We start from the raw sequence: 53,854 nt of genomic DNA on the forward strand, positions 1-53,854 counted from the left end.
CTGGGGGGAGAGCAGGGGTGGGTATGGGGGGGGGAAGGGTTTCAATCATCGCCTAAAAATAAAAAATAAAAAATTGCGTAATCCAAGGCCCCATCCAACCAACACAGGCTTAGGGACAAATCTCTTTCCCTTGTGTCCTTGGGAATGAAGGAGCCGGGTCTTTTGATGGAGAAGGTTTTAAGACAATGCGGTGTAGAGCAGGGGTCTTCAAACTTGGCCCTTTTGTGACTTGTGGACTTCAACTCCAGAATGCCTCAGCCAGGCATGCTGGCTGAGGAATTCTGGGAGTTGAAGTCCACAAGTCATTAAAGGGCCAAGTTTGAAGACCCCTGTCCTAAACTTTCTTAGGATTGAGGAACTGGATTCAACTAGGCTGGTTTTCTTCTTCACATCTCACCCTAAGTCAGAGGTCTTCAAACTTGGCCCTTTTGTGACTTGTGGACTTCAACTCCCAGAATTCCTCAGTCAGTGTGCCTGGCTGAGGAATTCTGGGAGTTGAAGTCCACAAGTCACAAAAGGGCCAAGTTTGAAGACCCCTGGCTTAGAACTATGGCAATTTTCAACCTGGGGATGGTGTCGGAAGGAAAAACGTATTTGAACGTATTTGATGCCTGAGATTTATTTTTATTTTATTTGCACAGTACCGAATTCGGGTCTCTATGCACAGGTGTGCACGTGTCCGCCTTGTGTTCCCCACACACTCCTTCCTGTGCATGCTTCCAAACGCAGGTGTCCCTCGGCTCCAACCGAGGGCAATAAAATATTTTTTCCCGGCTGCGTTATTGTAGAGCGTGCTCAAAAGGGGTGACGTGAAGGAATAAATGCTACAGTTTGATGTGGAAAAGCAATCCTCAGCTCACCTGACAAGGTGAAGATGGGTTTTTGTGGGTTTTTTCCCCCCAGCCCCTTCTTGCTTCCTCTCCCTCCCATATTATTACAGCAAAATAAACACTTCAGATTTTATAAGCCAAAGATCTATTCGGCAGTAAGAAGGCGGGGAAGCACCCGTCATAACAAATACACACATAATCTCCTTTCAGCCCTGCCTCGTTTCTGAAATAATAATAATAATAGGAGCAATAATGAACAGCTGTCTATTCTGCTCCTTTTCAAAGGATAATCCAAAAGGAGATGAGTAAAAGAAATGTGGAGGAGCTAATGGGAGGAATACTGGTTATCTGCCACACTTAAAGGAGGAGTTGAAAAGGAGAAGACGTCCTCAAAGAAACACTAGATTATTTTGTGCAGGGACTCCTCTATTTATGACCACCATTAAGCCCAAATATTTATGTTCCTGAGCAAGACACTGCCCCATTTTGCGACTTTTCTTGCCACCGTTGCTAAGGAAATCACTGCAGTTGTTAAGTGAATAACACGGTCCTTAAGTAAACTTGGCTTCCCCCATTGCTCGTCAGAAGATTGCAACTAGGGATCGCTGGGATGCTGCAAACCACATAAATGTGAGTTAGTTGTCAAGCGTCTGAATGTAAATCACATGCCCCTGGGGTTGCTGCAACGGTCATAATGGTGAAAAATGGGCATAAGTCTCTTTTTATGTGGATTGAATATAGATAAACGTTAGAACTGTGAAAAATTAGGGGTTTGGTCCATCGGTCCAGCTAGAATCTTGCCCCCCGTGGGCTATGAAACGAGAAGGCTTTTGATCAGATCACAAATTCACCAATTCCTGAGTTGGTCTCATCAGGCAAAACTCAGTTTGTGCTTCAAACGTGGCTCACCACCAAGAGAAACATGGATTAAGTAGATGCCTTGAAGTGGGCTGGATTTCGGTTTTTCTGCTTACGGGCATCGTATTGTCATAATGTGTCATCAGATATGACACACACTCATAGTCATACATCCCATAATGTGTCATCAGATATGACACACACTCGTAGTCATACATCCCCTTACACACTTGTGTCTGACTTCATGGTGCAGTTTGCATCCGTGCTTCATTTGCCCAGTGATGTAATGGAACATATGTTATGGTCTATGACCTCAACGTGGATTGTTATATATGCCACTAATTCATAGACCAAGATTTGCCATCTGGTGTGGTGGCACCAACACTTGTGTCTATGGATATTCTCAGTCATCCAGGTCCATGGTTGTCCCAAAAGTGCTTTTTTCAAGAGGCAACTGGACTTACTTGTTTTTCTTTGAAGACGTCTCGCTTCTCATCCAAGAAGCTTCTTCAGCTCTGACTGGCTGAGGAATTCTGGAAGTTGAAGTCCACAAGTCATCAAAGGGCCAAGTTTGAAGACCCCTATTTTAGAGAGTCGTTGAGGCCACTTGGAGGTTTATCTGTGTCCTAATGTATCGCAATAAACTGCCAAGTAGCCTCAACGACTCTCAGGATGAGTACTAACGACCCGATGACTGCAAAGAATATAAATCCTTCCATTCTCCATCGTACGGGTGAGGACCGATTGTAAGCACTTTTTTCAGTGCTACGATAGCTTCGGACCATCGCTAAACTCACGGTTATAAGTCAAGGACCACCGGTAGTTTTTGCAAACCAGGGTTTATACTTTTGCAGTGTTATGAGAACACAGCCATTTCTTGTCATTGATTGGCTAAACAGTGGCTCCACCCACCAGAGCATCACAAATATCTGAGGACTTCTCATCCTAGCTTGGAGAAAAGAAAGAATCCTGCAATTCTCACGAAGGAATCTTGTTGAAGAATAAGTAAAGAATTTCCTGCAAAAAAAAACCAAGAACACCACGCTGAAATTTCCAGAGATTGTTTTTGGTATCTGAAGCTAGAATTTGTCTTTCCAAGAATAAATTAAAGCAACGGGCTACTTAGTATTCAGCCTGGGCACGGAGGAAGGTCACTCTTTATCATTCTGATCTGGCAGATCGACTAGGTCTCAATCTGTCCAGAAGCCACACACACACCCCCAAACAGTTGCTCCATAAGCAATATTGGATACCTTCTCCCTGAGGAATCGCTAAGTATTCCATCTATTCCAGCAATTTGTAGGAAACAGGAGGAAGGCAGTAGAGGTAGCCCTGGAGACAGAACCATGTAGACTTCTTTCAAGTTCTTTTTCCAGGCAATGAATGATTGAGGGAACTAGGTAAGTCTAGTCTAATGAAGATAAGGTCAAGGGGGTGACATGATAGCTGTTTCCCAATATTTGAGGGGCTGTTACAGAGAAGAGGGGCTCCACCTATTCTCCAAAGCACCTGAAGGCAGGGCAAGAAGCAACGGGTAGAAGATCATTAAAGAGAGAAGCTACCTAGAATTAAGGAGAAACTTCCTAACAGCGAGGACAATCAACCAGTGGAATGGAAGTTGCGTCCAGGAGTTGTGGGTGCTCCATCACTGGAGGTTTGTAAGAAGAGACTGGACAGTCACTTGACTGAAACAGTATGGGGTCTCCTCCTTGAGCCGGGGGTTGGGCTAGAAGATCTCCAAGGAGGGTAGGCAACCTTGGTTCTTTTATGACTCGTGGACTTCAACTCGCAGAATCCCTGAGCCAGCCACGCTGAGGGAAAAGGGAGGTTTCCAAGCTGAGCCATGCTGGCTCAGGAATTCTGGAAGTTGAAGTCCACGAGTCATAAAAGATCCAAGGTTGCCTACCCTCGCCCTAGACCGATGTGGTAGAAGCCACCAGGAGGACACCAGATGGCAGAAGATCAGTTTGACTAGGCTGGAGGCAGTTCTCCCGGATTTCGGAAACTAATCCTGCTCAGTCCAACTTGGGGATGACAAGGATGGCAGGGATGGAAAGTGGGGCTTCCACTTGAGGGACAGTTCCATTCGCACCTCTGTCAGAAATGATCTGAAAGTAGGAGAGGAGATACCTGGAAGGCAATGAAGAAGAACATCCGGATCTAATCTGGGTCAGTCACTGGGACCAGAGGTTTATCTTTCCAAGCTTTTGGACTTGTGCTGGAGCCCATCCCCAAGGAACTTCTCTCTCTCTCTCTCCAACATCTCAGCAGAAAATGAGATGACTGTAGAATAATAGGCTTGGCAAAACCGCTCCACTTCACTTCAAGATCTTGATATTTATGGCTGATCTTATTAGCTGGAGAGCCCCCCTATTATGGTACTACAAATCCCAGCAGCCCCAAGGAGGAGGGACGCTGGGAGTTGTAATTCCTGCCTCCGATTCCACGTTCTGCTGTCCCTTGATCCATTTTTAGCCAAACGGTGTATTGTCTGCAGCTCTCGGTGGGTGATATGGCAATTTAATTGCAAAGTGATTGTATTTTATAGTCAGGGCTGGTGCTGCTGGATTTTAATGTGAGGGTAGTTTATGACATTATTTCATGGTTTCATTCCGCAGCCTTGTTTTAAATTGATGGACGTTGCCAGGAAGGAATAGTGGAGAGAATATGAATGATAACAATCACCGTAGCATGGACCGAGTCATGTTTGGGTCACAGCAGAGAGATTAACAATAAAATTATGCTGTTTAATCAATAAAACGGCAGCCTCCTTCCCACCTCGACAACTATTTTCAGATCCGGTTGATCAGTCAGTCACTGATGGATCCGTTTCAGTTTCTTTTAAGTAGCCTGTGGATGCTTTTGACTTATTTATTGTACAGGTCGCCTTCAACTTACGACCGTTTGTTTAGCAACTCTTGGAAGTTATGACGGCGCTGGAAAAAGTGACTTATGACTGGTCCTCATACTTACAACTGTTGCAGCATCCCCATGGTTGCCGCTTGTCTCTGTCTTTCTATCCAACCATCCATCCATCTCTCTCTCTCTCCTATCTATCTATCTATCTATCTATCTATCTATCTATCTATCTATCTATCTATCCTATCTTCTCTCTAATCCATTCATCTCTATTTATCCATCTATATGCATCCATTTCTCTTTCTCATTCTATATCTATCTTTCTGTGTCTGTCCGTCCGTCTATCTATCTATCTATCCATCCATCCATCTCTTTATCCATCTATATGCATCCATGTCTCTCTTTCTCATTCTATATCTGTCTGTCTGTCTCTCTCTCTCTCTCTCTCTCTCTATCTATCTATCCTCTATCCATCCATCTCTGTTTATCCATCTATATCCATTCATGTCTCTCTTTATATGTATGTATGTATGTATGTATGTATGTATGTATCTATCTATCTATCTATCTATCTATCATCAATCTCTATCCATCTATCTATCTCTATTTATCCATTTCTCTCCCTCCCACCCTCTCCTCCTTTGTTTATGGGAGCATTGATCAGCCTTTTGAGAGAGGCCAGGCCAAGAAAACACCACAGGGATTCCAGGAATATGACTTTATAGTGATACTAATAGCAGACTCTTGAAAGCCTGCAAAACCAAGGCAGGGATCTTTTTAATTTCTTCCTCCTGCTTCCTCCTATCTCTGTTGTGTGCAGCCTCCTTTCCCAGTCCTTCCTCAAAGTTCATTCATACCTTCCCCAAGGTCAGCTTTGCCTTTTTGGCCCTCTTCATTATGAACTGGGCTGCTGTATAGGAGCACTGGGGGGGGGGACTTGTAATGGTATAGGCCCCCCTCTCCTGATTCATTTAGTGTCCATTCCCCCATCTGACAGATCTGCAACTACTGAACAGTAGTAGAGCTGGATGAGACCAAGGAAGTCATAATAGACACAAGGTGCTTAGATCGGCGTTTCTCAACTTTGGCAACGTTAACATAGGTGGAATTCCCAGAGTTCCCTATGAATTCAACTCCCAGAGTTCCCCAACCGGGAAGTAAATTGTTTTGAGTCTGGTGATCAACATAGAAAATGGTGTTGGGAGGGGGGAAGTGAGGGAGGAGGGAGAATGAAGGAGGGAAGCAACAGAGGGAAGGAAGGAAGGAAGGAAGGAAGGAAGGAAGGAAGGAAGGAAGGAAGGAGAAAAGAGAATGAGAGAGAGAGAAAGAGGATGGAAGGAAGGAAGGAGAAAAGGAGAATGAAAGAGAGAGAGAGAGGAAAAGGAAAGAAGGAGAATGGAGGGAAGCAACAGAGGGAAGGAAGGAGAATGAGAGAGAGAGAAAGAGGAAGGAAGGAAGGAAGGAAGGAAGGAAGGAAGGAGAATGAGAGAGAGAGAAAGAGGAAGGAAGGAAGGAAGGCAGGAAGGAAGGAGAATGAAGGAGGGAAGCAACAGAGGGAGGGAGGGAGGGAAGAAAAAGGGAAAACTGAGATAGAAAGAGAAAAATGGTGAGATGGAGGGAAGAAGAAAGGAGGGAGGGAGGAAAGGAAAGGAAGGAAGGGAGAGAAGGGAAAGAAAGAAAGAAAGAAAGAAAGAAAGAAAGAAAGCTCCCCAATATATCCCAAATCCTGAGATCTGTCTTGTCGCTTCTCTCCCCCCCCCCCGGTCCCACATCCTCCCCCTGGCATCCCCCCCTGCGCCCCCCCTCTCCCCAGCCTTGCAGCGGGCTGCTTCGGACGCCCCGCCCGGGCTCCGCCTTGTGCGGCCGGGCTTCCTCCGCGCTGCTCCTTTAAGAGCGCGGGACCCGCGGGATGGCCGCTGCCGGGCTGCGCTCGGAGTCCGCGGAGGGAGTTGCGCAGCCCCGGCCAGGCGCGGTGCCGGGCCGGGCAGCGGGAGGGCCGGGGCGGCGGGCCCCCTCGGCGGCGCCTGAAGTCGGGCAGCCCGGCAGGAGATCGCCCCTCCGGCGCCGCCCTTGAGCCTCTCTCCGGCCCGCCGGCTGAGCCCCCCTCCGGGCGCCTTTGGGGAGGGGGGCATGCGGGCCAGCGGGACCCTCCCTCGGGGCGTCTCTTTCTGCCAGGAGAAAAGTTGAACGCCGCCCCTCCCGCGCCTGCCCCCAGCCCTCCCCCCCTCCGCAGCCCTCTGCCCCCTCCCCTCTCCTCCCCTCCCCCCCTCTCATACTTTGGGGAGGCGGAGGGCGAGGGAGGGAGAAGGAGGGAAGGGAGAGGGAGGAGGAGGAGGAGGAGAAAAGTAAGAAAGTGAGCCGGGAGGGAAGAAGGAAGGAAGGAAGGAAAGAGAGAAAGGGGAAAGAGGAGAGGAGAAAAAGACGAAGGAAGGAGGGAGAGGCTGAGGGAAGGGAGAAGGGAAGCGAAGGAAGAAAGGAGGAAAGAAGGGAAAAAGGCAAGGACAGAAAGCGAAGGAAGGAAGGAGAGAAGGAAAGAAAAAGAAGGGACGAAGAAGACAGGAAGGAAAGAAAAAAAGGAAAGGAGAGAAAGGAGGCGGGCGAAGGGAGGAAAGAAGAGAAGGAGGAAAAGGAAGGAGAGAGAGAAAGGAGGACGGGAGGGAGGCGAGGCTTCCTTTTTTTTTTTTTTGCCTGGCCGAATCTCCATCGCTTCATCCCTTCTTTCTCCCCCTCTTCCTCGCCGCATTTACCCCTTCCCCAACTTCGCGGGAGAGAGGAGGCCCATTGCCCAGAGGCTGGGTGTGTGTGTGGGGGGGGGTAGGACCTGCAAGCCCGCCTCTGCGGCGCCCCCTCCCTGCCTGGCACCCGTCCCGCCCGCCTCCCCGCCGCGCTCTTGTCTCCGCCGGCCGGTCTGGACCCGGAGCGCCTGCCCGTCCCCGGTGAGTAAGCGCGGAGATCCCTCGGGCTCCTCTCGGGCCCTCGCTCTGCCCCAGCGGCCGGCCAAGTCCGCAGCCGTCCCTGCCTCCCCCCCCCCCCTCACGGCTTTGCTGGCCAGGCTGGAGGGAAAAAGTTAGCAACAACCTGCCTTATCCGAAGGAGATGCTGGGGGCGGGAGGCGGGGGGGAAGGCGAGTGGGTTGCCTATTTTTGCGCGTGTGAATCTCTACAATTGCACCAACATCCGAGGAAGGGGGACGTCGTAGGGCGCTCTTCGCCCTCCCCCCCCCCGCGTTCCGGATTTCCCCGGCGGATTTGTGCCCCATCATCTTCACCATCACCCTTTTTCTCTTTGCTTTCCTCCCTCCCTCACTTTTCCTTCCTTCTTTTTTCCTTCCTGTCTTTCTCTCTCTCCTTTCTTTCCTTCTTTCCTTCCTCTCATTCTCCTTTTCTCCTTCCTTCCTGTCTGTTTCTTCTCTTTCTTTCCTCCTTCCTCTCTCTCCTTCCTTCCTTCCTTCCTTCCTTCCTTCCTTCCTTCCTTCCTTCCTTCCTTCCTGTCTTTTTCCCGCTCCTTCTCTTTCTTTCCTTCCTTCTCCTTCTTTCTCACCTTCGCCTGAAGCTTCTCTTGGGCTCCTCTAAAGCCCTCCAAACAATGCATCAATTTTCATTTTTCTTCCCACCCCAGTCCAAATCTTTCCCGTGTTCTCCCCCCCCCCCATTCTCCAGACCCTTCTCCTGGCCTCTTTCTCTTCCCAAACAGGCTTCTCTCTTTCCAGATTCACTCTGCCCTTAAAAGGGGGAGGGAGAAACACACCATACATTAATCTGATTTTAATATTATGATTATTAAGAGAGAGAAGCAGAGAGATCTCCTAACAGGAAATGAATAACAACCGCACAGATTTCTTTCTGTGTTTTCGGCATCCTGCACTGTTTTTTCTCTCTCTGTGTCTCTCTCTCTCTCTCTCTCTGTGTGTGTGTGTGTGTGTGTGTGTGTTTCTGTTGTGTATGTGACTAAAATGTACTAGCTGAATCACTTTTCTCCCTGCTTATTTTGGTACGGATCTGCTCGTCCCGGATTAGATCATTTCATTTTACTCATTTGGAGAGCAACTCAGCCTTGCCTGGATATTTTTATATATTTTATACACACACACACACACAGACACACACACACACACACACACACACACACACATATATATATATATATATATATATATATATATATATATATATAAAGTTAAGAGGGTTGAAATGCCAAATGCCTCCTTTTTAGCTTGACTTACTCGAGAATCCCCTGAATGAGGTATTGAGTTTCTTAGTGGTTTGCAAAATTGCAAGGCCCTGGCCAGCCCAGTGCTTGACAAGGGAACAACAAAAGAGGTCATCTGAATCCATCCAACTTTGTGAAATGTGATCTCTGGGCCTTTTTTTTTTTTGGCCCTGTCTACAGTACCTTCTTCCCTTCCAAAACTTTCAAGGGTACCCTAACCCCAAATATTTCTGCTCTCCTACCTTGATTTCCAGGTGACTTTTATGTGTCCGTTTTCTTCTCAAACATCCTATCAAGCTTCTTCTTATGCCCAACTGGGACAAAATCCTTTCTGTTCCAGCAAGGCTTTCAACCCCTATATTTTGGGATTTCCCCCCCCCCCCCCAAAAAAAGAAAGTTGGCAGAAAGCTAGAGTTTTGTTGAGCCTTGCCTTGGGGCTGTCTTGTCTTCAGCCAGAAATATCTTTAAAAAAAAACCAAAAACATCCTTTGGAGCAGGGCCATGGATTTGAAGAAGGGAGTCTTAAAATGCTTGAGAAGGACCTACCTCTGGAGCATGTTTTCTTTTTCCCCTGGAGAATGCAATTCCCTTCAAGTTGTTTCAGGTTTTGGGGGCTGCTTTGGTTATTTATCTTCCACGCAGCAAAACTCAGCTCCATTTCAACGTCCACCAAAAAATAGCCGGAAAAAGAGAAGAAAACAAGAACGGTCAAACCACAAGGATTGATTGCTTATTTTTTTTCCAAACAGCCAAGCAATATTCTTGTACAATTTCCTTCCTGCCTAAGTTCATTCCCTCTCTTTTGTTTTGTTTTGTTTTTTTCTTTCTTGCCTGCCTGTGTATGTTTTCTGAGAAATGTTGCATTTAATTGCCAAGTGCACTGTTAAGCTGACTGCTTAATTCCTCAGTAGGGTGTTGCAAACGCTGGTGTTTCCTCTCGTATTTCAAAAGCAGGCTTAATCCAATAACGGGGGGGGGGGGCAAGGGAGAATAGTCCAGATACCCAGATAAAATCTAATTTTGTGAGGCAAGCTACTACAGTCTCCGAGGACCGCCCGGGATTCTTAAAAGGAAACCAAGACATTGATTCCACTTCTTCTTAGGAAAGTGGACTTTCTTAATAATCAAGATTTATCCTCATGCGGGAAGGAAAGGACTCCGAACAGTCTTGGTGGGATCCTAATAACATTTTTTTTTTTTTTTTTGCAGAGCAGGGAAAAGCAATTTCTATAAAATATCCATGAGGTGCAAAGATTAAAACTGCAGATTTCAGGGAGATAGTTTGTCCTGGATATTTCACTCTCTTTTCACCAAGGCTACCGGCTCCCAAAAATGACATGACAGATGTCTCTTCAAAGCCCACAGTGGGCTTGATACAGCCCGGGAGATTCTACATCTTTTCCATGATTAATGTCAGAATTACCGGGTGCCAAATCTGATGTGGTGAGGAAGCGACATTAGGGGAGAACGCTTGATGGCGAAAATCAGATCTGATGTCAGGAAAGAGGTGTGTGTATGTGGGGGGCTCATAACATCATTTTTGCATCACTCCGTTCCTTCCTTTTCTTCTTGGCTTCGTCTCAGCCTCCCCCAGCTTAATCTTGAGTTCAAAAATAGTAACCAGGTCTTGCTTTTCTCCGGGAGATTATTTCCAACTGGAGGAGTTGGGAAATTTAATCCTCTAATGAGCTAGAAGACAAGGGACAGAGCTTGACCAGGTTAGCCTTTCACCTTTCTTACTTACTTTCTTTCTTTTTTTAAAAAAAATAAAAGCTAGAGGAGCAGAAATGCTGGAGTTTATCCAAAGAAGGGAGACTTAAGAGGAAAACGGTGATGTTAAAACAGTTTGGGGATCTTTCCAGGTCTTCTGAACGCACGGTGGCACTTTGCAAAACCTTGAGCAAGGATGTATTATTTTTTTCCAGCTTGGGCAAGCAATTGGAGGTGTGTGTGGGGTGTCTTTGGCCTTCTGAGTTGGAAGAGAGGGGTGTACGTACAGGATGGGGGGGCGCTCCCTGCCTGCTTGATTGTAGCAGAGTTTGCCAACAGAGTACCAAAAAAAAAAAAAAAAAAAAGCAGACAGTGGGAACTCAGATCTTGCTCTCCCAGGTGCCAGGGCAAAAGTGACAGCTCCTTCTGTTTTGGGGATCCTCATGAATCTTTCAAACTGCTGCTGCTGGTGGTGCTGCTTTTCCCTGGTCCAGATGAATTTTCTTGGCAGGAACTGGGCTGGATTTTCAGTTGTGGGATACATTATTTATGGGGTTTGGCTTCCCTTCTGCTCAGCCCCTCACTAGATTCCTGCTTACTCTTGGGTTGTTGTTGTTTTTTTTTAATCTTTTTTCCTCTGCCTTATTTCATTTTATTTTTTTAAGGCACCACTTCTGGTTTCTGTGGATCGCAATGTGACCCGGATTTAACGGGAGGGAGAGAAAAAAAAAGACAGGATAGCACACCCATCCTTTAGAAGCCAGAGAAGCTGCTGTCTTTTCATGCTCTCTCTGGGGACTCTCTTTTGCTGATACAAAACTTTATTTTTTTTTCCCCCACCCTCCAGCTAATCTGACTTATTTTTGTTCTTCTCTTTAAATCTCTGTTGCAGGCTGCGGTGCCAAAGGAGTGAGTTTCTTCTCCCTTGAAGCTGGACAAGTGGGAGATTTAGAGGCCGATGAGTTGAAGGGTGTGAAACTGTCGCTGGCTGCTTTCTACAAAGAATTAAGGGAAAAAAGGAGGGGGGGCACCAAAATCACGAATTAATTGTCTTCTTGAACTTTATTGGTCAAGAAACTTGCTTGGGGGAAATGTGAAGCACACATTCTATTTTTTCCCCTCTTTTTTTTAGCCTCAAATGTTTTGTTTTTTTCCTTAAAGAAGGTGAAAAGAAGCACTTGACAGCTTGGTCCATGTAGCGGTTAGCACAAGGGGAGAATGAAAACATAACTCTACTCAATCCTGTAACTTTTTAAGCTCTTCTTCACACAACACTCCTCCTCGTCCTCGTCCTCCTCCTCTTCCTCCTTCTTTTTCTTCTCTCTCTCTCTCTCTCTCTCTCATATATGTCCTCCCACCGCTGCCCTCGACCGGTCCAATTTCATCACAAAATGAGAATTTGATAGCTCTCTCAATTGATTGGGGAGAGTCACCTCTAGCTATCTTCACATCCAGAGACTGCTTAGCCATCAGAAGGAGAGGATGAAGTGGAATAAGACTTGATCGCCGAGGCGTGCTTGGGAGAGCTGTTTCCCATGGCTAAGACAGAGAGATAGAGAATGGCCTTCCTCCTCCTGCTCAACTGGACCTCTCCAGGGTCAGTCTTCCACGGGATGCTTCCATGCTGATCCAGAGAACTTCCCTCAAGCCAGTCGCCGACTTGCTCACGATTCCGGGATCCTTTCTGCTTGGCCGCCTCTGCCATGCTTTACCACGTGGTCACCTTACTGCATTGTCTCCCTCTGGTCATGGGACAGTATGATATCTGCAAATCCTGGGTCACCACGGACAATGGACCGATGTGGGAGTTTTACGCTTGCCAGCCCAAAGCTGTGGCTATGAAAGACTTTGCGACGGTCCGGGTGGAGCCCTCCGGCATCACCTGTGGGGATCCGCCCGAGCGGTTCTGCACGCATGTAAGTACACCCTCCTTATTTACACCCTGTTTGGCTCCAGCACAGGAGGTGGAGTTGCAGTTCCCCCAAAGTCGTGGTGGCCAGGCGCAGCGCCTTGAAAAGGCGGTTGATGTTTTTTTTTGTTGTTGCACGTGTGGGAAGGAAGTTGTTTGAGCAATTTGTCACTTCTGTCAAATGTTGAGTCCGTTTTGGTTTTGATCCGGCTCCAGGCCTTTTAGCAAAGGCCAAATGGGTCCTGGGGCTCAGGAAACATCTGGCTGTTCTCAATTCTTGGAGACAGCAACGCCAGGCCAAGTCAGACAGACCGGAGAAGTGAATTTTCACAGTAGAATAATTTGTACGTTGAAACTGTGGGTTGTGGGATAAGGGGGGTGGGTGGGGTGGAAGAGTGGAAGTCCCGTCTGAATTTGATCCTTGCCGTTTCTAGTTTTTTATACAAAATATACTTTCTCTGTGCAAAAAGGTCTCCTTTTATTCAAAGGTTTGCAAAAGGAGCTGGGGAAAACTCTTTTCTGGAACAAACTCTTAACTTTTGAGGAGGTGTCTTTGCTTTGTGGTCCTCAAGAGTCAGGTGTCAAAGGATGCAGGTTGGGTGCCATATTCAACTGGGCATGAATCTTCCTTAAGAGTTGCATTGGGCATTATGCTAGGGGAACTTAATGCAAAGAAACCACACTTTACGTCTGGGGGAAGAGAAACAGAATGTAGAACGTAGAATCATACGGCTGGAAGGGACCTTGGAGATGGCAGGAGAACCTTGTTCTTTAGAGGAAGGAATCAGCTAAATCCTCAATTATCGGGTTTCCTGGTAACCTACACTGCATTTCTCTGGGTTTAGGGTGAACCCAGCTTTCCCTAGATTACTTTAAACAAACTCAGTTGCTGGTTTAAAGTGATGTAGGGGTTCTTCCCAGATCTTATTGTATGTCATCTGAATAGGATCTGGGAAGATTTTATTTGCTAGCCCCATGAAGGTAGCGGCTGCCCCATGTCAACCAAAGGGCATTCTTTTCAACTGAAAGAATAACTGAATAACAGAGCTGGAAGGGACCTTGAGGTCTTCTAGGCCAACCTCCTGCTCAAGCCAGAGACTCCATATCTTTCTGGACAAATGGTTGTCCAGATTCCTCTTGAAAACCTCCAGTGATGGAGCACCCACAAGTGGCTGGAAGGGACCTTGGAGGTTGTCTAGTCCAACCCTCTGCTCAAGCAGGAGACCCTAGATCTTTCTGGACAAATGGCTGTCCAATCTCTTCTTAAAAACCTACAGTGATGGAGCACCCACAAAGAGGCCCGGGGGCTTGGCACACGCCCTGCCTTCTCTTTGGATTGCTATCCTAGTGGGATTGCCCAATATCCTTGGGTTCCACCCAAAGAGGATAAATACTTGACTCCACCTAGGCCATTCAAGAGCTCAGCCACCCTGGACATTGGGCAACTTTGCTACTCTCCTTATTTGACTGAAGTTCATGCAAAAGCCGATTGTCTCCATTTGGCTTTGACACACCCATACAATGAGAGAAGAACAGTCACTTCCAGATGCTTCTGTTATGTCCATCTCAATCCCCTTTTCTACCTCAAGATCACGTGAAGTGTTAATACCACTTTACAATGCCTTGGTAAGACCATGCTCGGAATAGTGGGTCCAGATTTGTCGCCACGATGTAAAAAAAAAAAAATGTTGAGACTCTGGAAAGAGTGCAGAGAAGAGCAACAAAGATGATCAGGGGACTGGAGGCTAAAATATAGGAAGGACGGTTGCAGGAATTGGGTATGTCTAGTTTAATGAAGAGAAGAACGAGGGGGGACATGATAGCAGTGTTCCAATATTTCAGGGGCTGCCACAAAGAGGAGAGGGTCAACTTATTCTCCAAAGCACCAGAAGGCAAGACAAGAAACAAAGAATGGAAACTAATCAAGGAGAAAATCAATGTGGAATTAAGTAGAAACTTTCTAACAGTGAGAATAATTAACCAGTGGAACAGCTTGCCTCCAGAAGTTGTGGGTGCTCCATCACTGGAGGTTTTCAAGAAGAGACTGGACACTCAGTTGTCTGAAATGGTATAGGGTTTCCTTCCTGAGCAGGGGTTGGAGTAGAAGATCTTCAAGATCCCTTCCAACTCTGTTATTGTGTTGTGTTATCTCATTCTGTAATATCCCTGGTCCAAAAGATGATGATCAAATATGGCTTTACAAGCTAGGGTAAGGGTGGGGGAAATGCTTGAGTGGTCTTATTTTGATCGGTCAATGGGCTGGCAGAATTGGCTGGGTAGACAAATGAGCTGGGTTGGCTTAAAGCAGACTTTCTGGTGCTTTTTAAGGATCAATACCTAGGCTGGATTCCTGAATTTAAATATGGCCACGGTGGGGATAATCAGTCTCCTTGCTGCCTCGTTAATTAGTGTCTAAACATGGAGACGGGGCTGGAAATTTAAGTGTGTCTCTGTGTGGGTGGATACATTAAACTGGGAGATATCGTCTTTGTGCAAGCTCAGTAGATTGGGATACTGTACATCTTGAACGTCCACTTAAGAGTGAAGTTGGGGATTGAGTGTGAAGTTGGAGAACCTCAAAGCTCTCCAGATAGTGTGTGGGACATCAATTCCCATCATCCCCACCGAGAACAGCCCGCTGGCAAGGACTTTGTAAGAGCTGTCATCAAGAAGACATTTGTCTTCCGACGTTGCCCTTAAGCGGAAGCGTTGATGGTCATTTCCAGAGGGCAAGGATTCTTTTGTATTCCTAGACTGAGTTAGCGTAAAATGACAAATTCAGGTGGGCCAAGAAGATCAAAATTGCGTTGGTTCAGTTGTGATTCAACATCTTCTGGGAATCTGACAACTCTGCAGTCATGAGGACTAAGCTTAGATGGGTTCATTGGATAGTACTCGGGTTACGACCAAAATTTCTGTCATTAAGCCAGACAGTTGCTAAGTGAGTGTTGTCCCATTTTACGACCTTTCTTGCTCCAGTTCGTTAAGTGAATTGCTGCAGTTGTTAAGTTAATAACATGGTTGTTAAGTGAATCCGGCTTCCCCCGTTGACTGTGCTCATTAGAAGGTTGTGAAAGAGGATCACGTGATCCCGGGATGCTACCAACCATCATAAATGTGAGCCTCCCAGTTTTGATCATGCGACCATGGGGATACTACAATGGTCATAAGTGTAAAAAATGGTCATAAGTTACTTTTTTCAGCGTCGTAGCTTTGAATGGTCCCTAAACTGTTCTAAGTCAAAAGCTTTCTGTGTTACATCAGTACAGTAATTGTGATTCTTTCCTCGGGTTTAAGAATTGGTGTATTGTGTTGTGTGAATTCGGCTCTAAGCGTGATGGATAGAGAACTCTAGTTTACAATACCCTGCACTGGTCCAGCAAGCTGTGTGTGAGGCCACCACAAAAGTGCAAATCTTCTTGCGTTGTGGTGAGAAATATCCATTGAGAGGAGACCTCCCCAAAATAAATATAATAATCCTTCTGCTGTGCCAGTAATAATGATAATAATAGTCCTTTCATAAAGAATTAATAATAATGAGAAACTCTCACAAGCTACCGAAAATAATGCTTCTGTGTTGTTCATGTTTGTTATCGAGAATATAATTTTGGGAAGTTGTCCAACTTCTTTGCATTATTTATTTACTGGAATCGCCCCTCGTCGTGTGCCGTAACTTGTCCCTTCGTGCTTGATTTAAAGGAAAGATAGTTGGTGAGTTGGATTTTTTTTTAAAAATCACCACTCTCTTTATTTTTAATCATCTTTATTACTTGGGATTTAAACCACCTTCCATCTTAAAGAAACACGAACATTTCAAGGAGAAACGCGAAGCGCAGACTAAAAATGCAGGCAAAGAGGAGAAAAAAAATAACCCATTTTATGCTTAACATCAGTCACTGCTTGTCGGTGAATTCAGTACAGATAGTCCTCGGCTCGGTCACAGTACAGCCCGTCATTTCGGTCGCTAAGTGAGGCAGTGGGCTTTGGCCCCATTTTACGACTTTTCTTGCCACTGAATCAGTGCAGTTGTGAAGTTAGTAACACAGTTGTTAAGTGAATCTGGCTTTGATTTTGCTTGTCAGAAGGGGAATCGCAAAAGGGGATCGCATGACCCCGGGATGGTGCGACCGTCAAAACTAGGAGATAGTTGCCAAGGGTCCGGATTTTGATCACGTGATGCAACAACGGTCATAAGTCTGGAAAATGGTCACTTTTTTCAGTGCCGTTGCAACTTAGAACAATCCCTAGATTAAAGGTGGCAGTTCAAGAACTGTGTATCCTGGAGAGTTGGTGAGTTTGCACGCCAGGTCAAGCCAACATCCGTGGTTTTATGAATTGCAAAGTCACAGCAGGCCAACCAGGTTTGTTGAATGAGGTTCTGCAAGGCAACGGTGACTCACTGCTAACGTAGGGTAAGGTGTAAAGAGAACGCTTTACAAATGCCCAGAAGTGAAGGGTGTGTATGTGTGTGTGTGTGTGTATGTAACTTGAGTGTGAAAATGTTTGTTTCTTTGGCTTGGCCTCTTCTTCAAAGTGGGAAAGCTCGTCAGCTCAGATGGAACCTTTTTAATTGAAAATAATCCCGCTGTTTTGTCAAACTACTTTATAAATCACGGCGGAACTCTTGATTTCGCAACGGTCTCGCAAATAAATCTATAAAAGTTGCAAGCCGGAGGGATGGTAAAGGAGGATCGTTAACTGGCTGGTCCAGACATCCCCACTGCAATGCTATGGTAAGAGCAGGGAGATAGAACATGAAACATAGAACGACAGAGTTGGAAGGGACCTTGGAGGTCATCTAATCCAACCCCCTGCTCGAGCAGGAGAGTCTATGGCATTTCAGACAAATGGCAGTCCAGTCTCTTCTTGAATGCCTCCAGTGATGGAGCAATCAAGCCTTTCCACTGGTTAATTGTCCTCATTGTCAGGACATTTCTTCTTAGTTCTTGGTTGCTTCTCTCCTTGATGAGTTTCCACCCGTTGCTTCTTGTCCTGCCTTCAGGCGCTTTGGAGAATAGCTTGACTCCCTCTTCTTTGGGGCAGCCCCTGAGAGATTGGAAGACCACTATCATGTCCCCCCTGGTCCTTCTCTTCATTAAACTAGACATACCCAATTCCAGCAACCGTTCCTTATAGGTTTTAGCCTCCAGCCCCCTGATCATCTTTGTTGCTCTTCTCTGCACTCTTTCCAGAGTCACAACATCTTTTGGGTATCAGGATGGCCAAAACTGTTTATGTATTCCTTTTGGAATTCCAGGAAGTTTATCAATGCCTGGAATGAACAAAGAGATGGTGCAGATGAATCTGGATTTTCCTCAAATTTGGGTTTTCCTTGGCTCCAAATGTCACGAGTCATTCCGGGCTCGACAGCCTCAATGAAGCAGAGCTGAGGGCAAGATTTGGTCTTGCATAACGAGGCAGGGAGCTAATGATGTTTTTTAGATCAAAGGTAAAACTCAGGAGGGAAAAAAAACCCTAAAGGTCGGTTTTAGATCTCATTATCACCTTGGAGATGCTGAATAATGGATGGAAAGGAGCATTAAGGGCATATTTCTCTCTCTCTCTCTTTCTTTCTCTACTCTCTCTCTCTTTCCCCTTTTTTATTTTTAAAAAAGGATCCATAAAAACTCCTAACTAGTTCCATGCTTTTGTTTCTAAAGTTTCAGAAGCAGGCATTTAAAGTCATCGGGGTGTATATTGGATATAATTAATGGGTGAAGGAGGAAATGAGCAGAAGCAGAGATCCACTTTTTAGGTTTTCGCTCTGAAATATATGTATAACTTGAGGGTCGTTGCAACCTCTTTAGTTTTGGTAGGATGGCAAGTGGGGCAAATTTAGCCACTGTGGGTTGCAAACCATGGGGGCAACTTGTTGAGTGAACCCAACCAGGATGTGGGTTGGTCTACCCAACCACCGTGAATCAAACTATGACAGGGGTCTTCCAACTTGGCCCTTTTATGACTTGTGGACTTCAACTCCCAGAATTCCTCAGCCAGGCATGCTGGCTGAGGAATTCTGGGAGTTGAAGTCCACAAGCCATAAAAGAGCCAAGTTGGAAGACCCCTATTTTAATGCAAATGGCAGGATAGATACAGAAACTGAACTTGGAAACAAGAACAGAAAAATATTTCAGCACCACGGACAGCTCAGAATCTGCCTTTCACTTATAGCAGGGGTCTTCCAACTTGGTCCCTTTGATGACTTGTGGACTTCAACTCCCAGAATTCCTCAGCCAGGTAAGCTGGCTGAGGAATTCTGGGAGCTGAAGTCCACAAGCCATAAAAGGGGCCAAGTTTGAAGACCCCTGAACTATGGCTTAGCCCAAGGAGGAAATAAGGCTGTTGGGTTGTAGACAATAGCCAACATGGGAGCTTCTTGAATGGATTGGAGAGGTTTCGCTGTGGTTCAGTTGCTAAGTCATGTCTGAGTCTTTGTGATCCCGTGGACAACAGCACGCCAGGCCTCCCTGTCCTCCACTGCTTCCCGCAGTTTGCTCGAACTCAACGTTGGTTGTGTTGATGGCACTTTCCAACCATCTCATCCTCTCCCGTCCCCTTCTCCTTTGGCCTTCTGCCTTTCCCAATATCAAGAAGTCCTCTCTTCTTGTTAGGTGAATTTTGATCCCGAGACCAAGTCCCTTTTTCAGGGCCGTCGTAACTTCGAACGAATGATCGTAAGCCGAGGATTACCTATATTCCCCTTGGGAACCGATGCTCCAAATTAAGCCATATTTTTAGCTGCTTTTCACCATTTTCTCCTACTCTGCGGTGTGGGAATGTTGTGGGGAAGAGGGGTTCTTTCGTGGTTTCAGGTTTTGTTGACCTGTTTGCAGAGTTCCTCAAGTTCCAGTTGTTCCTATCAGTGCCCTTTAGAATTGGAATAGAGCTGGAAGGGACCTCAGAGGTCTTCTAGTCTAGCCCCTTGCTCAAGCAGGAGACCCTATACCATCTCAGACAAGTGGCTGTCCAGTCTCTTCTTAAAAACCTCCAGGGATGAAGCACCCACAACGTCTGGGGGCAAGCAGTTCCACTGGTTAACTGTCCTCGCTGTTAGGAAGTTAATTCCAGGTTGAAGACTGTAAAAATGAAATTGCAAATTCCACATCAGATTGCGAAGAAAGGAGGGAAAGAGAGAGGGAGGGGCAGCAAAAAGTCCCCAATGCATTGGTGATTGAAAAGGGAAGGGAAACGGTGAAAAGAACACGCGTCTTCGCTTGAGCCAGGCTCCTGCGGCTAAAAAAAATGAGAAATTATGCAGATGGGATAGAGCCAAGTTGCAGAACTGTTGGCATGGCACAGAATTCTATTTTGCATGGACACCAAAATGCTAATTAATTTAATTTGGATGGGAGGACACCTGCATCCGATAGGGTGATTCTCCCCCCCCCTCCCCCTCCCCCGTGAGTGTATATTCTACTCTCTCTCTCTGCATTTTTTTTCCTCCTTCATGAATGCACCAGGGAAACGAGAAAATACATTTTTGGAGGAAGATCTTCCGTTTCTTCCTTCAACAGAAAATCAGAGCTTGTTCATCCGGACACCAGCCTGAAAGAGAAAAAAAATGAGGGGGGAAAAAACGTAGCTTATTTATTTCTCGGTCTGTCACAGGAAAGCAAAGTTTTCATGGCCTCCGGCCCCTCTTTTGTAAAATAACTTTTTTCAGATGGCAGGGAAAGACGAAGCATTTCCTCCCAAGAGAGACAATACTAGCAAATTTAGCCTCTTCCTTCTTGATTATGTACTCCAGCGGGTGGAAGGCTATTTTTTTTTTTATTTCTTCTTCTTTTGAGAAAAATAATTTCTGCTTTGTCTGGGAGACTTCACCGCCTGAGAACTTTTAGGGGTCTAGTCCAAGTCTAATTGCTGAGAAGCTGTCGCTGGGGAAAAGTAACTAGGAAGGTTGGGATGTTTATGGATGTCGGGAAAATGTTCAGCCCTTTGAGGTAGTCCAGACAAGCAGCCACAAGAATGAGTGCTAATGCTGCCTGTTTTAGAAGAGAATATTTCTAGCACACGGATGCTGTTACCTAGTTTGGTAATGAAATGTCTGCAAGAAAACCACCAAGCTCAAAGAGCACCAGGGACTCCATAACCCTTCCTCCTCCTTCTCCTCTCCACAAACCCTACTCTCTTTTTAGCACTGATGATGTTACCTAGTTTGGTAATGAAATGTCTGCAAGAAAACCACCAAGCTCAGAGAGCCCCATGTGGTACATAACCCTTCCTACTCCTACTCCTACTCCTCCTCCTCCTCCTCCTCCTCCTCCTCCTCCTCTTCTTCTTCTTCTTCTTCTTCTTCTTCTTCTTCTTCTTCTTCTTCTTCTTCTTCTTCTTCTTCTTCTTCTCCTTCTCCTTCTCCTTCTTCTTCCTCTTCCTCCTCCTCCTCCTCGAATGTTATTGCAATTTATCTTAAAAAAGGAATGCTTAACAATTGTCACCAAAAAAATGTCGTAAAAGCAGACTGGCCACACAACCGTGTTTTACAACTAATACAACTTACAGCTACAATAGGCAGTGTCCAATATGGTTGTAACTCAGGGACTCTCTCTATTTGAGATCTGTGGGTATGACAAAGCCATTGAAAACACTTCTAGAAATGCATATTCAAAAACTCACTCTCTCACAAGGCACGTTTGGGGCCAAAGCAGAAGACCGAAGGGGTAAACGAGGCTCTCCAAATGGCATCCCCAGCTGAAGAATTTACCTTGATTTCTAAAAAACATCTAAAATTTCACTTCGGGAAAACTGGTGCAAAGAACAGCGTGAAAACTCAGGATTAATTTAGCAACGTGTTTGTGTTGGATGGGACAGGAAATGTCTGCTGGAATACTGAATAAATCACTGTGTTTCCTCTGCGCATTATTTTAAATAGGGTTCCCCCCTAAACCAGTTCAGCAAAAAAAAAAAAAAAAAAAAAAGGCAAGCTGATTTGTGTGGGGGAGAGGCGTTGCTATTTTTTATCTGTGCAAAGGTATACCCTGCAGTTGATTCATTCTGGGGCTGAAAAGAAGCTTTTTAGCCACGCGTCTGAGTTTCCTCTAAAGGGGGGGGGGATAAATGCTTCACATCTTTACAGCGTGTTAATCGGTTGTGAACACATTTATGGAAGCCTGGTGTTTTAATTGAGGCTGAATGCAGCTGTCAGATTACGAGAAGATAGGGTAAAAATCACACACACGCACACAAAAATAGCAACACAAATAAAGGCTGTTGGTTTGGGGCTTTTTAAAGCGTATCTCTATTTGTTTTGGGAAAAGGCAATGTGGATATTTGAAAGGTAGCTCTCCTCAGCCTTCAGCCACTGTGGCCTATGTCGAGGGATTATGGGTGCTGTAGTCCCAAATGTTGGGAGGTTACTAGGTTGCCTTAATTGACTCTATTAGCGCCCAGATTGGGGCCCCGGATAAATAATAGTTGACAGCCATTTGTGTGGCATGATGCAGGGGGTTGGACTAGATGACCTCCACGGTCCCTTCCAGCCCTATTATTCTATGTTCTATGGTACTCTGCGGATGTATTCAATGAGATCTCAACTCCGTCTCAACTCTTGGGTGATCCATTCCGTTGATTCGGTTTTTACCAACTTTATCTTCCTTCTGGAGGCGAGCTGGTTCCCTTGATTAATTTTTCTCACTGTCTGGACATTTCTCCTTAGTTCTCTAGGTTGGATCTCTCCTTCACAAATTTCCACCCGTTACTTTTTTCTTCTGCCTTCTGGTGGCTTTGGAGAATAAGTTGACCCCCTCTTCTCAGTGGCAGCCCCTCCAATATCGGAAGGCTGCTATCCTGTCCCTCCTAGTTCTTCTCTTCGTTAGCCAAGGGAGTAACCTCCATAAATTAACTTCAACTGTCGCCATAAGCAAGTCTGAACACAGAATACAAAATGACAGAGTCGGATGGGACCTCTGAGATCTTCTAGTCCAACCCCCTGCTCAAGCAGGAGATCCTATACCATTTCAGACAAATGGTTGTCCAGTCTCTTCTTCAAAACCTCCAGTGATGGAGTGCCCACGATTTCTGGTGGCAAGCCATTCCACTGATTAATTGTTCTCACTGTCAGGACATTTCTCCTTAGTTCCAGGTTGCTTCTCTCCTTGATTAGTTTCCATCCATTGTTTCTTGTCCTGCCTTCAGAGGCTCTGGAGAAGAGGTTGACCCCCCTGCCTCTTCTCTGTGGCACAGATCAGAGTCCTGTTTCCCCCCCCCCATCCTAGCCTGAGGATCACCTTAGATCAGGGGTCTTCAAACTTGGCCCTTTCATGACTTATGGACTTCAACTCCCAGCATTCCTCAGCCAGGCACACCTGGCTGAGGAATTCTGGGAGTTGAAGTCCACAAGTCATCAAAGAGCCAAGTTGGAAGACCCCTGCCTTAGATGACCCTGTTAAGATCTGGTTAAGATCCTTCTAAAGACTAAAACTTTCTACCTGGGTTGACAAATGATTTGGGGGGGGGGGTTTACCAACAGCCAGCTTGTTATTTTCCTCTGCCTAGAGAAATGCAAACTCTGCTTGACCTTTTTAAGCCGAGCCATAAACATGACGGTGATGTTCTTGCTTCTGAACATTAAACCACTGATGGGGAAGGGGGGGACCTATCGCCAGTCTCCCCACGTTCCTCTGAGTCCCTACGTGACTAAAATAAGCAGAAGCCTCCCAAACCAGGAAAAGATTTAGTTTTCCAGGAGGAAATCTTACGTAAGATATTTCTCTGCCGTTCTGAATCCTGTATTCTGTACTCTGCATCAGGCTGTGACTTGTGAGTGCTTTTCTCCTTTCTGGAGAGAGAGAGAGAGAAGGCTGTGCTAGTTCACACAATGCTTGGTTCAGTCTCATTGCAATCCTGTCTGGAAACCGTCATAAATCCCCCCTAATTTTTTCGCCAGTCAAGCGCCCAACCATTGCTAATTCAAGTTAAGCAGCTGCGACATTAAGGGAAATGAAGACTAATTGACTAGGGCTGAAGCAAGCATCAACTCCCAATTTGTTGCCACAATAAAATCTTGGAGACCACCGTGCTGAACTTCGGAGAGGTCTACGCGAAGGAGGTTTCTTTGCGCATTCATGCACCTACGTCGGGCTAGTCCCCGACTTACAACAGCTTGTTTAGTGACTGTTCAAAGGGACAGCGGCACTGACAAAAGGGACTTACGACATTTCTTTGCAACCGTTGCGGCATCCGCCACATCCACAGGATCAAAATGGAGATGCTTGGCAACTGACTCATATTTATGACAGGCATGCTGGCTGAGGAATTCTGGGAGTTGAAGTCCACAAGGCATAAAAGGGCCAAGTTTGAAGACTCCTGGCTTAACAGCTGTGGCAAGGAAGCATGACCTCCCATCCTCCTATGCTTCATACTAGCCAGGTTTAATAAGTTAGCTACTCTAACGTGGTTCAAAGTGATATGTGAACACAGCAAAGAGTCTTGTCCATCGGAGAGGCAATATCTAAACAAGTATAAACCCCTCTTCTGTCTTGACACGCCCTCATTCACATTCCTTAACCTGCTTTTCAGAAAGTTGCTGCATGTTTTGGGTTGGCCTCCTTTAACCTGATCTCTCAATCTCTGTCTCTCTCTCTTTCTTCCTCTCTTTCTTTTTCCTCTCTTTCTCTCTCTCTCTCTCTCTGTCTCTTTTCTCTCTTCTTCTTTCTTTTTCTGTCTGTCTGTCTCTTTCTCTCTCTTTTCTCTCTCTCTTTCTCTTCCTTCCTTCCTCTTTCTGTCTGTCTCTCTTTCTCTTCCTTTTTTCCTCTCTTTCTCTCTCCCTCTCTCCCCTGCTGTTTCTCAATCCTGTACTTGAATTAGCCAGACCTGCCCCCCCGCCCCCATTTTTTAAAAACATTAATAAAATATTTATGGCCCTGCAAAGCTGCAAAGCCAGAGCGCAGGCGGCAGGGCGGCTTTTAAAGAGCCGAGTTCTTTTCCAGCGTTCTAAGCATTTTTTCCCCCCGATTCTTCTCTTGCCTGAATCAATAATGCACTTTGCGTTGTCATAGCTGGAGGCTGCAGCGTTCCTGCGCTGTTTTCCCTCTTCTTGCGAGCGGGACGGTGGCGAGCCCTTTTTGGGAGCTCTTCGGATTTTAGGGAAGCGATTCGAGAAAGAGGGCTTGGAAAGCGTAGGATTGCAAGGCACACACACCCCCCAGTTGGTGTCCTCCAACAGTGCCCAGGGCTGACGTTCACCTCTTTTAGGCGGTTTCTTTTCCTCTGCCCTCTCCATCCCTTTTTCCTTGCGTGCTATGCTCCTTACGCAATGTTCAGCTCGTCTTTCTGTATCTGGAGGGTGGTCAGACCATATGAGATGGGCTTAATAATAGCACATTTGCTGGACCCCTTAAAGCATTTAGTTGGCTGAGAAGCTAAGAGCTAGGGAGGGAGGGAGGGAGGGAGAGAGGGAAAGAAGGAAGGAAAGGAGGGAGGGAGGGAGGAGGCAGAGAGGGGAGGGAAGGGAGGGAGGAAAAAGGGAAAGAAAGGGAGGAAGAGAGGGAGGGAAAGAAGGAAGGAAAGAAGGGAGGGAGGGAGGGAGGAAGGAAGGAGGAAAGAAAGGAGAGAAGAAGGAAGGGAGGGAGAGAGGAAGGAAGGAAAAAGTAAAGAAAGAAAAGGAAGGAAGGAAGACAAAGAAAGAAAAAGAAAGAAAAAAGAAAGGAAAGAAAGAAAGAAAGAAAGAAAGAAAGAAAGAAAGAAAGAAAGAAAGAAAGAAAGAAAGAAAGAAAGAAAACACCCACGGGGCAAGATGGATTCTCTTAACAACCCCACGATCCGCTTTACAGCTGTGAGATCCTGTTTAAAAAATGGTTGTAAAAATGGTTGCGAAATGAAGTCCGACGTGATTTCTGACGGCAACACCCTTGCGATGGAAATAAGGCTGTTGAGTTGTGTTCATAAGTCGAGGACTCCTTGCAAAGCAATAAAAGGAAGAGCTTTTCGAAATTGGGCTGGCTTGGGCGCAATCCTGAGCAAAGACCCAGTTTTGTTTTATTTGGTGCTGGGCTTGATCGTTTGCCTGCCCATTTGCAAGGAAGATCTTCTCGGGACCGTTTGCTTTTGAACAACCGTGGTTAGCTTAGGCGCCCCTGGTTGCCTTCACTATCAAGGGATTGGGGGCAGTTCTTTATTCTGAAACTCTCTCATCCGCCCTAAGAAGATCAGCTCTTTTAAAAGGCGGGCAACGAGGTGAAGGGAGGTCCACATCAGCCGTTGATGCAATTACAACTTGTTGACGGGCGCTTCTAAAATAATGAGCATCTGGAAGCTGGTCAAGCTTAGATGTCTATAGCCCAGTCTGGAGAGGGAGATAATCTGCTTAGAGGCGCAATTTCCAACCTAGAAAACATGAATTTCTCCGAAACCGTCCTATAATCTCCCTTCGTGCATGGAATCATAGAGGAAAGGCAGGTCCAACACATCAAAAGCTGGACAAGAAGCAACGGATGGAAAGCAATCAAGGAAGGATCCAATGAAGAGAGAGATTTCTTGACAATTAAATCAATGGAACAGCTCGTCTCCAGATGTTGTGGGTGCCCCATCACGGGAGGTTTTCAAGAAGAGACTGGGCAGCCATTTGCCCAGAATGGTATAAGGTCTCCTGTTTGAGCAGGGGGATGGACTAGAAGACCTCAAAGTCTTTCTATTATTCTATTATAATCGGCGGAACGGCTTGGCCTCCAGAAGCTGTGGGTGCTCCATCGTTGGAAGTTTTCAAGAAGAGATTGGACAACCATTTGTCTGGAATGGTGTAGGGTCTCCTGCTTGAGCAGGGGGTTGGACTAGAAGACCTCCAAGGTCCCTTCCAATTCTGTTATTCTGTTACACATATCATCTTGGATAAGGGGTCTGGAGGCTAAACCGTAAGATGAAAAGTTGCAGGAACTGGGTATGTCTAGCGTAATGAAGAGAAGAATTAGAGGCATATAATAGCAGTTGGAGTTGCCTCAGAGAAGAGGGGGGGTCAGCCTATTCTTCAAAGAATGAGTGGAAACTAACCAAGGAGAGAAGCAACCTAGAATTAAGGAGAAATTTCCTGACAGTGAAAAAAGATATTTGTAAAGTGATAGATTTTAAAATTGAAGTTTTGCTGGCTGGCCTTGTGGCTAATAGGAATTGAAAAATGTTAGTTTAGTTCATGTCTGGTTCGTACATACTGAACGCATTTCCCGAGATCAATATATCCATCCTTCATGCCTCAGATTTGTGCACTTTGCATACTTCCAAGCCAGAAGCTCATGTTGTAGGCAAATGGTGCAGAATGATAGCAAATGGCTTGGAGAATCCGTATACAGTATTAAGCAAGATTGACTCTGAATGAATGAGCATTATTTAATCTAGCCAACAGATGAAAAAGTGCATCTGAAAAGCTTATTTACCGGGGGGGGGGGAGAACGATGTCTAAAAATGCAAAGCGATTTTAATGGGAGTTTTATTTCTTTTTTTAAAATAACCACAAATGTGTGCAGGAGCCAGCTAATATGAACTTAAAGGCGGAGGAAGGAGGGAGTAAAAAGAGAAAAGTTAAATTAATAGACGTGTGTAAAACTCCTTGCTGGCTTCCAAGGAGTCACTGTGTAAAATGTGTGTAAAAACAGGGAGTAGAAGCTTTGTGGCAACAGCCTAATAAAATAGTCCTCGACTTTCTACAGTGTTGTCAAAGTTACACAACAACTGAAAAAAGTGACCTAGGACCTTTTTTTCACACTTACGACCGTGGCAGTATCCCCATTGATCAGTATAACCTGATCAAAATTCAACGGACTCACATTTATGACGGTTGTGGTGTGTCGCAGGGTCATGCAAACCCCTTTGGCGACCTGTCAAACAAAGTCAATTGGTAAACTAGATTCACTTAGTGACTTAACAACTGCAGCGATTGACATAACAGCTGTGCCAAGAAAGGTCGTAAAATGGGGCAAAATTCATTCCTGCTTAGCAATGGAACTTTTGCGCTGAATTGGGGTCGTAACTGCGAGGAGGGACATCTCTACTGAATTACTGCTTTTTACAAACTCAACCCTTGCCGAAAGCCATTGGAAGTGGAACATATGGCGGATCGGGACATATTACTGAGTGTCAAAACCTCTGATCAACAGTTGGCTTGCCGTGGATTCCATTGTTAACAACACAAAGCTTAAGGGTTAAGAGACCAAGGCTTTGTTCTCCTTGTGGCTTTGCCAGATCCCCGGTTGTCGCATAAAGTTGTCGTTCTTATCGCCTGGGCGCCCTCCGCCTGCTGGGCTTGGCAACCAGAGAGAGAAAGAGACAGATGGGTCTGAAGATCTACCAGCTGCCGGCTCCCATTCAAAACCCAATTCCCCCCCCACCTTTTTTTTTATTTTGTTGCTCCCCCTGGCTCTTGATGCAATAATCTCTTAATAACAAGAATTCCAGAATTGCTGCTAGGTTAAAAATCCCAAAGAGATTGGAAGGGAAGGGGAGAGGAGGGGAGGAGAAAGAGCGAGGGAAATGAAAGAATGGGAAGAAGGGAAGGGAAGGGAAGGAAAGGAAAGGAAAGGAAAGGAAAAAAGATAGGGAAGGGAAGGAAGAAGATGAAGGAAGGAAGGAAGGAAGGAAGGAAGGAAGGAAGGAAGGAAGGAAGGAAGGAAGGAAGGAAGGAGAGGAAAGGGAAGGAGGCAGAAAGAAAGAGAAAAAGGAAAGGAAAGGAAAAGAAAGAAGGAAAGGAAGAAAGATAGGGAAGGGAAGGAAGAAGATGAAGGAAGGAAGGAAGGAGAGGAAAGGGAAGGGAAGCAGAAAGAGAGAGAAAAGGGAAAGGAAAGGATGGAGGAATGAAGGAAAGGAAAACAAGATGAAGGAGGAAAGAGATGAAGGAAGAGGAAGGAAAGAAGAATGGCCAGGTGTAAACCAACAAAGAAATACAAAATCTCTGAAGCCCAACTAAAACCTTCCTTTTTTCCCCTCCCTCCCTCCCTTCCCCTTCCCCCCCTTCTTCCATGCAAGCCCTCCAACCCCAAAGTTTAAAGTGTGAACAGAATCCACAACTTTAAAATGAATCGTAAAGCAAATGCTGTCCGTCATCTTGCATACAAACAGATGCACCAACAACAGGCTCTTTCGCACAGGCATACACAGCCAAGGGAGGCGGATGTGGGGGGGGGGGGAGAGATGAGCTTCAGTGATGCTCAGATGCTCGGAAAAGTCAGAATTAACCCAGAGGAAGAGAAGAGCAAAGCAGGCCGAAGAAGCAGGGGAGCAAACAAGGCTGGGTCTTGGACTCCAATTACAGCATCTTTTTTTCTGCCGATTCATGGCAACCCCAAGCCACCCCTCGCTTTCCAGGGAGTTGCCAGGGATGACTTTGGAGCCAAGCGGCCTTTGCGTTGGGAAGCAATCAAAAGAGAAAGGAAGAAAAAAAAAACCAGCCCTGAGGTCTGGGAAAGAGCAGCCGATCGATCGCCCCGGAGAAGTACGAAGAGAGGCAGAAATGCAGAAATTTGAAACCTCCCGGTTGCTTAATTTAACTCAGCAGGGTCTTGGCTGTGCCAACTCTATTTCCTTCAGCTCCCTCCAAGGAGACGGGTGCAATCGGGTGAAGGGCACCTCACTCGGGAGGAAATTAACCCAACTATTTAGAGTCGGGTCCTGAAGGAGAAGAGCAGGCTGAACTGGAAGGTGGGGTTAAATGGGTCATCAGTTTGGAATCATCCCGTTGTCACTAAAGACCAAGTCCAGCCTCCCCTTGAATTCCTTTCTCTGGTGGCAATTTAGCTTTGACTGTTAGTTGACCAGATTCTCTAGAGTAGAGTAGAGTAGAGTAGAGTAGAGTAGAGTAGAGTAGAGTAGAGGAATAGAACAGAATAGACTAAGAATAGACTAGACTAACTAGACTAGACTAGACTAGAATAGAATAGACTAGAATAGAATAGAATTAGAACAGAACAGAATAGAATAGAATGCAGAAGAATAGAATTAGAGCAGAACAGAACAGAATAGAACAGATAGCAGTAATAAACTCTAGTCAACTACAAGTAGTCCTTGACTTATGGCCAGAACTGAGCCCAAAATTTCTGTTGCTAAGTGAGGCATTTGTTAAGTAAGTTTTGCCCTGTGTTACCACCTTCCTTGCCAGAGTTGTGAAGCGAATCGCTGCAGTTGTTGAGTTAGTAACCTGGTTAGTAAGTGAACCTGGTTCCCCAGATTGTCAGAGGGTCACAAAAGGAGGACCACATGACTCCGGGACACCTCGACCATCATAAATACAGGCCACTCGCCAACGGGTCTGAATTTAGACCAGGGATGCATCAATGGTTGTAGAGTGTGAAAAAGTCACTTTTCAATGCCGTTGTAACCTCGGTCACTAAAAAGAACCGTTGTAAGTCAAAATGCTCCTGTGATTTCAACCTGGCAGGTTTTAGGCTGGCTCTTTATCCTGTTTATACCCATTTTTCGTGCATTTGTGCAGCTTGTTCTGGGCAAGGCTACATCTCGGCTCTATCAAAACAATTTCTAAAAAAAAAAAAGAAGAAGAAGAAGTAGTGGGGGACAGGAAGAGGGAAAAGACCCCCCCTTTTTAAATCCCCGAACTGCTCCTTTTTCATGCTGGCACGGCTGGCCTGCCTTTATCCAATATCTGGTTCTTGTTATTTGATCGTCTCTGCGCTCTGTGTTTTCCCACTTACTGGCTATTAGCCGTAATCACTCTAAATTAATTAAGGCAGCTCCCTCCCTCGAAATCTGTGAATGGAATTGAAATTAATTGTCGGCAAATATCTTCGCTTCACTAGGAATTCCTGCCCGATCTTTTGTGGGTTATCTATTTATGCCTGGGAGGGAGACGTTTAATTATCTTCCAATGTTATATATGGGGTGCTGGGTCTCAGCCTGCTTTTGCTCAAATTTGATTCTGTGGAAGGATGCGGAAAGTGGTTTTTTGGGGGGGAATCCTTTAATCCCAGTCTCCTTCTCCCCCCCCCCATTAAATTTAAGCCTATTCTTCAAAGCACCCGAGGGCAGGACAAGAAATAATGCATGGAAACTTATCAGGGAAGTTCTAGCCAACTTCATGCGAAAAATTTCTGGGTCCAAAGCTCAAAAAAGGTGCACGTGCATGCATCTGTTGTTTTGTAATTGTTTCTTTTTTTTTAAATGTCCTTTCAGTTGTTTGTGGGGTTAAGTCAAAGGACAATAAATTAACTATTGTGGTTTATGTTGGACTAAAACAGGGGTCCCCAATCCCTGGTCTGTGGACCGGTACCAGGCCGTGGCACATCAGCAATCGATCCGCATAAACAAGCAAAGCCTCATCTGCGAGATGCAGGCAGCACACAAACCCACACACTCTCCAGTCTGCGGAAAAACCTCTCCACGGAAGCGGTCCCTGGTCCCCAAAAGGTTGGACTAGAAGACCCTTGAGGTCTCTTCCCACCCTATTGTTCCATGTCCGAAGCTCTTCCGATCTCTCCTTCCTTCTCCTCCTTTCATTCTCTTCCTTCTTCTTCTTCTTTTTCCAGGAAAACCCGTACTTGTGTAGCGACGAATGCGATGCTTCCAATCCGGATCTGGCCCACCCTCCCAAGCTGATGTTCGACAAAGAAGACGAAGGCCTGGCCACCTACTGGCAGAGCGTGACCTGGAGCCGTTACCCGAAGCCTCTGTTGGCCAACATCACATTGTCTTGGAACAAGAGCATTGAGTTGACCGACGATGTCGTCTTGACTTTTGAGTACGGCCGTCCCACCAAAATGATCTTGGAGAAGTCCGTGGACAACGGAAGGACTTGGCACCCCTACCAGTACTATGCGGATGAGTGCAACGAGGCGTTCGGCATGCCGGCGCGGAAGGTGAGGGAGCTGTCCGCCACCAGCGTCAACAGGGTCATCTGCACGGAGGAATACTCTCGTTGGGTTGGGTCCAAGAAAGAGAAGGAGGCTAGATTTGAAGTGAAGGACCGCTTCGCCATTTTTGCCGGGCCTGAACTTCGAAACATGGACAATCTTTACACCAGGCTGGAGAGCGCCAAGGGCCTTAAGGATTTCTTCACCGTGACAGACTTGAGGATACGGCTCTTGAAACCGGCGCTGGGGGGCACCTATGTCCAGAGGGAGAACTTGTACAAATACTTCTACGCAATCTCCAATATTGAAGTCACAGGCAGGTAATCGGAGTTCAGCTTTCCTTTTGGGGTTTTTTTCATTCTTTTGTCGCTGGCATCCAGGATGGAGACGCAAAGGTGCCAAAGTGTGTCTTGTTGATTCAGAACCATCAAACGGTTTTAGGGTTTTAAGGTGGGTTATGTTTCTTTGGTATCTTTTGCTTTAAACAACCCCCACCCCACCCCCCAAAAAAAACCCAACCTCCTTTTATTTGGTGGAAAAGAAATTGCTTTTGGTTGCTTTTTTTTTTTTTTTGCTAAAACAAACAAACAAAGAAACAAACATTTTGATGAAATTCTCCAGAGTGGAATGAAATGTTCTTATACGTACTTAGTGACAAGAAAGCCAAGAGGTGAATATGAATGATTCTTCTTTTGTTTGCAATTTTTTGCTTTGAGTTCCCTGGTTCAATCTCCCTTCCTTCCTTCCTTCCTTCCTTCCTTCCTTCCTTCCTTCCTTCCTTCCTTCCTTCCTTCCTTCCTTCCCTTTTCTTTTCTCAACCCTCCTTCTTTCTCTCTCTTTCTTTCTTTCTTTCTTCCTTCCTTTCCTTTCCTCTCAACCCTCCTTCCTTCTCTATTCTTTTTTCTTTTTTCCTTCCTTCTCTCCCTCTCACCCTCCCCTTTTCTCAACCCTCCTTCCGTCTTCTTCCTTCCTTCCTTCCTTCCTTCCTTCCTTCCCTTCCCCGTTCCTCTCAACCCTCCTTCCTTCTCTATTCTTTTTTCTTCCTTTCTTCCTTCTCTTCCTCCCTCCCTTTCCCCCCCTTGGAAAAACTCTCTTCTCCCTTGCAAGAAATGTCAAAACCAATTCTCTTTCCCTAAACAACATGAGAGCGGCAAAAAAACGATGCCAGACAATTGTTTTGCTGGGCACAAGCGAAAGTTTGCAGATTGTGAGTCTCTCCTTTAAAGGACAGGTTATTTTTATTCCTCCTTTCATCTCTCCTCCGATGCTAGCCCTTCCGTCCTGCCCCTATTGATCTAACAAGTAACAAAAGGAGCTGCCAGGCCCGGAACAGGAATGGAAACCTGAAAGTCTGTCTTTGGTGAGCAAGGGCTGGCACGTCACAGCAGAATGGAGGAATCCGAGGTGGTAGGAAGGAAAAACTAGTTTTATGGGATTGCTCTAGGTATGGGAGAGGAAGGAAGGAAGGAAGGAAGGAGAATGAGAGAGAGAGAAAGAGGAAGGAAGGAAGGAAGGAAGGAAGGAAGGAAGGAAGGAAGGAAGGAAGGAAGGAAGGAAGGAAGGAAGATCTTTTCAATCTCGTTTCTTCTCACTTTGCATATGGAGTGCCTGCATATGAAGCAGGAAAGATCAGAATAGACATCCTCCCTGGTCAATTTAATTTTCTCCTTTATTTAACAGCTGGCAGGTCTTGTAGTTGCCTGGATAGACAGAGTGAAATTGGAGTTAATGGCATGGGCATGAGCTGAAGGCTCCCATTATGTACAATCCAATTAAGGAGATGCATATAAATTACAGACTAATTATTAAGCTTTCTCACTTTGCCTAAAAATATTTGCCTGTTCTCTGTACCTTGGAATGTTTCCCCTCTTCATTTAATTCCTTCCTTCCTTCCTTCTCTTTCTCCTTCCTCTCTCCCTCCTTCCCTTGCTCCATACCGGTTGGGGAATTCTGGGAGTCGACGTCCACACATTTTAAGGTTGCCAGTAGTAGGAACGACCTCTTACATGTGGCATCATTTGCTACCAGGCTGGCACGGCAGAATAGCCTTCAAGGATAGATTTTCAAAGATCAATCGCTTCCCATAAATAGATTTATCTTAGAGCGTATTTGAAAATCTTCCCATAACTGCTGTGAATTAAATGCGGACTCTATTTATAGTGAGATCAATGTTCAGATTTTCACGCTGCTATCTTCTGCTCATGTGATGAAGTGGGCTGGACGCCAATCTCCTTTGGGTGGGCACAACAGTTTCCATCTGTCTCTTGCTCTGATAGTGGGCTGGCTTGATATCATGCTTTTTTTTTTACTTTGGACCATGGGAAAGGAAGCTCTCACAAATTCAGGACAGGAAAAAGGGGGAAGGAAGTTAGGAAGGAAGGGAGGGAGGGAGGAACAGTGGAACAACCTGCCTCCAGAAGCAGTGAATGCTCCAACACTGGAAGTTTTTAAGAAGAGACTGGACAGCCATTTGTCCGAAATGGTATAGGGTTTCCTGCCTGAGCAGGGGGTTGGACTAGATGACCTCCAAGGTACCTTCCAACTGTATCATTATTATTATTATTATTATTACATGACCAGCTCTCCTCCTTAATGTGCAACAATCCGAACGTGACCCGTTTCTCCAGATGTGACTTGAGAGAGGCAGCTCAGGTATTAAGCGACAAGTCCCAAATCTTATTAAGATTCTGACACAAGCCTGAGTTTGAACCGTGACAAGGGAAAAAAGAAAGGAAAAGAAAAATGAGTTAATATTTTATCTCTTATACACCCTGGAAAACACAGAGTCGTTTTGTTTAATCTTATTTGCTGGTTATGTGTGATACTTCCTCTCTCCCCCCCTCCCATGTAATCTTTGCTAGCGATCTGTTGGGGGGGGAAAATTGATTATACTTTGTTCTCGGAACAAACTAGATAGGTTGCAAAGGGATCAACTTTGAGTGTTAACAGACCCCCGTGCAAGGGCTTGCAAGCGGTTCCGCCAGGAATAGTCTGATGGTTACTTAAATATGCATTGATTATTTGATTTGGAACAGCAATTATCTGGGTAAGAGGCGGGTGACTCCAAAGGAACTTGTCAAGTGCAGGGAGATAATGGAACAGCTGAAGAAGGGGACAGCTCAATGAGATGGAACAAAATCGGTTAAGGGAGGGAGGGGGGAGGGACATCCAGACCAACTTTCTCTGATTGTGCATTCTTCACACAAGCTCCAGATTAGGGATGCTTGAGTTGAAATTAAGGAGGCCAGACCTGAGGCAAGAGAAGGCAGAACTTCATTCAGGACTAGAGGGTTGACGGTTTCAGCCAGAGATGATCAACTGAGATGGGGTCAATGGTAGCAGTCAACAATATTGGAACTGGATTTGGGGGCTACAGCCTTTGTTGGCTGGGATGTGGCCTCCAAATTCCACAATATGGGGTGGCCGGTACAGTGTGATCAATTCAATCTTGGTTCTCTAAGATCTCATGAGGTTTTGGACCTCACGCTTGATTGTCATTCCAGAGAGGTCCTTCAGTTTAAAGTTCCTTGCCATTCGTCCATCTGTCCATCCATCCATCCCATTCATCTTCTCATCATATGTCCATCCGTCCGTCTGTCCATCCATCCATCCATCTTAGTTGCTTTCCTTGTGGGTCAACATGTTATTGCTTCAAACGGTCCAAACAAAGTTGTTTGTATGTGTTTCCCTTTACACCGTTTCTTGGAAATACAATAAAACTTAGATTTTTCCAGATTCAGCAGACTTTGGATGTAATGGATGTGATTTTTAGTTTGGAATTAAATCCCAAACAGGCAAAGTCCGTTGTCTACAAAACAATCTGGTAACACTGACATGGTTGTTCTCTATATAAATGTACATCATTTGCATAACTATGCAATGACTTAATTAAATATTTTGTGTAATTAGAAAACAGACATAAACACGTCAATTGTGTAATTACAAAATGGTGCAATTTTGCAAATGGCATAAATTTTGTCAATCCTCCCGCCCCAAATTGTTGATTAAAGAAAGATTTCATTGAATTTCTATACATTTCGTCTTCTGTGGATCACCTGTTTCTCCTCTTGCTTTGAGCGTTTCTCGGGATTTTGACCCCATTGTGGCGACATCAATTTGCTGTTCCTATAATTTGCTGTTAATGAATTTGCTGTTAATGAATTATTTGCTTGCCTGCCTAACTTTTTAGCTTACTGACTTCATTCTTTAGTTTAAATCTGGCTGTCTAGGAAGGCAGGAAATTGTGACATCTACTCCACACACACAACACACATCTGTCATCAAAAAACACAATTTCAAGGATACATGTAGCTATTTCAAACATGGCTGATCTCCTCTTCCTTAGAGAATAACAGAATAACAGAGCTGGAAAGGTTTTTTTCGAGGTCTTCTACAGTCTCAGAGAGTTTTTATAATATTGCATCATTTCCTTGAGGCTGGTGGGGGTCCCAAGGCCTTCTGCCAAATTAGAAAAAAAACAACAACTTTAACTCGGTTTTCCTAAACGCATCTCTAAACTGCAAAGACTTGTAAAGTTTGCTCACTCTTTCCTGAACCTCTAGGATTGCATTGGCTTTTTTGGCTGCTGCCCCACATTGCTGGCTCATATTTAAGTGATTGTTCACTAGGACTCCCAGATCCCAGGTTTCATCTAATCTGTCCCTTGTAGTTTTCAGACAAATCCTGGCTTGATTTCCTTAAGAGTTTGTGCCTTCATTCAAATGCAGATTCTGGCTTTGGATGTTCTGCTCTTTAATGACTTGTGAATGCTTTTCTATTTTAATATTTCTGTGATGCCAGTGCAAGGCGCTTTGAGGATTCAGCTCAAAAGAGTCTGGCATACATTTTTAAATACCTCTGCAGATAGCCCAGAGGATCACACCCTCGTTGCTCTCTTGTTTCCCCCTGCAGGTGTAAATGTAATCTCCATGCCAACCAGTGCATTTTCAAGGAAGGAAGTCTCCAGTGTGAATGTGAACATAACACAACGGGACAGGACTGTGGCAGATGCAAGAAGAATTTTCGGAGCAAATCCTGGAGAGCTGGATCCTACCTTCCCCGCCCCAACGGTTCTCCTAACGTGTGTAAGTATGGCAGGCAAGACTGCTGTGAGTTGAAGCCCACCCCCAGAAGGAGAAGCATCATCTCCTTGAGATGTAGCATCTTCTCAACTACCAGTTCCATGGGAAGCCTGCAGAGATGGAGATAGGGAAGTAACATCGTGAATAAATCAAAGTAGAGAAGTCTAGAACAGGACTTGTCTGAAAATGGTCCATTGAAACCATCAGCAGACAGAACGGTTGGTCAATTCCATGTGTGCGTCAATTTCTATTAATGCTCAAAGCGGGGGAATTAATCTTCAAAATTGTGGGATTCATCTCTCCCATTAGAACAGGGTCTCCAAACGAAGCAACTTTAAGATTTGCGGACTTCAGCTCCCAGAATTCCCCAGCCAGCATGGCCAATTTTAAGACTTGTGGACTTCAACTTGAACTTTAGCTTAGAATTTGTGGAGTTGGTCCACAAGTCTTAAAGCTGCAAGTTTGGAGACCCTTGCACTAGAGAAAAAAATGAAGCAAGATTCCAAAATAGATCTGTTGCTAAGTTACCTCCCTGTCTGTTCCCAGTGAGGGAACAATAGATACAGGGATCCTGAAACACTTTCTCTACAACTGGATGGATGGATGGATGGATGGATGGATGGATGGATGGATGGACGGACTGACGGATGGGGTCAGATAATAGAATTATTCCTTGGAGGTCTTCTAGTCCAACCCCCTACTCAAGTAGGAGACCCTATACCGTTTCAGACAAATGTCTCTTTTTAAAAGCCTCCAGTGATGGAGCACTCACAACTTCTGGAGGCAGGCTGTTCCACTGGCTAATTGTTCTCACTGTCAGAAAAGTTCTCCTTAGTTCTAGGTTGCTTCTCTCCTTGAATTGGACAAGAAAGCAACGGGTGGAAACTCATCAAGGAGAGGAGCAATCTAGAACTAAGGAGAAATTTCTTGACAGTGAGAATAATCGATCAGTGGAATGACTTGCCTCCAGAGGTTGTGGATGCTCCATCATTGGAGGCTTTGAAGAACGGATGGGACAACCATTTGTCTGCAATGGTGCAGGGTTTCCTGCCTGTGCAGGGGGTTGGACTAGAAGACCGCCAAGGTCCCTTCCAACTTTGTTATTCTTAATAATCGCCATCCATTGTTTCTTGCCCTGCCTTCGGGTGCGTTGGAGAATAGGTCGACCCCCTCTTCTTTGCGGCAGCCCCATAGATGCAGTCTTTTAATTTATTTATTTTTTACATGTTTATGCCACTCTGCCCTACAGGCTGAATCTGGGCGGCATAATTAACATCCCATTTGGCTTCCTTCCTATCCTTGTTGACCATCTCCTTCTCCTTGTTCTTCTCTTCCAGGTGCAGCTCCAAATTTTGGCAGTAAGTAAAACAACACAATTTTTTTTTAAAAAAAAAAAACAACAAAGCCATCAACCAAAGTTGAAATGCCGAGATGCTTGCTAGCACAGTCCCAGCGGATGCTGTTTGATGGCAAAAAGGAGCTCGTTTTTTTTTTTATCCCCTTTTTTTTTTTTTTTTGCTCTCTGTTAACATCTGTCCAAGCATAAGTCTGCTTCTCTAATTGTGCCTCGTTTTCCCGCCTGTCAAACATCTTTCTTTGAGTTCAGTCCGAAACCTCATTGTCTCTGTCATGCCGGTGTGTTCTTTTCTCCCCACGAGGTTTGTTAGTAAGGCGGCGAGGAAGGAAATAAAGAGTTTTTTCAAAGAATGCCAGGGAGGAATGGAGTGAGGGCTGTTTTCCCCCTTCTCCGGCTTAAAAGTCTTGCAGGCAGTAAATTAAACTCTTTGTAAATCAGAGGGATTGCTTTCGATGGCTGATGTCATCAGCCACTTTTGCTAGGCAGGAGGGGTGTGATTGTCCTCCCTAATAATTAACCGGTGGAACAGCTTGCCTCCAGAAGTTGCGGGTCCTTCCTCACGGGAGGTTTTCAAGAAGAGATTGGACAGCCATTTGTCTGGAGTAGGATAGGGTGTCCCGCTTGAGCAGGGGGCTGGACTAGAAGACCTCCCAGGTTCCTTCCAGCTCTACTCTGATTCTGATACTTAGGAATGAATCTGCAGCAAGATGCGGCTAGTCCTCAATTTACATCCGTAATGACGCCTGGCGAAATCGTAAGGCAGGTTCCATTGACTGAACTTTCTTGATCGTTAAGAGATTTCAGTTATCCAAATATTAGGGTGTTAATATTCTCCAGTCAATACTGCATAAGTGCCACTCTACTCAAATCATTATCCTCAGGATAACAGGCGGGGGATCTGAACACAGGCAGTCCTTGACTTGAAACGGTTCCTTTAGTGACCGTTCCAAATTGGAAGAGCACTGGAAAAAGGGATTTGGGACCATTTTTCACGCTTAACGACCATTGCAGCCTCTCCAGGGTCAGGTGAGCAAAATTCAGACACTGGGCAACTGCTTCACATTTACGATGGTCCAGCGTCCCGGGGAGAGTGGGGAGTCATGTGATCCCCTTTTGCGACCAAGCCAATGGGAAAGTCATTCATTTAATGACCGTGTTCCTAACTTAACAAGTCCAGCGGTTCCCTTAACAACTGGGGCAAGAAAAGTCGTAAAACACACACACACACACACAGCCCTTGCAGCAATTGAAAAGGACAGACACACAATCTCGGAGAGACACCAGGAATAAATTTGCAGAGCGGGGAATAAAATTCCCATCTGACTTCAGACCTAGCTCTGACATTACTTAATTAAACGATTTGCAGAAATTGTCTCAAAATCAGCCTTCTCAATTTGTGTCCTTCCTGGTGGAAGAATTTGGCATGGATATAAAGCCTGTCATTCCTTGTGTTTTTTTTTTTAATGTATAGGTAGTCCTTGACCGCAAAGGAGCCCAAATTTTCTGTCGCTAAGCGAGACAGTCAAGTGACTTTTGCCCCATTTTACGACTTTTCTTGACACAGTTGGTAAGTGAATCGCTGCCAATGTTAAGTTAGGAATACGGTCGTTAAATGTCTTCCCCCATTGACTTTGCTCGGCCCAAGGTCGCAAAAGGGGATCACGTGATCTGGCAACGGTCATAAACACGAGCCGGTTGCCGAGCGTCTGAATGTCAATCACGTGACCGCGGGTTGTAAGTCTGAAAAACGGTCACAAATCCCTTATTTCCAGCGCCGTCGTAACTTTGAACAGTCACCAAACAAACTGGGTTAAGTTGAGAGTGTTTCTCGTGCTTTTCTCCGCTCCCTTTAAAAAAAACAGCAGCAAAGTTTTAACCGAGTTGACTTGAGGATGCATTTCCACTAAATTTTTTTAATTGGCTGTAGAAAATAATTTGATTGCTGGGGGGAAGGCAATGAGAGGGAAATAGATGTCTTCCATCACATTCTAAGTTTTGTTTCGCTTCCAATGTGGCTTGCGAAAAAAAGGCCCGACTGACTAGGTGGAGGCGATACATTAAATCCTTAGCACCATCACATTAATTTGCAAATTACGCGGCTGGAAATTACACGGATCCGTAAGGCCCAGAGGAAAACCAATGTCGAGGCTGACAGTAACGGAGCGATGTGAATATCTGAACGCTCCCATTGACTCAATGAAACTTTAATTTATCGGAGCTTTCAAACTAATTTGACAAATTGAGGAAGCCGTTCAATTTCTCTCCTCTCATCTGAGGCGCCCAAAGTCATTCAGGCCCATTTGGACGGGCGCCCAGACGTATTTTGCAACCATTTTTAAAGGGCTCGGTTTGAATCCCATCCCGTCTGATTTAGTTTGAATTGGATTCAATCGATCCGTTTTCCAAATCCATCTGAGACCGTTTGGATGGAACGGGGCTCAGTTTGAACAGCTGAAGAATTTCAAGGGGTGCTTTTCATTCACAGAGCGAGCTTTCACTGAAAGGGATTGCCCGGTAAATTTAGATTTCTTTGATTAAATTCAAGAAGCGATCCAAAGTTAGCCACATGGCTGTTAAATGAGTCTGTTTCCCCAATGACTGATTGTCGGAAAGTCACAAAATGGGGATCCCGTGGCACACACACACACACACACACACACACACACACCAGGGGACACTGCGACCATCCTAAATATGAGCCAACTGTCCAGCGGCCAAATTTTAATCACGTGATTGTGGCAGGGAGGCTGCGGCAGTCGTAAGTGTGAAAAAACGGCCCTAAGTCGTTTTTTTTTCGTGCCCTCGTCACTTTGAACGGTCACTAAACGAATTGTTATAAGTCAAAGACTACCTGTGGTGGATTAATAGATAGATGAATGGACCAAGTTCCCAAGGCCGCAGTGCCTGCTTACATCTGTGAAGTCACTTAAGGTATTGGCATCTGATTTCTTTCCGGTTTTTTTCTCCGCCATCCTTATTTTTCTCTTGATAGCAAAGGAGCAAGCCAGGCCAGTAACGAATCGACAAATTGTCGTTCTTACAACTACAATTTCCGAAGCCACGATTAGTACCACCAATACAATGAAAAGCTCTTGGGTGCCCACCACTCCCCTCCTTACAACACAGCAGCCAGGTGGGTGCTCCCCGTAGTTAGTCCCACCCATCCTAACTTGCTGAGATAGCCGTAGTTAGACCTAGCTCTCCGCTTCTCTTCCCAGCTTTGGCTTCCTGATGCCTTGATGTACGTCGGTGACAGGTAAGGTAGGGAGATGCTCACCTCCCTGGCTTGCTAGTGTCTTCCCTCCTCGTAGGGGAGAGATGGGGAGCCCAGGTAAAAAATCACACTGTTCACTGGCGCAGGGCTTCCCATTTGTCAGCGGGAAAGCTTGTGTGTTTGCCCAGCTAATTAATGAAGGGAAGATCATCAGTGGGACAGACCTCATTAATAACAGCCCCCACCTTTCCCTGCTGAGTAGCAGGTGCACGATTCTCCGAAAAAGTCTTTATAAGCAGTGGAAGAAAGGAGATTAGATAGATAGATAGATAGATAGATAGATAGATAGATAGATAGATAGACAGACAGACAGACAGACAGATAGAGATAATATAGATGGATGGATAGAGAGATAGAGAGATGGATAGAAAAATAGATAGATAAATTCAGTAGATAGATAGACATAGATAGATAGATAGATAGACAGACCTAGATGATATAGATCTAGATGATAGATAGATAGATAGATAGATAGATCTAGATGATATAGATAGATAGATAGATAGACAGACAGACAGACAGACAGACAGACAGACAGACAGTGGATGAGTGGATCGTGATCAGTTGGTCTTTTGATAACTGGAACTCTTGTGATTAGCCAAGGTCAAAAATGGTAGCAATTTTGAGAGCTTGCCTATCACCCGCTCACTAATTCCCAAAGGTGTCATCCAACTTCCAAAATAGATGGGACAAGTCTTCCCTGCTGTAATTCTTCTGAGTGATTGGGGACAAAAAAAATGTTCATCCAACTCACGCAATGACATCTGATGGTCAAATTGCTCTCCATCAGTATGTAGCATTCTGATTATTCAAAAAGGAGAGGAGAAAAGAAAGAAGAAAGAAGAAGAAGCATAGACTTGGTTGAATACGTTATTTATAAAATCTGTTTCCCCCAGAGATGCCTTTTTCTGAAATAACACACACTAGATCAGGCTAGCAGCTGTTTTCCAAAGCTTCCGAAGGAAGGCAAAAATATAAAAACCAACACATAAATTACAGCTCAATCAATAAAATTAATCCTTAACTCTGTTTTCACCTCAACTTCAGTGGTTATAAAAATGGCCCCTGCCCATTAATCATCTGAAGTGGAATCGACTTATCTACCAGCTAAAGGAGTTACATCTTGCAAGACCCATTAAGTTGCAGGAATTGGCTTCAATATTGCATGCAAATTAGTTTTGATAGATTATGTGCCATCGGGTTGATACTGTGTCTCAGTAACCACAGAGATAGATTTTCATCAGGATGATCTGTCCCTAACTGGTCTATCACATCTTCCTCTGGCATAGCCATCACAACTTCTCTACTGCTGGTTGTCCTCTTCTCCTTCCTTCCATCTAGTTTCTGGTTGTCTTCCTCCTCCTCCTCCTTCCCTTCCATCTTTCCGAGCGTCACTGCTTTCTCCAGAGGGGAGAGTTTTCATATAATGTGTTCATAATTGGATAATTTAAGCCTGGTCATTTGTGCTTCAGACAAAAACTCTGGGCTGGTTTGTTCGATGAACCATTAGTTTGCTGTTTTGGCTGTCCAGAGTCTTCTCAGGAGTCCTCTCCAACTTTCAAAAACCATCTGTTGTCTTCTGATCATCTTCAAAACATAACTTCTGCTTCTATGGAGTGTCTAGGACTGCATTGGGTTTGGGGGCAGCTGTAGCACACTGCTGGCTCATATGAGTTGATACCTTTCACTGAGGAAGGAGCAGGGCCCCTTGAATGTGCTACTCCTATTTGGATAAAAATGTGGCCTCTTCTACGCCAAATCTTCACAGACTTTGCTTTCTACTTTTTGTTTCCCAACCTTTATGGCTGTTGAGATAGCTGATCCCTTTCCTTCCCTCTCATCGATGTGATATAAAAACCATCCATAAATGTCTACGGGATTCCTGGCTTGGCAGCTCAGGGCTAAGTGAATTAATAAGGCTTTTCCCTCTCTCTGTACAAGCTGAACTGGGGAAGGTGTATATGCAAAAAAGCAAAATGCCTTCAGGGCAGCTTCTTTTATTGTGACTCTAATTAAGCCCTTGCCAATTTGCACTGGGCCATCTTCCTATTCTAGTTGAAAGCCCTATTAATATGTGTGTTGCCGTTTCCATTTATCCGTTCTTTAAAATACGGCTTAAAAGGAGGAGGAGGAGGAGGAGGAGGCGGAGAAGATGGGAGGAGGAGGAGGAGGAGGAGGAAGAAGAAGAAGAAGAAGAAGAAGAAGAAGAAGAAGAAGAAGAAGAAGAAGAAGAAGAAGAAGAAGAAGAAGAAGAAGAAGAAGAAGAAGAAGAAGAAGAAGAAGAAGAAGAAGAAGAAGAAGAAGAAGAAGAAGACGAAGAAGAAGAAGAAGAAGAAGAAGAAGAAGAAGAAGAAGAAGAAGAAGAAGAAGAAGAAGAAGAAGAAGAAGAAGAAGGAGGAGGTTATTCTGGGTAAATGACTTGGACCGAATTATCCTTTTAATTACAATCGATCTAGCATGGATTTCTCTAATCAAGCATTGGCCAAGATCTCAGCCTCTATTTCCCAGGATTCTTAAGGGGCCCTGAGGGATCATGGGAGATGGAGATAGAGTCATTGCCGCATCATTCGCAGGACTTCAGAAGTAGTGGTAGACCCCAAAGATGGTGCTAAGAAGTGATGAGACTGTTCTTGGTTCAACTGCTTGGATGTTTTGAGAAGACATGGAAAAGGATGCTTCCTCCATCACAATGTTTCCCACAAAGGAAAGCAAAGTGATGTGTAGGCTAGGAGCAGTTTGGCATGTGGATTGAGTCTCTTTGTGCAGTGTTTGTGTTGTGCTGATAGATATGGCTTCCATGATAACAAGGAGACCTTGAATGCCTTGGGGAATGTCAAATTGTCTGCATGCATTAGGAAACGAGTTTGTTCTGGATGGGGATCAGTATAGTACCAGTTTAAATGAAGCTGTACAATGGTGTTGAAGTGCTTGATTCAGGGGTCTCCCAAACTTGACAACTTTAAACTTGTGGACTTCAACTCCCAGAATTCATCAGTCAGCCAGTTGTAAGTCACTTTTTTCAGCGCCACTGTAGCGTCAAATAGTCATTAAACGAACGATATGTAAGTCAAAAACCACCTGTATTCAGGTATAGCTTCCAGATTGGGATTGCAAATGTCCAGTAGGGGGCAGCAGGGAAATATAAAACGCTGCCCTCTAGCGGTTGGTAGGAATTGTGCAGGTCAGATGGGACTGTCTTCATTAAACTAAACACATCTATATTTAGCCTTGTTCTAACCTATCGCTCCCGTGTTTTCAACTCATGAGTGATGGAGAAGATGAAAAGGAGAAACATGGCTGCAACAGCCAGGTGTTCAAATTGCAGGCAAATATGCTTTATTTAGAAGCAATTTCACAAGGAGCCATCTCAGAACATGCTCGGAGCGATCCAAAGGCAGATGTAATTGAGCACCTTGGCATCTTGGTTTGACACACTCAAACCTAATTAGACGATCCTTTGAATTTTTAACCTGCTTTCTTCTCCTGCATGGAGCTGTTTCCCAAATCCCCTGGGATAGGCAGGTGGGTGGTGGGTGGGTGGTTAAGATAATGGCAGTCAGGGTCCCCGCATTGTGGAAAAAAATGATCCTCTTCAAAGACCACCTGCAGAGCGAGGCTACCTCCTCACCACCCTACCTTTAAATGAAATGTTAAATCAATAGAAACCTTTTTAAGGTTTAGAATAGAACAGAATAGAGTAGAACAGAACAGAAAATTAGACTAGATTAGACTAGACTAGAACAGAACAGAAAATAGAATAAAGAGTAGAGTAGAGTAGAACAGAACAGAACATAGAATAGAATAGAAAATAGCCTAGCCTAGCCTAGAATAGAATAGAACAGAATAGAGTAGAACAGAACAGAAAATTAGACTAGATTGGACTAGACTAGAACAGAATAGAAAATAGAATAAAGAAGAGTAGAGTAGAGTAGAGTAGAGTAGAGAACAGAATAGAGAACAGAATATGGAATAAATTCCTTTAACCCTGGCCAAAAAAAGCTGGTAAAATCCGGCGTGAGCCACTTCACAACTGCTTTGTTTAGCAACCAAAATTCTAATCCCAACAATGACGATAAACCAAGGATTAACTGGATCCAGTTTTCCATCCAGTCCACTCAGCCCAGCTTTGTGGGTTCAGGAGACCCGCCGGATCCAACTTGCTTTCCTCAGCCTGGGAGGAGAGTTAGGTGTCCCTGTCTTTACCGGCTGCCAGGAGAGTCACTGTTTCCACCACACAATTCTGTTTTTCCACCCACGCTCTGGGACCTGCTACTGACCCTCGGCTGGGGCACATGGTTTACATGCTGTCTCCTTCAGAGGCTTTAGAACAGGACCGCTGGCGGCGCATCTCCAGGGAGGAGAAAAAAAAAGCTGTCGGGTGTAGATCACTGGGTGATCAAAAAAGGATGCTGAGGCAGAGATTGGCAGGGACGGTATGCTGGGCAGTGGTGCCCAAGGAGTTACGCTCCTTTCTTCTTCCCTCCTACGAACTGTATCTTGCAGCACACGCCTGTTCTAAGCTTGCCAGGCAGCAGACAGCTCTTGAACCCGCCTCCCAGCTGCCTGATGCTTTCATTCCTTCTGATCTTAGAGTCAACTTGAAAGGAGGACGGGAGTTGCAAGGCGTTTTGATGTCCAAAAGGAGAGGCAGGTGCCCTTGGATGGCTTGGTGGGGTTTCTTAACCAGGAAGGGGAGGGCGGGCACAGGAGCCAGAAAGCTGGCAGCCCGGCCAACTTCTCCATCTGCTCAAATTTCCAACTTCAAGGATCTTGAGGAGGTTCAGTCAATGTCACGCTTGGCATCTAGGTGGTCGTAAAATCTCGACTCCCGCTTTGAGATGGTCCAAGTAAGGGGGATTTAGTCGCACACAATTCTGGCCTGCTGAGTGGATGGGTGGGAGGGAGGGAAGGAAGGAAGGAAGGAAGGAAGGAAGGAAGGAAGGAAGGAAGGAAGGAAGGAAGGAAGGAAGGAAGGAAGGAAGGAAGGAAGGAAAGATGCTGAAGTCAGGGAAGGAGAGATGGATGGAAGGAAGGAAGGAAGGAAGGAAAGAAAGATGCTGAAGTCAGGGAAGGAGACATGGATGGAAGGAAGGAAGGAAGGAGAGATGGAAGGAAGGAAGGAAGGATGCTGAAGTCAGGGAAGGAAGGATGGAAAAAGAGGGGAAACAAGCAAGGAAGGGAAAAGAGCGAGAAAGGAAGAAAGAAAAAGGAGAGATGTGGGAAGGAAGGAATATGAAGGAAGAAAGGAAAGGAATGGACGTAAAATCTTCACTGCTCAATTGTCAATACCATTTTCATTGCTCCAAAACTCTGCAGGGAAGCTCCTTCAGAAGACAATTTCTTAAATTTGGTGGGACTTTTCGAGACACCATGAATTTCTAAGGAGGGAGTCGGACAGCGTCAACTTTTGATCACAGAATACGGCGGGACAGAAGGGAAATTAATTGACTAACACGGAGCAGATGTAGTACGGCCAAGAATTGTGGACCCCATGAAGGAGCACTTGGGGATCAGCAGAATTCAGGGGGGGGGGAGTCTCTTTGACAGCATCTCAAGCAGCTGGACCTGCCCACAAGATGCCAAAGTTGGCACCTCTGGAGCTCATATTGTGCCAGAACAAACTCTTAATGGAATTACTGCAGTCATAAAAACTGCTTCAGGTGGCAAATGTAAGGAAGGCAATGCCAGGAGAGGACAGTTAAGGTCACTTAACTGGTGTCTCTTTCCTTGCCCCGTGCCAGCAGCATATTTACAGAATAACAGAGTCAGAAGGGACCTTGGAGGTCATCTAATCCAACCCTCCGTTCAGGCAGGAGACCCCAAACCATTTCAGACAAATGGTTGACCAGTCTCTTCTTCAAAGCCTCCGTTTAACACATTTTTTTCTCTGCATAAATGCCTGCTTTTTTTTTCTTAACTCCTCCAGAATCAGGGCTTTCCAACTCAGCCCGCTGGATTTTTTTTTCCCCCACCCCAATTGCACAGGTAGTCCTCAAATCCGTTTAGTTCGAAGTTACAGCGGCACTGAAAAATAGTGACCGGTCCTCACTCTTACGACCGTGGCAGCATCTCCATGGTCACGTGATCGAAATTCAGACAAAATTCAGCTTGGCAACTGACTGGTATTTAAGACGGTCTCAGCGTCCCGGGGTCCTGTGATTGCCATTTGTGACAATCTTTTGACAAAGTCCATGGGGGCTGTCGGATTTGTTGAAGGAAGGAAGGAAGGAAGGAAGGAAGGAAGGAAGGAAGGAAGGAAGGAAGGAAGGAAGGAAGGAAGGAAGGAAGGAAGGAAGGACAGCCTTTTATCTATTCGTTTAGCACAATGATTTTTATACAGCCATTCTTAAAGATTCCTAGCTAGGAGCAGACAAGAGAGATGTCCAAAAAAAAAAAAATTTAGAAAAAAAAATTAAAAGGAGGAACCCCAATTTGACAATAACTTGTGTTTGTGGACAAGGTAAGGGAACGAGAGAGAGAGAGAGAGAGAGAGAGAGAGAGAGAGAGAGAGAGAGAGAGAGAGAGAGAAATATTTGTTTTGTTTTGTTTTTAAATATTATTCTCAAGTTTTGCCCAAGACTTCCAGAGTCATTGAGATCAAACCTAAATCTGATGTCCGGATCCCTCTTGAAACGTTTCAAGGTAAGACGAGGATAAACAGGACAGTGAATTGGTTGAAATGGAAAGCATCCAGAGAAGATGGAACCACACGGTCTCCTTCACCGATTATTATTATTTACTATTATAAGTAATAAAGTCTGATATCGGTGGTGGAGTTCACTGGGGCTCCATTTCTTGAATGTAGTAAATCGGCACATCCTGCCTTAACGTGTCACGTGTTTCCCTGAAAGTGTGGGACCGTGAAGATCTTGAGGATTTATCCTCTCAACTTATTTAGAGTTTGGGGGGGAACCTGGTTTAATTCTTGTTTGGTCGTTCTTTCTTACCCCAACTAAGGGGAGAGAATTCAGTCTCAACCTTAGAATTATGTTGTGTCAAGAATTTGATTTGATTCTTGCATGTAATGAATTAGCACATCCTGCCTTAACGTGTTACGTGTTCCCTGAAAGTCTGCGTGAATTTATCCTCTCAACTCATTTGAGTTTTGGGGAATCTGGTTTAATACTTCTTTGGTCGTTCTCTCTTACCCCAACTAAGGGGAGAGAATTCAGTCTCAACCTTAGAATTATGTTGTGTTGGGAGGTCACGTCAAGGATTTTCTTTTAAGATAATGAGCGTTCACACTTTCAGCTGCCTTGTCTGGTGAATGTTTCGATGGCAAAGCTCTTCTTCTAAAACAAGGTCACCTCTGAACCTCGGCAAAAAGGGCCGTCTCACATTGTGGGGAGGGGGACGGAGTTGCAAAGATGACACCATACAGCGGAATGAGAAGAGCCTAGAGTTCCTTCAAGGAGCTCCTTAAGTTATTGACTACCTTATGGCTTCCTGTGTAGACCATCGAGAAGTCCTCTTTGAATCTGTCACTACAAAACATTGCATGGTTTAACATTAGCATCGTGGAGAGGACACCTCACTCTGTCTGCTGACACCAGCCTTTGCACCTGGATAGAAGGTCATTGTGATTGAGATGGTCAGCCTACTCAAGCCAACTTGGCCCTCTTTGTTGTTCTAGAAGCATTGTCCCATTGCAGCTGGAGTGTCCTCCCATTTTAGCTCACTTTCCCATCTCAAAAAGACCCACAGGTGGTCGTTGGGCATTTCAACATAGTCTTCCTCAAGTCGAGGCTGATAGGAACCCTTCACTTAATAGAAGCTGCAAACTTCAGGCTAATAGGACCCTTCTTTTAGAGAAGCCGCAAACCATGGGGAGAGAAAAAAGCACACACACAGTCTTCTGGTTGCATGTTCCCTCCAATGTCTCCCAGATGTGTCTTCTCCTTCTGCCTTGCTTCTTCGTCTTTCCGTAAGGTTCTCCACAAAGTTGTGGGTGAAAGAAAACCCACCCAACTGAATGCAAAGCTGGGTCTCTCTACCGCTCACTTTTAGAAGCTGTTTGTTTTCTCGACTAGCTTTCATATCACCTGATAAATAAGACAATGCTCATTCTCTTTTTTTTTCTTTTCCTCCCTGTGGCCTGGCCTTGCAGACTGTGAATGTTACGGGCATTCCAACCGGTGCAGCTTCATCGATTTCCTGAATTTAGTGACCTGCATTAGTTGCAAGCATAACACGCGGGGACAACACTGCCAGTATTGTCGGCTTGGCTACTTCCGAAATAGCTCTGCAGAGTTGGACGATGAGAATGTTTGCGTAGGTGAGTAGGAACAGAAATGTTGGGCTCAGCTGTGCTCATAAATCAAGGACTCAGCTGTCTATCCAGGATCACTCCTCCTCCTCACTAGTAGTTGGGGGACTTTAAACCCCAACACCTTAAGGGAGCTGTAGGATGGAGGTTACACATCATCCAAAAGTTAAGAAGAGGTCCATACACACTAGATCTCCAGAGATGCTCTCGGTCTCGTCTCCATAAGAATTAGGGATGACTTTCTGGGGGTTTTTTCCACCGCAGATCTGACTTTACTGGTCTGTTGTTTCTCCCAGATTGCAACTGCAACCGAATTGGCTCACTGGCTAACCGTTGTAATGAGACCGGCTATTGCGAATGCAAAGGTGGTGGCGTGACGGGGCCGAAATGTGACGATTGTCTGCCCGGCTACTACTGGAGGCAAGGTTGCTTACGTAAGTATGATCCTTTTCCTGAATGAATGTGTTGCAGTTGATTTGCAGACTTGAACCCCAGCTGATTCAACCAGAGAGTTCCTCACGTTTTGCTGACTTTAAGAAATGTGGACTTCCCAGCTAGCAGGCTTTATGGTGAGTGGAATTCTGGGAGTTGAAGTCCATGCATTTTCAAGCAAGCTGGCTAGGGAATTCTGGGAGTTGGCGTTCACACACGGTAAAGCAAGCTGGCTGGAGAATTCTGGGACTTCAAGTCCATGCACCTTAAAGCGAGTTGGCTGCGGAATTCTGGGACTTCGTCCCTGCACCTTAAAACAAGCTGGCTGTGGAATTCTGGGAGTTGAAGTCCACTCAACTTAAAGCATTACTGGCTGTGGAATTCTGGGAGTTGAAGTCCACTCATCTTAAAGTCATCAAGGTTGAGTAACGCTGCCTTCCACCCCATCCAGACCTGCCTCTCATTCCTGACTCAACCTGTTCAGTCCTGCAAATCTAACTGCCCTTTTCAGAACCCCTCAATCCTCACTTGCAAAAGCTTTATTGTCCATCCCTTTGAGTTTTAATTTGGGGGAGCAGCCCCCAACCTCCCCCCCAGCTTCTGAATCCTAGCACTTCCAATGCCCCCCCTTCTCTCTGCAGCCAACATCTGCGATGACGAGCTCCTGATTTGCCAAAACGGAGGCACGTGTTACGAGAACCAGCGGTGTCTCTGCCCGCCAGGAACCAAGGGCGTCCTGTGTGAACAAACTAAATGTGAAGGGGAAGATACGGAGTGCGACTCCGTCTCCGGAACGTATCTCAGCCTTTCGGCCTTTGTGGCCAGCGCGGTTGGCCTACACATGCAGCAACTGTTGGACCTCTGAAGGACAAGGGGGGGAAAGTGCTCCGTCAAAATCCCACAGGAAACCTCGAGTGGAAGCGAGAAAGGACGGGACCACTTGAAAACGTTGCAAGCACAGAAGAAACATCACCCAGCGGAGCTGGTGTCTTCTTGGGCCTTGCTGGCCATGAGTTGAAGGATTCAAAAGAAGTTCCTGCTCCTCACCGAGGTCTTTGGTTGGACGTAATTGAAGGAACATAGATACCTTTTATGGTGTCCACCCAACCAGGAAAGGACATCTCAACAGGACTTTGCGAGGGGGGAATGCTAATTGTTTGCAATTTTCCAACTATCTTCTCGAGGGGAAAATTGTCCAGAGCTCTCCTTTGCACAAGGGTAGCTTCCAAAAAGGGGTGGGATGGGGGTGGATTGCCCTCAGTTATCTTGCATTTATGTTGTGCTGCTCTTCCCTTCCAAATCTCTTCTTTCTTCCAGCCCGATTTTTTAGGAAGACGTAGCTCAGCGAAACGGGCTGGCAGGTGCAAAATTGGAAAAGGAACATTATGGGACCTTTTTCCTCTTGTTTAGTTAGGCCTTAAAGGATAACGTGGCCTCTCAAAAAAAAATCAAATTGCTGAATTTATTAAGTTTTCTTTTTTTTCTTTTCTTTTGGATTCGTTTTCCTTTTTTTACTCTTTTGGTTGAGAGTCTTCGGCTTTCCACACTGGTTTTTTATTACGCAAAAAAAAAAAAAAAAATACATCACATTCCTCCGGGCTTTGCCGAATAGATTACAGTTCGATTCGTTTCTTTTCTCTATTTTTCCCCTTTTTGGTAGAGAATTATATTTGTTGGAATTATAAAAGTTCTAAAGAAGAGTAGGGAAGGGGAGATTTAAACAAAACAAAACAAAAAACAATCAGGTGAACTACCAGAGCCTTTAGAAAAAAAAAAAAATTACCTGAAATATTACGGTGTTATAATCCATTACATAAAAGCAACTTATTAATTGCTGTTAGGTCTCGGATTATTATTATTATTTTCTTCCCAGCTTTGCAGATTTAACTCGTCCGTTGGTGGGCATGCCTCCAAAAAGATTGAGATAAAGGACGAATGACGGCCACTTTGCATTTCCTGATGCCAAAGATGGATTTGCTGAGAGTTTGCACAGTGCTTTCCTTGTTACGATGCTTAGGTGCTTTTAAACCAGTAACCAACTCTTTTTTTAGTTGCAAGAGAACTTCTTCAGACTGGCTATCTTTTGATAGGAAGACAGCAAAGTGTTGAATGCACAAAGGATGATCAACAGGGATGAGATTGAAGCCAGGATGGGCAATCTGTTTGAGGATTTGAACATCATCCCCTCCTACCACCGTTGGATAAGTGCTGAATAAAAGAGAAGAATGGGGGGGGGAATGGCTTAAATCTATAGGGTACAGAATAAGAGAGCTGGAAGGGACACTGGAGGTCTTCTAGTCCTACCTATCTAGTCCAGCCCTATGATTCTATGCTCTAAGTAGTGTTTCTCCACTTGTAGGCGTTCCATCCATGGAGGTTTTCATGAAGAGATTGAACAGCCACTGATGTGAAATGGTGCAGGGTTTCCTGCTTGAGCAGGGGGCTGGACTAGAAGACCTCCAAGGTCCCTTCCGGCTCTATTCTAGTGTAGAATTTAAAAAACCCCAAAATTCATTAGCATCAATCACCCTATTGTCGCTCTAACGCTGCAAAAAGTTACTGCATCAAAGGGGTCAACGCCGAAGGAACAGCAACAACTGCCGTTTGTGAATTCGTCCAGTCCAAAACGCTGCTGGAATCGGTCCGGCCAAATTCCTGCAAAATAAAATAAATAAAAATCACAGGTCTGGTTGGGAACCCAGGAAATTTGCTGGCTTGGGGAAAAACCACCCAAATCCCCAACACACACACACACACACACACACACACACACACACACCAACCTTTAGTGCTTTTAGTTTTGTAAGCCTCAATTAAGAGATGTAAAATTGTTTCTCTGTGGCCTAATTCTGGAGCAGATAAAAGATGTTTGGGGAGACGGTGTGACTAATTCCAAGCGTTGAGAGAATTTGTTATATGTAAATAAATTGCCCTAGAAGAGGATGGGGGGTTTTGTTTCTAGGTGATTCTCAAAGCAACCGTTGGCACCCCTGCAGAGTTGAAAAGCACTTAGGAGGGGGAAAAAAATACACACTGATGCTCTAACAGGAAAACTATTATGGGACATAGATAATAAGTATTTCACCATCTAGCCTCAGGTTGAGCTAATGAGACTCGTAAGTTTACAAATGTGTCCCAGATTAGGACCCCCCTTTTTTAAAAAAAGCTATCAAGATACAGGTAATCCTTGACTTAAAACCACGATGGAGCCCCAAATTTTGGTTACTAAGCCAGACCTTTGTTAAGCGAGTTTTGTGCCCCGTTTTACGACCTTCCATATGCAGTTGTTCTGTTAATTAACAGGGTCGTTAAGGGAATCTGGATTCTGCATGGACTTTGCTGGTTCAAGTCACAAAAGGGAATCACATCACACACACATACACACACACACCGACGCTGCAATCGTCATAAATATGATCCGGTTGTCAAGTGTCCGAATCTTGATCACGTGACCATGGGATGCTGCTGCAACGGTCGTGTGAAAAAACAGCCCCTTTTTTTCAGTCACTAAGTGAACTATTGTAAAGGACTACCTCAAAAAAAATAAAACAAACCCCCAAACAAACCAACATAGCATTAATGCTTCTTTCCTGAGGAGAAATCAGGAGGGTTTGCAAATAAAAGACCAATTTTACTCTCTGTGTATTGAGTCCTACTTAAGCTTGGTTTAAATTCAACTAGCTCGCTCTTTGGATTTATACCATGCAGTCATGAACTAGCCAACCTCCTGTAATCGTGGTTACCAAGTTTCTCAGATTAATAAGGGTGCCACCTGGTGGCTTTTCATTGACTGCCTGGTTGAGCGTCTTGTGGGCACAGAGACACAAAGCCGAGAGCGCCGAGGGTCTGAAACTAGGTTCAGCCAGGGCTTTGTGAGATGACCAAACATGGAGAGGAGACCAGGAACAAATTCCATAAAGGAGATGATGGTCAGGAGGCTGGAATACCATCAGTTGGGGCTGCCTGAAGGAGGTTTTCTACTAAGTCAAAAGCAGCTTCCTTGACAGCGCCATGCTGATGTTAACCAGAGATGGAAGACCTGATCTAGAAGCTGCTTTTATGAAGCTTCTCTAAGTTATCCATAACTTCCCACAATCTCTGGTTGGCTTCAGGTCTATCAAGGTATTCATAACGCCCCAGAAGTGGATTCTGATGGATGGGCTTGTCTTCCCACTCTAGAAACACACCATCTGCCTCCAAAGCAGATCTGCCGAGTGTCTCAATCTACTCAACTTTTAGGAAGCCAACCAAGTCAAACTAATAAAGAGAGCATCCGATCCGATAGCG

The 53,854-nt window shown here is 45.2% G+C and overlaps 1 protein-coding gene across 7 annotated transcripts; it reads left to right on the forward strand.

Moving 5' to 3' along the window:
- Positions 1-7,155: 7,155 nt before the first annotated feature.
- NTNG2 (netrin G2) lies at positions 7,156-51,364 on the forward strand. Of its 7 annotated transcripts, none has more exons than XM_039322958.1 (11): positions 7,156-7,483; positions 9,966-10,263; positions 11,359-12,382; positions 30,834-31,477; positions 36,069-36,241; positions 37,576-37,596; positions 40,588-40,728; positions 47,437-47,511; positions 48,977-49,144; positions 49,432-49,569; positions 50,209-51,147. In XM_039322958.1, exons 3-11 carry the CDS (start codon positions 12,170-12,172, stop codon positions 50,430-50,432), a joined length of 1,797 nt encoding a protein of 598 aa, XP_039178892.1. In that variant the 5' UTR covers positions 7,156-7,483; positions 9,966-10,263; positions 11,359-12,169; the 3' UTR covers positions 50,433-51,147. The 7 variants fall into 7 exon arrangements, with proteins under 7 accessions (XP_039178892.1, XP_039178893.1, XP_039178890.1 ...); XM_039322959.1 differs by lacking the exon at positions 9,966-10,263 and adding an exon at positions 10,530-10,700; XM_039322956.1 differs by lacking the exon at positions 9,966-10,263.
- Positions 51,365-53,854: the final 2,490 nt, after the last annotated feature.

Source organism: Crotalus tigris, unplaced genomic scaffold, assembly GCF_016545835.1.
Source record: "Crotalus tigris isolate CLP2741 ecotype Arizona unplaced genomic scaffold, ASM1654583v1 scf7180000024153.1733885, whole genome shotgun sequence".
In the NCBI taxonomy this organism is placed as follows: Eukaryota; Metazoa; Chordata; class Lepidosauria; order Squamata; family Viperidae; genus Crotalus; species Crotalus tigris.

Coding starts and splice junctions, on each gene's coding strand:
- NTNG2 (XM_039322958.1), top strand. CDS start 12,170: ATGCTTTACCACGTGGTCACCTTACTGCATTGTCTCCCTCTGGTCATG. Junction 12,383..30,833: donor CCGAGCGGTTCTGCACGCAT/GTAAGTACACCC, acceptor TTCTTTTTCCAG/GAAAACCCGTACTTGTGTAG. Junction 36,242..37,575: donor CAACGGTTCTCCTAACGTGT/GTAAGTATGGCA, acceptor CTTCTCTTCCAG/GTGCAGCTCCAAATTTTGGC.